The sequence below is a fragment of the Diadema antillarum genome, unplaced genomic scaffold (genome assembly GCF_040938485.1).
Source record: "Diadema antillarum isolate AM-2024a unplaced genomic scaffold, OU_Dant_1.0 scf00000057, whole genome shotgun sequence".
Lineage (NCBI taxonomy): Eukaryota > Metazoa > Echinodermata > Echinoidea > Diadematoida > Diadematidae > Diadema > Diadema antillarum.
Window position 1 is genome coordinate 2,811,416 of NW_027270946.1, and position 72,089 is coordinate 2,883,504.

The window sequence follows — 72,089 nt, forward strand, 5'->3', positions numbered from 1 at the left end:
AATGTTAGGATCTTCTAATGTTAGATCTAACATGAACTTTTTGATCAAAGTTAGCCTACATATATATTATATAATTATTATGCATAGATTTATAAATAACCTCTAGATGTCTAAACTTAGGTCTAGCTAGGCCTAGTAAGCTGGGTCTTTACAACAAAACTGCCTAGATATGAGCAGTAGGTTACTAGAAACCTCTAACGTTAGGTAGAATCAGTGGCCCAGATCTTGACTAAGGTTAGACCTAGATCCTAATTCCAGACGCCAGCTATTTATGCTTCAGACCCCGGCCCTAGATTTTATATTGTAGGTCTAGTATATTAGACTCTAAACGTTGGTAGATCTACATCTACATCTTCTGTATAGACTACAGCCCCTTGCCCTGGACCTGGCTCTAGCCCTAGCGTTACAAATACATCTAACCAGCGCAGTAACGTTAATTAGTAGTAGTGGGCCTGTACTGCCCACGTTATACAACTGCTAATGTGCTAACGTTAGGTGTTAAGTTCATTGTGATTATACTATCATAGGGCCTAGCCCGATTGAATTGTTTTGGCATAATAACAGGCGTAGCCGTACATTCTAACACTATTCAACACTAACGTTCGTCGTTAGAGTAAACACTACTGTACCCCTACTAGCTAGAATGTCTAACACTATCGTTAGTATTAACAGTTAGAGAGAGTGTAAAACCGTTAAATAGATTAGACCTAACAGTAGACGAGGATTCAGTCCAACTGCATGTGATGAGGCCACAGATTACAAACCTATATCGAAGGAACAAGACACCTAAATCTAGACGTAGACCTAATGTTTGTTAGGCCTCTTTTCGCACGGTGTCAAGACGTGCTTTACGGAATAATCGGTGTTCCACTAACAAGCACCGCCGGCACGGTCGGGTGGCGGCCCGGGGGTTGGTAGGCATGCCCGCGCCCACGGGATCGGTGCGATATACAGTAATTAAAGACATCGGCCTATTACAAACGTAGTACTAGCGCTTGAACCGTGATATTAACCAAGTCTCAGATGAAAGTTGTATATCTAACTGTTAGATCAAAACAGATTTTTAAGTTCCGTTATGCAGTGCAATAAAGGACTATGTATTTATTTACTAAGTTACTTACATTCGAAGGAAAAAGTCCCTTTTCCAGTCACCACGTTTCCAACTCAACGACCGAAACATGCAGCTCTCGCGCGAGAGATTTTACCTGTAGCTAGCTCATAGGGGTAGACGTACGCACACGTATTAAGTATTCGCGCGCACACAAGCTGCGCGGGGCTACTGGAAAATGCTCGAAAATGCATTTTCTGAGTTCCTGCAAGTTCAGAGTTTTGATTAAAAGTAAAGATTTCTTCAAGAAAACTAGAAATGATATTGACACATTCAATTAAAGAAGCACTTGTAGTTTTATAAAACATTAAATTACTTTTGGAAGATCATCTAATTCGCTTGGAAAAGCAAACTTTGCAGAACGTTAATTAATCTGTGAATATTATTTCGAGAAAACAACACCCAAACATTTGAGAGCCCCATATATGGCTGTACAAAATGACTTTTTAAATTGCTAAGGAAACACATTTAAATTGCAATTTCATTAAAAGGGACAATTGAAACTCATGATCTTTCAAATATCAATTGAATGCAGGCAAAAAATAAAAATCGTGATTTTTGACATGCTTCTGAATTTTGTGCTAAAAATGACATTTTTCGGCAAAAACGCGCGTGACATCCGGCCGTACGCTATTCCTTAGTATTTTTGCAAGACTTTCAGTATGAGAACGGAGCATTAACAAAAAATGCCGTCGAATCCTTATCTAGAGCCTTTTTTGAGGTTTGGCTGGTCTACTATTATCAATTCCTTATTTTTCATTAAAATCGCTGAGTAAAATAAAAGTACAGTTCAAGATGATTGTACACGATTGTATTGCTCTGTCTTTTGAGGTTTATCGTCTGTTTTATGATACTTACAATATTGAAATATTTTAGGATTGTCTGAGATTCCTTAATGTTTACAGATGTGTTCTTCTAAATTTTTGCATGTCAAAGCTGAATTCCCATATGAGGAGTGAAATCTCCCGTAAGCTCAAGAGAAAAGGTGACAGTATTTATTCCCCATACCTCCTCGAGGCAAAGTATACACTTTTGCAGCGACCTTCTCGCTGTATGATGAAGAGAGCCCAGCCGAGTGGGGTCTCTCTAGGCTGGGTTTCCTTCGCTCGCCCATTATAGCCATCTTGCAGCGCGAGGGCCTTTACAAAGGGCTAGGCAAGGTGTAGAGGTGATGGTAATGACTATACTTTCAGCTATAGTCAGTGTACGATATGTCTTCTTCTTATACAATACCATAACAAAGTGTTATTTGAGGAAGCAACATTATATCAGTGATTCTGTGCATGACAACATAATCTTTTATCTACGTCTTAACGTTATGTCCATCAAGCTACGCCGACTTCACTTACGACTAGCTCCGAGTTCGTGGGAATTCCTGGTGGAGAGAGCCACAAAACAGTGTCGTACGTAGAGCCTGCTTTGACTGGTGGACTAACCGCTGTTGTCAGCTCTACCAGCGGAGAACTCGATCCGGACGACGTGATCCTCACCAGTCCGTCAGGAGTTATATATAACAGCTCTTCGGATGCGATCACAGCAAATCCATCCTTTACACAGATTCAGTTTGACATCCAAGAAGAGGACACAACAGTAAGGAATTATCCAAACGATATCAATGACACAAGAAAGCCTATTCTTTTGGCATTGTCATTTAATCCTTTTCCAAATGCAATGTACACGAAGTCACTCATTCAGGTGAGGTCACACTGTCCCAAAATTCAATTCAAAGTCAAATGAATTTTATTTCCAATAACACATTTTTGTTGTCGATGCAGATTCAAAAAACCAAAACCTGAAATGTATTACAGACAAAAGAATATGCATATATGGAACTGATTATTCAAAATAATTTCGTTAATGGAAAAGAAGGACCCACGTAAAAGACAAGCTTGTAGGAATGCGGGCCAATTTTGACAGAAGAGGGACATAAACATTTAAATGTCAATCTCGTTCAAAGTTGGCCACCAACTTGGTCAATAGCCACTTAAGATACCTACGGAAGGTCACAGGTAGACACCCGGACCACACTAGAAGGTTACACGAAGATGTGAAACCTTAAGATGATGCTTTGCAAGGTTTTCTGTCTATGTTTGGGCTGCCAAAGATTTTCATCCCAATACGAAGCTGCTGCCGAGGTCAAACTATTACCTTTACCATATATTAGTATCTAATTGAGGGAATGTGTACCCTACATAAAGAATAAGAACTTGAACATTTTCATCGCAGTAAACATCGTGACACCTTCACTAATATCACTATTTTATTTCCAAATTAGAATAGCATCAGCTACTAAGATGGCCTCGCTTTCTTTGGAGCCTGGTGAGATCAAAATAGACCACGGGTCATTGTTATACTTACTGATATCATAATTGTCCAATATGCTTCATCAGTCGAATAATGAGACAAGATTTTTTTGAATATGTTCCACTGAATGTCAAATTATTGAACCTACTTTCATGAATGTAGTCCGGACAGTGGGAATTGGAAGTTACTAACGACGACGTGAACACCAGGGATTTCATCGTAATCGTCCAGCCGAAAGTTCTAGAGGGTGCCACGCCCATTGAAGTCACCAGCTCGTGGGCACTACCGTTTGTCTCACCGCCTGAGAAGCAGATTCTCTACGTGATGGTGTTCAGAGGTACGACTGAAGCATGCAGTATTTTAGTGATGTTAATGATCATATTCATACAAGTTTATTCTTACAAGGGGATGACATGATAACCAACTGAAAAAAAAAATATCAATGGAAATGTTAAAGATCTGTTAGAGCTACAGATTGGATGTACGGTGCGTTTATTGTTCCAAACTATTTGGTACGAGATGAAATGAATGCTATAGGAAGTATTCACAGGGGGAGAATGGACATACGATCGTGAGAAATAATTTTGTGATTAACTTCGGGAGCAAATAAGTAAGTAAATGTAAAACATAGCAATATTCCTATATAAACCGTGCGTTAAAAGATAAGCAGCTCCAATGTAATATATCATGGTCATCTCTGAACTGAGGCGATAAACGCTGTCTCCGTAAGCATGGTAAGTTAATGATTTTCTTAATCGGTTCGTGAAATCAAGTAACAACCAATATATGCTAGCTTTACCGATTGGACTCCGTTACGCGGCGATATGTAGAATCATTACTTTTCTCTTTTTTTTTCAGCCATCTTGTCACATAGAAAACGAAAACAAGAACTGGCAAATTGCCATTTCAAGAAGTAATAGAGTCAACTGGACAACCTGACCTGAATAGGGAGCTTTTTATTTGCGAAGTTGGCCTGTTTCCCCTTTCCCTGCGTCCTGCTGCAAAGTAGCTTTGGATTACAAAAAATGTATGTTTGTGCTTTATATTCGCGAAGACGCATCTTATAGAAAGTAAAATGGCGCTCCCATATAATGTTTGGCATCAAGTAGCTCTCTGCGTCGTGAATTTGAGCAGACGCTGAAATGGCCCAGAACCGAGACGTGAAGAGTCAGACGACCCGAGATCGATTTTGATAAGCGGTTTCGCGCATGTGCAGAACAGGTTTTTTTTTCCTCACAACGTCCTCATCGCAAAACAATCGCTAATATTTTCACTTAATACAGCGTATTATCACACACGGCTTTATGGTTTGTCCCATGAAGGTTCGGCTCCTGTCATTGAAGCTGATGTCATAGCAACTGTCACCCTTAACTCTTTGGCCGGCGGCGTCGGTAAAACAGTCTTGCGACCCTTAGATAACGGCGCCGAGCCCGATTCTAGAATGAATGACGGGACCTACTCCGCGTACTTCACTGCATTTAGCGGATCGGGGCGTTACGGCGTCGAGGTTTGTGTGCGCACGCATTATAATGTTAATCGAAGACAAGTGTCTTGGAGATATCAAAGAGATATAATTTCATTTATTAGCTATTGGAAAGCCTAACAAAAAAGGGGCATTTTAAAAGCGTCACCCCTTCGAGTTCATAACATTATGACTATAGTGAAATCTTGAAGAATCATTAAAAAGAATTCAGATAACGGTCTCTTCGGACTGCAAAAATAACAAAGATACATTCAAGATTCTGCCTTCGACCCAAGCAGCCCGAGTTCGATACCCGAGTCTCACTGAGCAATACGTCAGCTGAATGTTGTTTGTAATCATACCGTCCTCTCTAGCAAGAGGCAAAACACTCTTCCCCTCGGATAGGATATAAAATGGAGGTCGCGTGTGTGCTTATAACTGCCACATGTTCTCTTCACAGATTGAAGTCGAGGCTAAAGACGGCACACGAGTCTTGGTAGGGGTGACAACCGGAGCACCGGCACCTGCAAATCCCGTCGTAGGCGGCGTCTATCAACCACTGGAAATCTTGTACGAGCAGACTGGAAATTTCAACAGAGAAACGATTGGCGGTAGCTTTGAGTGCCGGAACGCAACCACGTGTGACGTAGGTATGATTCTATTCTCCAATATTCATATGGAGAGAAACTCAGGTGTCCACAGTGTTATGGGCCCGAGGAAAAGAAGGTGGCAAATCAACACGTCACACGTATCATCAATGACACGAAACAGATCCCCACGAGACTTTCTTTGAGTAACAGCAACTGAACTTTATTCTTGCCCTCGAGCGCCATGTCTGTCCGAAAATCCTCTCTGATTTTCTGCTCCACGTGGGCTCAATATGTTACTCTAATTTACATAAATACATATTCATGCAAACAGTCTCAACTGAAGTCTGAGGTTTGAAAACTGACCCTAATTATTCAATAAAGGGGACACCTCGTAATTCGCAATCAAGGCTAGATCATGTTCTCTTCATCATCGGCACTATTCAGTCGGAAAACTGTTTCCTAGAATTTATATAAAGAGATTTATCCGAAGAAAAAAATAATAGTACGGTTATATCTCATACTAAATTATAAGTAGAATTAAACTCGGATTTCACAGAAAGTGGAAAAATGTAAACATCTGCACGTTTATAACTTTTATAGATGCGGTCGATCTCTACCCGCCAGCACGAATTGTTGACCTTTCAGGAACCCATGTTGACCCAGTGACGCAGACGGTCAATTTGACTTTCACTGCTCCTGGAGATGACCTCTCAGTCGGAAATGGTATGGACATCGGCAAATCTGCTTAGATTTTACTTCAGGTTTCTTGTCCTTTGGAGCCATATATTATGATATTCAAGATTTACCAGTTCATATAAAGTATTATCAATTGCATGGTTTAGCGAAATTAAAGTAAGTTGGTTAAACATAATCACGTAATAGCTTAGATCGTTGTTTTTTGGTGCCGCCATTACAGGATGAGAAGAATATGTCTGTTTTAATTAGTTATGTCACTACAAAACAAAGAAAATGGTGGAATAACAATGCTGCCCTACTTTGGCAAAAGGAAGCAAGTGACATTTTTATAAATATTGACATTTTTATTGATTTGGCATATTTGAGGCATGCTCTATTTAACTGAAAAACTGGCAAAAGGAAGCAAATACACAAAATTGCATGGAAAAAATTGGCAAAAGGAAGCAAGTAACAACCTCATGATATGATTGTCACTTGCTGCCCTTTGCCAAATCATATCTACACACAATCTAAAATACTTTGGCAAAAGGGAGCAAGTAACATCCTCATGATATGAATGTGTCTTCCTTCCCTTTGCCATTTTTCATGTTTGCTGCAAATCTATAATACTTTGGCAAAAAGAAGTAACATTCTCATGATAATCGATAGTCACTTGCTTCCTTTTGCCAGATTTTTCATGTTTACTACAAATCTGAATACTTTGGCAAAAGGAAGCAATTAAGTTACAACCTCATGATATATGACTGTCATTTGCTTCCTTTAGCCAAGTCATTTATACAGTGTACTTGCACACAATCTAGAATACTTCGGCAAAAGGGAGCAAGTGACAGCCTTATGAAATGATTGTCACTTGCTTCCTTTTGCAAATTCTTTATGTTTGCTTCTAATCTATAATACTTTGGCAAAAAGAAACAAGTTACATAATAATGAGTTTCTGGGGGACTATCAAAATTCTTCGAATTTTCATAAATGCATCACTATAATTGTGACTTGCACGAATACCGACATTATTTCTCATCACAAATTTTCATGTTGAAGGGCCTACCGAAAAACATATTTTCTTCATTTGTACTCGATGTCACTTCCTCCTTTTGCTAAAGTAGGGCAGAATACCCTTATCATAAGTATGCCAGTAACAAGCAAACGGAATGTGTCCTTTTCGGAGACGTGACAATTTGTGGAATTCTCTTCATTTTTTATTTTTTATTTCATTATTATTTATGTATTTATGTATTTATGTATTTATTTATTTATTTATTTATTTATTTTTATTATTATTATTATTTTTTTTATTTTTTTTTTGGGGGGGGGGGGGGTTGTTTTGTATCGCTGTTCTTCCATGATGTTAGGGCTACGGTAGTCATCTCATTCAGGAATGAGGGCACCAACATTATAAAGATTCATAACCTCTGAACGGATCGTCCGATTTTTCTCAAACTTCACACTGACGTATTACTGTATTTTAATTATGATTTCTGAATTCACTCAGTTCACATGTGCATTGGGGAAAATATCTCCTTAAGTTGCTACGAGCATACCGATCAGCTTGTTTAATGATTATCTCTTTGCAGTTTCGCATTATGAAATAAGATATTCCACAAATTTCACGGACCTGCGTCAGAACTTTGAAGAGAGTCCAACAGTGCCCGATGACTGGTTTGTCTTCGGTGACGTATTCGCGCCCTCTCCGGCTGGTCATGTGGAACTCTTCGTTATCCGCGTCAATCAAACGGGTAATGAAACCAAACTTTCATTGGTCAAATGTTTACTTGTGTACCGTGTAAGAACTTTTATTTATCATTGTTTGTATGTCCTCAGGTGAGCATACACATGCATATGAAAGTGTGTTTTAACTTGCATATGGAAATATGGACATATTTATGATCGTTGTAAGTGCATAATTGGTTGTACAGGCTTATATCTTTCATCTGCCCTATAGATTTACATTTATGCCTCATTCGAGGTCGTTTTCATTTTTCAATCGATTTTTTTCTTCTTTTCAACAAATTTTATTTTCAATCCACAAATTTATGTCGTACTAAATGGAAAAGTGAGGTACACAGCAAGACAGATACCACTGACGGTATAATCCTTAAAATCGTGCAATAAAAAGTAGATAAGTAGTCATATGAAGTAAAAAATGTGGAAACAAAACACTTCGAAAATGTTGGGAATACTCAAAAATTAATCTATTGGCCTACGTGAAAAAGAAAAAAAAAATGCGTAGATTCGTGTGTTGCGTAAAGGCTGGAGAACTGTGTGTAAGCGAATCTACTTTGCGGCCGCGCTACGCAGTCAATCACGTGAAAGCACGACTCTTTACATACCAAGCAGAAACTTTCCTAGTGATGGGAGATAAAAACCGATGCTTACATCCGGGGACAAATTAAATCATTCCTGCTATTCTATGTGTTCGTTGTATGTAGAAATGAGTCAGATCTCTATGAGATACTGCCTCCAGATTTGCCATGAATGTCAACTGATAAACCTGAATATTTCTTCTCAGCCCTGTAATATCTACAATACAATACTACAATAAGCAATGAATAGTTACTTTCTTACATAATTTTTTTATGACTACAGTGTGTTTTAACCTTTAAAACATTCGTTTTGTTTATGATCACCAGGGTCGATCACATACACGTTTGCAGTGGTCGCGTTCGACGACGCCGGGAATCGCAACGAGCGATCAAATCTCGTTGTATCTTCCGGATCGCTTCTTATCCCATCATCCGTGGAAGACTTCTTGGTGTATATCATCGCTGGAGTTGTTGCAGGTCTCGTTTTGTTGATGATACTGACCACAGCTATCGCTTGCAGGCGTCGGCGAAGGTGCGAAGGCCCCCTTATAAATGGATTTGGAGTGCGAAACCCAGCATACATCGTATAGCTTTCCACGCTTACAGCACTGTGATATTTATATTCCAGTATAGGTGGAGAGACCTACTCAGATCGTACTCTTTCTCTATCTTGTCCCTGAAAAAGGAACGCAATAAAGTAAATAGAAATGGCTTTGGCAACATTTCGTAAACGGCGAATCACACTGTTGACAAAGAATCCATGAACCCATTGCGTGCTGTTGTGCAAAGATACAAGAGGCACATATATTTACACTTATATAGTTACGTATCGTTATCGTACTCAAGATGTAAAATTCCTAGGTCGTTTCTCAAAGTTTTCATTGAGATCTTAGAATTCGCATCTTAGATGCCACAATTACTTTTACACGTATACTTCATGAATGATAATAGACGAGGACAGTATAAAGGACTAAACGGGCTATATATAATCTCGGATACCTCACAGTTCAGATATACAAAGCATAACTGTTATATAAGTAATATTTTGACATGACAACAGTATAATAGTGTAGAGTTCATAATGTGTCTACTGTTGCATCATAATACGTATAATGGTAAACATACTTTCATATAGTAGTTATACACACTTAGATACATGCTTATGAGTAATCAAATGGGAAATGTATGTCCATATCATATTCAAAATGTCTCAAATATATAATTACGATTGAAATCCTTGAAGGCCTGATATGCGTCGATATTTATCACCCATTATTTGACAATCTGATGGAAAAGCAGTAATAGATCGACAGGTATTCAAAGTGTGTTGAAGTCAAACCACTATTCAGTGAAAGTATATATTCTTGAAATCAAGAGAATATCAATGAAAGGGGTGAAGGTTGAGTTATGAGTTTTCTTCAGTTTGTCTATAGGGCCTGTATTCTTTTCAGAACAAAAAGAAGGAAAAAAACAAACAAACATAGAAACACTGATATACTGCATGACAGTCGGACACGTTATACATGTATTTGAATAAAATGTACGCATTTGACATGCGTACATTGCTCCATCTTCACGTTATCTTCCAATAAATTTGCTGAATGTTATTCATCTATGACGTTTCCGTAATAGAGTGAAAACATTCTATTTGACATACCCGTCGTATGTATCGTGTGTACAAGCAGAAGCACCTCGTATAATCTAGATTCCCTGTGGTTAACGTATGTAAAACATTTTTATTCCCCATTACTTCCTGTATATACATTATACATCCTTTTCTCTTTCACTGCTAGTATGTCTCTATCCAATCTGATATGGCAAAGATATTACCTGCAAACTCTGGAAATTTAATTTCTATAGTTGTACCAATTTACATACAAATGACGAGAAGACATCTAATATTCAAAAGGTAAAATATAATGGTGAAGAAATAACAGATGGTAAAATTATAGCAAATGTGTTTAATAATCATTATGCTGATGCTGTAAGATGTAGAAAAGCATCGATTGATTTCCAGGCAAATCCTGAGCAATTTCTCAAACCAATGTCACGTGATATTGTATTTTACTTCGCTCCCGTTACTGAGAAGGATGTATCGAAGATAGTAAAGGAAATACCCAGAAATAAAGCAACAGGACTTGATTATATTCCTTGCAGTGTAATTAAGGACTCAATTGAATGCATTGGTAAATCGTTGACACACATAATAAATCTCTCATTAATGGAAGGACATGTTCCTGATGAATGGAAATTAGCTCGAATAACTCCAGTGTTTAAAAATGGAGATGTTTGCGATCCTCGCAACTACAGGCCGATTTCTGTGTTACCCGTCCTATCGAAGGTAATTGAAAAAGTTGTTTTTAAGCAGACTTACACATATCTCACGGAGAACGATATCTTGTGCCCGAATCAATTTGGTTTTAGGCCAAACCACTCGACAAGCCTTGCACTCTTACAACTCACTGAAAATATAAGCACCGCCATAGACAATGGTTATGTCGTGGGTTTGGTAACCTTGGACTTAGAAAAAGCATTTGATATGATTTCCCATGATATCTTGCTCAGGAAACTGAAATTGTACGGTTTCAGTGATGATGTATTAAAATGGTTCAAATTTTATTTTTCTCTTCGTAAGCAAGTAACTATTATAAATGGACATACGTCGACCACATCATTTGTCTCATCTGGGGTGCCCCAAGGCAGTATACTAGGGCCATTGTTATTTATTCTATACATGAACGATTTACCTCGTGTTGTCCATCATTGTACTGTATCTCTGTACGCAGACGATACTTGTCTATACGTAGCAACTAAAGACCCCTATGAGCTTGAAAGAAAGGTGAATGATGACTTAACCTCAGTAGTGAACTGGCTGAGCCATAACGAGTTACTATTGAATGTAAAAAAGTGCAAAGCTATGCTGATGGGATCACAAAGGAGATTATCCCGTTTTCGTAACGTGTCCTTCTTTATTGAAAATAGCAAGCTGGAGTTCGTCTCGGAATGTAAATACCTTGGCGTTATTCTCGATAGTCATTTGTCTTGGACTCCACAAATAAGTCATGTAAAGTCAAAGGCATTGAGTAGTTTACACGTGTTAAAACGCACACGCGCATTCATTGACCTAGATACCGCGATCTTATTGTACAAAAGCATGATACAACCCCATTTTGACTACTGTAATACAATTTGGATGCATTCAAATTCTACCGCCATACGGAAACTCCAGGTCGTTCAGAATAGGGCACTGAGAATAATCCTACAAGTAAATGGTATGTATAGTCGAAAGCTACTGTATGAAACCTTACATATAGACTGTCTGAATGTGAAGTTAGAAAAAGATCTGGCTATATTGGTTTTCAAACTACTACACAAACTTGTTCCTAGGGAGATTTCTGCTAAATTAACAACAAAATTGTCACATTACCAACTGAGAAATAACGTATCCAAAGTTTCCCTCCCAAAGCCAAACACAAATTTCAAGAGAAACAGCGCATTGTATGTAGCGTCAAAAGTTTATAACGGCCTCCCGATTAATCTCAGATGTGAAACCCAGTTGAATAGATTTGTGTCAAACATTAATTGTACCATTTTCCAAACTCCGTTTTAATATGGTAATTTGCAGATTTGTATGATTTTTTTTTTGTCTAGATTACTTTTTCCCTTTGTTTTTTGTATCTACATTTTTTTCCCTTATCAAACTTTGTTACTGTATTTTTGTTTTGTCAATGTTTCTTGTCGTGTTTGTGAATGCAATTTTTGTTTTGTATTTTACTTTTGTTGTTTTATACCATGTATGTTGATATATACGGACTCACTGAAAAACAGCCCTGAGGCTGATAGTGGGTTTTTTTAAACCGTATTGAAATAAATAAAACAAACAAACAAACAAACATACTTTGGGCTTACGACTATGTGAACAGCATTGTGTCCTGCTCTTGGTCGGATTTGATTTCTTTTGATACATTAATATGTAAACAACATAGTAACGTAGTATACTTTCGATCTGTAATATAACCCGAAATAAGATACCTCAGGGGGCATTTCATGAAGCATTTTGTCTGACAACTTGTCGGACAAATTTGCTCTCAGCCAATCACATGCAAGGATTTCAGTAGCTTTTAACAGTTTGTCGGACAAAATATCCGACGAAACGCTTCATGAAATGCCCCCCTGAAACATAATAATGTTGTCTTCCTGGACAGATGTGGAGATGGTAGATTCCAGGTAGCCCGAAACAATGAAGATTGTTGCTTCAGATCAGAAATATGGTATGTTATAATACAGCCATATTATCACACGATTATGACTGTAATCCTCTAGGGGAGGAGTGGAAAGAAAAAAAAAAATGAATTAAGATTTCCCAAACCTAGAATTGAATATTTGAAGAACTCATTTAAATACAGATATGCTAAGGAATATAATGACCTTCCAATGGATACAAAGATTTCACCCAGTGTTTATTCATTTAAATCTAAAATAAGTATGTTTTAAGGTCACTGCCCCTTCAATTTATTTTTTGTTGTTGATGAGAAAGAGCTATATCAATTAATTATTTGAATTAGCGCAGGTTATTATAAGTTATGTTTTATTATTTTTTCTCCTTTTCTTTCCCTTGTATCCTTTTCTTTTGTTACTTGCTTGAATCAGCTGTAATATGCGATGTTGTCGTTTTTGTTGTTGTTGTTTTTTCTCAATCTATGTGCTTCATAATAATGTTCGTATTCTACTTCTATGTTCTGGACCCAATGGAAGACCAATGACATCGCTGAATATTGGCCATCCAGCCGTTATTGTTTTTATACGGAAAATAAAATCAATCAATCAATCACTCCAATAGAATAAAACATCTCCTTTGGATTTTATGTAGTTAAATTTTAAAGTTTATTTCCCATATAAAAAAAAAAGACACTGCATAAAAAGTACAGCATTTATGTTAACACCCTAGAATCATAACTAGAATACAATACGAAACATTATTTCACGAAATGATGACATCATAGATATCTGGCACAAGAAAGCGCAGGAGATGTATGGGACATAAGGAAAGCCAGCGCCATAAACGATAAAGGTAATCTTTTTTTTTTAACTGGTCTAGTTACATTTTGCAACAATCATAAACAAATGCAAACAAACTAAAGAGGTACCAAAACAACAACAAACAATACATGAAGAACAGCAGGCTTTCCGAAATTCACACATATTCTTAACCTATGTAATGTAAATCCTATAAAATGATACATGTATACGCCCTTTATTTACCGTATGTCCTCAAAAAATTACAACGGTACCTTGTGCAATGATAATCTTAAAAGTAGCGAATCAATACAAATACAACTTTGGCACTCTTTTGTAAACACGTTTGTAAACACTCTTTTGTAAACACGGTATAGCACTCTTTTGTAAACACGGCGAAATATGTACAGTCTGGTTTGAGCGATATTCATGTAGTTCATTCTTAATATTGATTTTTGCACTGGTATAATTTTACTTGGTCAAGATAACCATATCCGTTCTCTGCACAATATTCCACGCCCATGAATACGGGAACCTACAGTTTTAGAAGCATCTTTGCTTTTATGTAGGCCCATCATATTTCTGACATTTACTTGTGATATCCTCAGATGATAATGACCATATACATTTGTGTTAAGTATGCTTGTTTCTCTTTCTTCTCCAATCAAAAGATATGGTTGTATATATTTTGTATTCTTGTTTTACTGTCAATTATTTTGTAATCCCATCACTGAGAAAGTGGAAATATGAAGTAAACTTGAACTTGAACAATTTCACCGTAGGAAACTATAACTCATTGCCCACATCTTACAGAAAACCCCATTCGATTTGCTTCAGGGTCAAAGGGAAATGAGGAATTTTGTAGAGCATGTCAGAAATTTCTTCTCACCAAGTTCTGTCTATTGCGTTCACACATCAATTTGCATTTCCAAGAGCATTCAAGGGCTAAACTTGGTAGAATCAGACTCATGGCAGGACATAGAGCAATCCCCATTTCTGTGTGACCACTTAACCAAATTGAATGGGGTTTTGTGCAAAATGGAGCGAAGATGTTATATCTTAAGGCACTGAAGTAGCATTTAGACAGTTTCATCATATTGGGTGTTAAAATTGCGAAAAGTGGATTGTATTTTTGTTTTGGACATACTGTATATACATACATATATATATATACTAGGTGTTTCAAAAAACATTTTCCACTTTTGATCATAAATATTTCAAAAACTATTCATTCGAGAAAACTGTCATTGATATGAGTAATAGCTGGATAGTGTACAATTTGGTTGAAGGTGATCTGCACGTGAAAGCATAAATCACTTTCATTAAAACTAAGATTGATTTTGAAGTAAGGTTTCAGATTTTGGTCAAATTTTAACCCTCTGTACAAAAATGGAACTTCGCACAGGAACCAATGATGTGTATGTGAGTGTGTGCTGACAATGGCCCTGAACAATGGACATGCCTGAACCACCTGTTGACTAGGCGTCAGTCTGGCGCTCCCTGTCACATGAATGCTTAATCAATAATTCATGTGGATTGCCCTGGGCACTGCTAGTCTGAATTCATGCACGGTAAAGTGCTTGCAAACACCACATTTCATTCCAGCTGGCAATCATTTTCAAATTTTGCTTCACATATCACTAAATTTGGGATATAAATAAGCATAAATGATCTAAAGTTCCTCATTTTAATACAACTGTCTACTAATTAAATAGTCTGACAAATTTTTCGCTTTTTCGATAAAAAGAGATCATTTTTGGTAAAGAGTTCAGCAGCATTTATCATTGGGGCGATTTGTTTCAGAGTAGCTTTATTTAAGGCTCCATATACACAAGTGCATATATACTCTAATTGATTTTCTTTACTTCCTGTCACCACGTTTACGATAGAACAGAAGGCAATCATTGTAATTTTGTTTTTCAGAAGTAGGGAGAGCACTGACGCGACTCAACGACAGTATCGACAGGCGTTTGACTTTACACAGATACTGCCAGAGGCTGAATAAAGACTAGCTGTGATAGTGGAATTTCTCATGAATGAATAATAAAGCATTCAAACCCTGGCCATTGTTCAGGACCATTGTCAGGGTGTTAACCACACAATCCCATACACACCCATTGACCCCTGTGCAAAGTGAAATTTTGTACAGAGGGTTGAAAATAGAGCAAAGTCTGGAACCTAACTGTGAAATTAATCATGGATTTCATGAAACTTATTTATGCTTTCATATTCAAACCACCTTAAACCAAATTGTACGCTATTCAGCTATCACTCATATCAATGACAGTGTTATCTGATATATAGTTTTTGAATTATCAAGAATCAAAAGTGGGAAATGTTTTTTGAAACACCTAGTATATATATATATATATCATATATAAATGTGTGTGTGTGTGTGTGTGTGTGTGTGTTTGTTTGTTTTTTGGTTCAAAATCTGCATAGCATGCATGTGGGTTTTTTAAGCTCGTTGTATCGTTGAGAGACACAAGCCGCGGTTTTTCATTAGTTTAGTTGTTGTTAATATAGTAAGACCATTCAGATAACATACAGTACCATTGCCCCCAAATAACCTGCTATCATTATTGTCTTGAGCAACCGATATAACACTGGAAATGCAAGCGAGATGTCAGGATAATAGCATCTTCGTTACGCCATTGCCACTGGCATATTAGCTATATACTTAAAAGGGAAATCCACTCCAAATATAAGTTAGCCTGATAAGGAAGAGTAAAATATTTCGAGTTGAACGGTATAATTGTGATTGAAGTCGGATGAAAAGATAAGGAAGTTATGACATTTTCAAGTTTCGCTAATTTTTGAGGAAATAGTTTTTTGAACGGTCAATATGAATATGCAAATGGAAAAGTGGCCATGTCATCCCCTCACAATTTGCTATTTGTAGTTTGTATACATAACATTTTGAAATCTCCAGTTTTTCATCCAAACGCAATTATGCCCGGGGCTGAAATCCTGATATATCTAACTCATCACTCTTCTGAAGTTATTCAAACAGGAATAAAACCATGTTTCAGACTTCAATGACAGAAACACTGATTTTTTTTTGTGCCCCTTTTCGTACATTATCAATGGAAAATTGTGAGGTTGACAAGGTCAGCTCACTTATTTGCACATCCATATACACTGTGCAAGAACTTTTGCAGAAATGAGCAAAACTTAAAAATTTCATAACTTTCTTATTTTTTCCCGATTTCAGTCAAATTTTTACCCTTGAACTCTTATAGTCCGGGAGCCAGCGGGGGTCAGCCTAGCTGAAAAGGTTACCAATTTTTATGTGTATAGCAATTTAGTACATATGCCCCTGAGTATGGAAATGTACGTCTGGCTGGTCATCGGTGGTGGGTGTGGCCAGGAGAGCCACAAAAAGGACCCCCCAAAATTAGGCTAGCCTAGCTGGAAAAGTAACCCCATGAAAACAACTGGAACTTGTTCGTTACACTGACAGGATAAATGAATGACCATTGCCAGACGTTTTAAGTGGTGGGGGGTAGCCGCCAGACGCTCTTAAAGGCCCAACTCCAGCTAGGCTAGCCTAGCTGAAAAAGTAACCTCATGAAAACCACTGGAACTTGTTCGTTACACTTACAGGATAAATGAATGACCATTGCCAGACGTTTTAAGTGGTGGGGGGTAGCCGCCAGACGCCCTTAAAGACCCAAATTTTTCCAGCTAGGCTAGCCTAGCTGGAAAAGTAACCTCATGAAACCCACTGGAACTTGTTCGTTACACTTACAGGATAAATGAATGACCATTGCCAGACGTTTTAAGTGGTGGGGGGTAGCCGCCAGACGCCTTTAAAGACCCAAATTTTTCCAGCTAGGCTAGCCTAGCTGAAAAAGTAACCTAATGTAACCCACTGGAACTTGTTCGTTACACTTACAGGATAAATGAATGACCATTGCCAGACGTTTTAAGTGGTAGGGGGTAGCCGCCAGACGCCCTTATAGACCAAACTTTTTCCAGCTAGGCTTGCCTAGCTGAACAAGTAACCTTGTGAAACCCACTGGAACTTGTTCTTTACACTTACAGGATATATGCATGACCGTTGCCAGACGTTTTAAATGGTGGTGGTGGGGGGGGGGGGGGGGGGTAGCCGCCAGACGCCCTCGAAGACCCAATTTTACCAGCTAGACTAGCCTATATATCGCTGGAAAAATAACCTCCTGAAACCCACTGGAACTTGTTCTTGTGATACACTCAAAGGATAATTGAATGATTGTTGCCAGACAATAGCCGCCAGACGCCCCAAAGACCAAACTCTTACCAGCTAGGCTATAGCCTAGCTGAAAATTAGGAAAGTAACCCCATGAAACCCACTGGAACTTGTTCTTACACTTACAGAATAAATGCATGACCGTTGCCAGACGTTTTAAATGGTGGTGGTGGTGGGGGGGGGGGGGGGGTAGCCGCCAGACGCCCTCGAAGACCCAATTTTACCAGCTAGACTAGCCTATATATAGCGGGAAAAATAACCTCGTGAAACCCACTGGAACTTGTTCTTGTGATACACTCAAAGGATAATTGAATGATTGTTGCCAGACAATAGCCGCCAGACGCCCCAAAGACCAAACTCTTACCAGCTAGGTTATAGCCTAGCTGAAAATTAGGAAAGTAACCCCATGAAACCCACTGGAACTTGTTCTTACACTTACAGAATAAATGCATGACCGTTGCCAGACGCTTTAAGTGGTGGGGCGTAGCCCCCAGACGCTCTCAAAGACCCAATTTTACCAGCTATAAGGTTCACATATTTCAGAAATGATAGCAGTGTAATTCCATAACAATACCGCTTGCTTGCAAGTTCACCTGTCTATAATCTATGCATGCCTTATTCTTTTGTTCTGCTTCCTTGAGCCCCAACTCATGCATTCTTATGGCGACTCTCCCATGTCATCATCCTTGTTCATTGCAATTTGTTATATTTTTTGAACATATTCTTATTCTTCATCCCAATCATCACAAATTCTGAAACTCTGTCCTCAGTATAACTAATTCATAGTTGTACAAATGTAAACATCTGAGAATCACCCGGAGGTCTCCTTTAATGGGGGAGTTTCTTGAGCGCAAAGGGAAACATGCTTTGAAATATCAATAGGGCAAGTGTTGAGACGAAATACTGTAGAAATATGAGAATATACAGAGCTGTGGTTTTTGTAGAAGAAATAGGGTGTCTGTATTTGTCCTCAGTGATAACCAAAAAACTTATTTGGGAAGGATAATAGACATCAAAAAAAGAATTGCCCAATCAAACATGTCAGGACTTTTCTCAAACATCAGTGTTCTCATTTTCTTTGCAGTGTAAAACAAAAATAAAAAACAAAAAACAAAAAAATCAGGGCCGGGTACAGTATCCGGATGGAAATTGGTGGGATGGGCGTAAACCCGCGGGTATTATAACATACTGACGTGAAAAAAAAAAAAACAAGACCAAAAACTACTTTCTTTCTGTGCCCTGGGGAGAAATATTCATCAATTGCATTTTGGAAATGTTGAAAATCACAACTTTTGATAAAATTGTGTCCTACAGTATCTCTTCTTATATGAAGGCTTTTTTTTTAAATTAACACTGCAAAAACATCGGTGTTAGATTTAACACCACGGGTGTTAAATCTAACACCGATCAAACTTCAATAAAGGACCACACCCACAGGTGTTGAAAATGCACTGTGATGGTGTTGAAAAGTGTTCACCTGACACTTCGTGGTGTTAATTTGACACTGTACCTGGTGTTATTTTGACACTGTACTGGTGTTAATTCAAAAATGACACCACATGGTGTTGATTTGATATTTGTTGGTGTTAATATCAATGGTTTAACACCCGTCCAGCTTCAATAAGAGACCACACCAGCTGGTGTTACTTTGGTGTCAATTTATTTTCACATTTTTTCAAAAATCTAGTATTTTAATGTAAAATTCTTGATCGTCTTGTTTAAATTAAAAATCAACAAGAAGTGCAGTTACTAAGAAACTCTTCAAAAAACAGTTTAAAATTTGGAAATGACACCCGGAGGTGTTAATTTAACGCCATAAATGAGCACCGAAAATTCAACACCAGCTCGGTGTTCACTATTTAACACCGGACTTTTTGCAGTGAAGTTTCTTTCCTCTATGACCATGATAAAACAAACATCTGATGATTAAAACAAAAGACAATCAAAATTGGCAAATGAACTCTTTGGACATTAGCAAAACCCATTAACAGTTTTTGCAAACACTTTATACAATAATATTGTCTAATGCTCCATCAAGCTCATAAAAAATACAATTCTACTGCAACAAGAAATCCATTCAGTAAGACTCGTCCTCGGTGTACAAAGCTTAAAATGCCAACTTTTTTGAAAATAATGCCCCAGCTCTTAAATTTACTTTAAAAAGGGGAAGTAAAGCTCAACACCTTTGGCCTATGACTTTTTAGGTACCGTATCACCTTACGGTTGAGGAGATGGGTAAAGAAAAATTATTAACAAAATAAAACTTATAGGAACATGCTTCACATGACCTCATCGTTTTCTTCTCTTAAGAAAGAAACGAAATCTGAAAATTGTTCAAGAGTGTTTTTGAACATATAGTACATTGCAAAAGCAGAAAAAATCAGTGTTTTTAAAAAACATAACTCACAACAACAAGGAATTCCTGTCGTGTCTAGTATTGCACGTTTTTGGTTTGGAGGGTTTTGGATGCTAATATTTCAAGACAAGTTTATGCTCCGGCACTTCAATGAACTTAAATGTAAAGTAATGATCAACCTCTCTTGCCAATAAACTCAACATTTGCTGTTCTTCAGTAAAGCATATGACAGAAACATATGAGAAACATGTCTAAAATTCATATGAATAAGCTCACAGCAACAACAAAAATATTATGTTATCTATAAACTAATACTGCATGTACTTAGTTTCGAGGGATTAAGATGCAAAATGTTATGACAAAAGCCCCTACGTGGCTACCAGCAATTAAACATCCTTCAAATTCTTTAGCAAATGAGCTCATGTGTACCATCTTCTTGTTGAGAAGACGAAGATGAGTAATGATAAAATAACCAAACTATCAACTTTCCTTAACATGTTTTACATGAAATCATTATTGCCTTCTCGTAACGAAATTGAAAAAACCAGAACATCTGAAATTGTTCAAAATCGCTTCGTGATAACGATGAAAGCAAAGGAAACTTAGTATTTGTAACCACTATGACACGTGTCTACAGATCTGTCATGCTCATAAGAAACGTAACTCACAGGAATATAATTTTATACAGTGAGTACTTGGTTTGGAGGACATTTAGATGCCAACTTTTCAAGAATAATACACCAGCACTGACATTAACTGGTGAAAAAAAAAGGAATGCTCAGCTTCTTTATCCAATTAGCTCATAGGTAATTCCTTGTAGTTGAAAAAAAAAAACGAGTACACATAAAGATATAGACTTCCCGTAACATGTATCACAGGTCATGATCTCCACATTTGCTCCTCTTAACTTAAAAGAAATAAATATATATTTAAATTTGTTTTAAATGACCTTTAAACAATCTGAAGAAAAAAATTATGTGTCTGCAAAGGCTTGACACGTGTCTAATACTGGGTCACGCTCATATTAAACGTAGCTCACAGGAACAAGGAATTCACGTGTGTATAAAATAATGCTGCAGAGAGGGTGCAAAGTTGAACCCTTTATTGAGGGTGCGAAAATGTTCCCTTGGGTACATCTTTCCACCCACACTAAGTGGTGCTAAGTTGCACCTTTCTTGAGGGTGCGATCTTGCACCCTTTACCTTTCGGCGCACCTTTGCACCCCGTGTAGCCTTTACATCTTGGTGCAACTTTACATCCTTTCGTGAGGGTGCAAAGAAACACCCAAAGTTCCAAGATTGTGCCTTGTTTTGAGGGTGCAATCTTGGAACTTTGGGTGCTACTTTGTACCCGCAAGAAAGGATGAAAGTTACACCCTCAGGAGCAACTTTGCCCCCTTGAAAAAGGCGCAACCTCGTACCTTTAGGTGCAACTTTATGCCCGAAGGATGCAAGAATGTACCCTCTCTTGAGGGTGCAATCTTGTGCCTTATTGGTATGATGTTGCACCTATGTGGTGCTTATTTGCTCCATGACTGCTGCAAAATTGCTCCTTTAAAGGAGCAAGTCAGTGTCACTGCCCGCTCCTTTATAGGGGCAATATTGCCCATCATCTCAAGGTGCAACTTAGCATCACATAATCGGGTACGATTTAGTTCCTTAACTACTCTAAACCTTGAATAGTGCGAACTGATGTAAGCCTATTTGCTCAGTATATAACTTATGTTGTTGTTGCACTCTGCAAAGTAAATAGGATTAGTGTTACTTGGATCTTGTGAATCATGAAATGTGTGTGCGTGTGGAATTTGTGAGTTGTGAAAATGTTAATGTAAAAGTTAACTTAGTTGTGTTTGAATAATATACTGAAACCAAAAATTTACCCAATTACCTTTTCAATAAGGTGAGCACTATATCTATCAAACAGTTAACCTTCTCGGCAAGAGTATACATCTGCATGAATTAAAAGGAAGAGGTGAAAATATGATATGCAGTTGTCTGGATACGTTTTATTCAAATCGTCCTTGAATGCGTACTTATTCACATAATCTATAAGAATAACATATGCTTCTTACCAGTACTCAAAGCCTCTAAAACAAGAGCATGCTTCTTACACTTCTAAAGTATACAGCATATCTTAAAAACAAAATGTAAGAGGATTTAAGAAGCTGTTTGTATGCATTCAAACGAATCCATATTTCTATCTGAAATCTAAAACGTGTCTTGTAAAAGGGGAATTCGTTTTATAATGACGATGCCAATTGTCTTAAAGTCCTTATCACGACATGTCTTGGAGTTCACGCTTATTGAAAACATGAGATTCTTGGCACGTATCACTATGATTTAAAGAGTTAACTGAGATACGCATACCGTATACGGGCATTTCGATGAAAACATTTAAATGCAAGGTACTGTAAATAATATGAAAATCAAACTTGATACCAGCCCTTATCGGCAACCAATAGAGACTATGGAGGACTGCAGTTATAATTGTGTTCAGATATTGTTTTGGGTGATACACGCATGCCGACTGATTTGGGATCAATCCGAGTCCCTCGAGCTGAGATTCCGGAACTGCAATGAGCAAACCATCATTATGCATAACAAAGTGACTGAGAATAATGTATGCACCAGTTTCTGTTTCGTTGTTCTATACACAGAAAGTTGTTTCGTTTTCCAATCCTGTGCAGGCACACAGATTTACAGAATTCAATCATATTTGGCTATAACGCCATGGTCGCGTGCAAAATTAATGCAGCTTATCTAACTTAACCTGTAGTTACTGAATAGGGGACTACTGTATATTCAATTTACACATTATTAATCGGATGATAGAACCTGTCAAAGAGTAAATTGCGGATATGAAAATATATATCATTGTCAAATTCACTTTCTGTTCTATACATACATAGTATCAATGGAATGTTATGAACCACTTCAGCATTACCAATCATTATCATAATTATTTCCCTGAAACGGCTGCATTTGTATGAGCGGGAAGAGTTTTGCATCATACATAGCAAGAGTCGTGACTACAAAACTAAATACATGTATTATACAAGGTTTTAGGACACTTTGAATCATGCCCCCCCCCCAAAAAAAAAAAAACAAACAAACAAACAAACAACAACAACAACAACCAACAACTTAGTGAAATGTTGTACAATGTATGCCCTACTTCCATTAACCTATGATCTTTGACCTTTGAATACATGGCCCGCATTTTTTGAACGAATAGGCATTTGGATGCAACGTAGGTATTATATAAAAGAAAAAAATGTTTTAGGAAAATACATTTAACCACTTCAGAATTAATTATGGAACAAATAGCAAGATATTGACACGTTCACTTCTTCCGTAATGACATCACAGAAAACTTTCCTCACCGAATCGTTCTGCCGTAATTCACGAGCAAGTCATGGATATATTAGTTCGATTAAAAGTATACATTGAGTCATTGCAAAAGCATCTAATGAAAAGTATGCTTCAGAACTACATCATTGTCATTTATTCTATAGCACTAATAATATAGAGCTATTGGTCCGCCATATTGCCTAACAGGTCGTTGTCCTCCTATCACTATACCACGTTTGTTTAGCAAATAAGGCACAGAATTTAATTTTGCACTTGTTGCCAAAGACTCTAATCTTCTTTACCGCTATTCTCAGACATGTATGCTGGTGCTGTATGAATTAGAAACGGAAGCTTACAAATATTCACCATCTAACAAGGCAAAAGCGAAGTGATGTCTCGTCCACGTATCGACTTTGTGATTACAGAGATTTTCAAATGGCATATGCCTAGTTCATTGACTTTTTGACTGTTGACGTAGTCAGACTTCACCAATATTAACACTTGACAGCAATCATTAGATGATCTGAGGAGTGAATTTGGTGGTCATAAGGATAGCTCAAAAGTGTGGAAAGTTATTGAAAGAACACCAGAATACTATGTCGACAGTGTTTATCAGGTGAGATACAAACATAGAACAAGTTCCAGTGGGTTTCAGGAGGTTACTTTTCCAGCCAGGGCTATAGTCTAGCTGGTAAAATTGGGTCTTTGAGGGCATCTGGCGGCTACCCCCCCCCCCCCCCCCACTTCTTAACGTCTGGCAACGCGGCCATGCATATATCCTGTAAGTGTAAATAACAAGTTCCAGTGGGTTTCATTAGGTTACTTTTTCAGCTAGGCTAGCCTAGCTGGAAAAAGTTGGGTCTTTGAGGGCGTCTGGCGGCTACCCCCCACCACTTAAAACGTCTGGCAATGGTCATTCATTTATCCTGTAAGTGTAACGAACAAGTTCCAGTGGGTTTCATTAGGTTACTTTTTCAGCTAGGCTAGCCTAGCTGGAAAAACTTGGGTCTTTAAGGGCGTCTGGCGGCTACCCCCCACCACTTAAAACGTCTGGCAATGGTCATTCATTTATCCTGTGAGTGTAACGAACAAGTTCCAGTGGGTTTCATGAGGTTACTTTTTCAGCTAGGCTAGCCTAGCTGGAAAAATTTGGGTCTTTAAGGGCGTCTGGCGGCTACCCCCCACCACTTAAAACGTCTGGCAATGGTCATTCATTTATCCTGTAAGTGTAACGAACAAGTTCCAGTGGTTTTCATGAGGTTACTTTTTCAGCTAGGCTAGCCTAGCTGGAGTTGGACCTTTAAGAGCGTCTGGCGGCTACCCCCCACCACTTAAAACGTCTGGCAATGGTCATTCATCTATCCTGTAAGTGTAACGAACAAGTTCCAGTTGTTTTCATGGGGTTACTTTTCCAGCTAGGCTAGCCTAATTTTGAGGGGTCCTTTTTTTGGCCCTCCTGGCCACACCCACCACCGATGACCAGCCAGACGTGCATTTCCATACTTAGGGGCATATGTACTAAATTGCTATATACATAAAAATTGGTAACCTTTTCAGCTAGGCTGACCCCCGCTGGCTCCCGGACTATTAAGATTTTACTCTTTTTGTCAGACTAACTTATTTTGGACTGGATATCCCCTTCAAGAAGTAGTCGGTAGTTTATACAGTTAACTAGAACAAAAACGTGCAGGGACTTTCCTGTTGTTCACAAGTACTGGCAAGGTTTTCAATGTCTTGGGCCACACATACTGTCTGCTGTACCGTGACAAAGTTTTGACGTCTAGGGTTGCACATCACAGGTACATCCTTGCACTGAAGATTAATATATATCTGTTTGTATGTGTGTGTGTGTGTGTGTGTGTGTGTGTGTGTGCGTGTGTGTAGCTTTATTTATTTATTTATTTTTACGCCGATATCTCGACCCTATACATGACTACTATAGGCAGCGCTTATAAATACTAATAGCAGGAACCTCTCGGTAAAACTGGTTTTGCTCCCTGGCTGAATAAAGCCATATTATTATGATTAAGTTGTCAAACCGTTCAGAAAGAAAACCCAAAGTTTGTTTCGTGCATTATTGTCCCCAGAAGAAACGTGCTAACCCACGTATGAAATGAAAGAGTAGTAACAGACCTTAAAGGGGATGGCTAGTAATTGATCAGTGGGAATGCTGAGGGATGATTGTTCCAATCCTTGTGGGATTCATTTAAGAGTACATTATATATCTATTGTTGTGTGAAAATTATTGTTTGCTTTAGAACGGTCTCATATTCAAGTAATGTGCAGTTTAATGATTCCAGGTTAGCATGCCTGTACAGTATAACGGGGCATTAAATCCACATTACTCGAATATGAGACCGTTCTGAAGCAAATAATTTTCACACAACAATAGATATAAATGTACTCTTAAATGAATCCAACAAGGATTGAAACAATCATCCCCAGCATTTTCACTGATTCCCACTGATCAGTTACTAGCCCTCCCCTTTTTTATCCCACATCTTATCCCTGAAGTACTGGGAAATCAAAATATCACAGAACATATAACAAACAATGCAGCATGGCACACTAGTTTCAGCACTGCGCAAAGTACGAAAATACTCTTTCCAGAGGTCAGTACTTCACCCGGAAGAAGAATAATTAATTACCCGACCTATATGTACTGGTGTAGATCCAGACGTGCTCACGACTTCGTGCTGATATGATATTTCATCTTTCAGTCATCATTGCAATCATTGTATTTCAATCATCATTGCATTAAAATCAAATTTGAGCGTATAGAAAAACCTTTCAGTTGACCAAAATAGTAATGATAATGGAGGTTAGAACCAGGGTTCCCTCACCCGAACTTATTCCTTTTACAAATCTGAAGGAAAAAACAACAACAAAGAAGCCAAAGAAACGGCAATCTTGAATTCTATACACACGCATGATAATTATGTGCAATGACATTAGGCTTTGATTGACTTTGGAACTGTGTCGTTATCAAGATTATGGTATTTACCATTTCAGAGTTACGCGTTGAGCGCACTGCAGTCTACGTTTGTCCTCTTATTTGGGACCAAGCAGAAATTGGTGGTAGCGGTCTCGCTAGGACATGACATGACACTTGTTTTACCCATAAGTATGACGAAACCATATATAATTTGTTGGCTCTATTTGTTTTAATATGGTATAAAGCGTCTGTGGCGTATATAGCTTCACACGTAGTGGCAAAGGATTCAATTCAATCCAATCCAATCCAATCAAATTAAATTAAATTAAATTAAAATTAAATTGAAATAAATTAAATTAAATTAAATTGAATTAAATTAAATTAAATCAAATTGAATCAAATTAAATCAAATCAAATTAAATTAAATTAAAGTAATCAAATTAAATCAAATTGAATTAAACTAAAATAAATTCAACGCAATGCAAGTCAATTCATTTCAGGATGCACGGAGTAGGACACAATCATGTGACACATAATAAGCTCTATACATTATCTTTAGCAAGTACGCTATTTATAAGGATTGAATAATGAGATAAGATTATGAGATTTATTGTATTATGAGACTTGGTAGACCAGAGGAAATACTGCAAATTTACCACGTTATACACAATACAGCGTTTTTACCTAAACTGCGATAAAAGTAGGGAAGCTTGGGTTACACTTGCAAAGATAAGAGCATTTGAAGATATGTAAATTTAATGATTTATTTTTGTAGTTGGTAGGGAAATATGTACAAAATTGTCTGAGACATAATTTTGCTTAGCATTTTCTCTCTTTTTCCCCACTTCGAACGTTTAGAAAATTTCGGTTTCTGGTGTAAGTCAAGGAAACAGATAACTGTAGACCCTATGCAGTGATCTGATGTGGATGTGCTTGTATACAATGTATTTGTTTGTTTGTTAATTTTTGTGTATGTGCGTGTCTTTTGTCGAGTGCGTACGTGTGTGTGCGTGTGTGTGTGTGTGCATATATTGGTTATTTGTATTTCTTGGTGAGTGTTTGGAGGTGAGCAGGGGTAGATTATTACATAATCATGTTAAAGAGATGTCGCAAATACTTACGTGGGTTGGGTTGGGTTGGGTAGTCCTTAGTTGATAGGACGGTAAAGTTTACTAGGGCAGGGGCGGATCCAGGAATTCCATAAAGGGGAGGCGCCTTTACAAAATTAAAGGGGGGGGCACGTACCCCCCCCCCCATTTCTTCTTGTTATTTCTTTTGTTTTAACATAAAATAAAGAGTGCGCCCCCCTCTGGATCCGCCACTGCTAGGGTACGTGATGGTGTAATTGTTAGGGTATAAGAGATCAGTTTCGGTTTGTTTCGATATACTGTATTATAAAGCATATACACGTAGTGATTATTCTGTTTTGTATAACAAAATCATATATGAGGGAAGGGTTATAGGTAAAAAAATTATGAGTTTTTTGTTTACTGCTTGCGGTTGTGGTGAAATGCTGTATTATCATAAATATCAATTGTGCAGTTTGTCTAATATAGCAGATATTGAACAGTGTGATCAAGTTGATCATTGCAGGAGAACTTTATTATGATTATTATTATTATTATTATTATTATTATTATTATTATTATTATCATCATCATCGTCATCATCATTATTGTCATTAGATTTAAGCAGAATATTGTATCACTTTGCATATAATGGTTGATGCATGTGCATAACATATTTTATTGTATGCTGAAAAATGTGATTCACTAAACTTAGAAGAACACATCTGCTTATCTTTGTTCATACACTCGTTTCGTTGTGAAAATGGTGCCGATATTGAATAAAATTCAAATAAAGAATTCCATTAAACCATTACAAAGTGTGTATGAAACATACATGGATCGCCTCTCTGACACGCGGCAAATCACCCTCCCTCTCCCCCATGTTTGAAGATTTGTCTACGCCACTGACAGTACTTGGCAAAGGAGGTACAGTACTAGGCTCGCCTAGTACCTCCTTGCTTACACGACGTACTATTGAATTGTGGCACCAAACTTGTGCGCGACTTCTGCTAGCAATTACGTAATTGCTGCTTACAGTACAATGAGTATATTTGCCCGTAGACGTAGGTACATCAAGGAGGTACTCTTTGCCTAGGTCCTCCTTGTTCTATGTATGTTGCCCGATGTACTATAGAGTATGCTGTGCGTCAGTGCGACAGATCAGTACTCCAGTATAGGGGGCTGGGAAAAGCCTAGTCTAGCTTCTGGACTCTTTTTACTCGTAGCAGTGATCGTGTACACGTCAAGCCGTATGAGGGCGTGACACCCGAGGATTGCGATACGCCGAGAACTGCGATACCCGAGAAAAAAGAGTCCAGTAAAATACTTTCGCCGGATCGAGCAGGGTCAAGAGTTCACGCTAGAGTGGTCATGAATATTCATGACTCGCAGTCAATCAGACAGTTTTACTACTTGTTAATGAGAATACCAGCTGATCGCACTCCCACTGGTAGTGTGTGGTAGTGCTGCCCACCTCCACTATACCAGGGAGGTGCTATAGCACCTCCCTGACTATACACTACAGCAATGTCCACCAAATACAGGGTTTTGTTGTGAAGTTGAGCCCACTTCGACCGCCTGCTCATACTGCATTATGTAGGCCTATGCTTTCTTTATGCATGATGAGAGACAAGCTGCCAATTCCATGATTTCATGAAGTCATCATATAAAAGTTGTCACATAAAATCAAGGAAATTCCAAATACTCTCATAATTATGAAGCTATATTATGTATACAAGAGAAGTAAAGTCTGTGTGTCTTATGAGAGAGAAGTTTTTTCATGAAACGTAGCCTCCATCCAAATAGGGGAGCTGTATATCTCCACAATTTTATAATACGATGAAAAAAAAAATGTTTCATTGGACATTATAGGCTTATTGAAGATTACAGAATTTATTTTAGATTGATTCCTCCGAGAATAACAGAGTGACCTCCGTAAAAGGGTCAATCCCACTATATCCGCTAAACTAATGTGATCTTCATATACATGACTTTTGATCAATATTCAATTCAATTCATGCTTTATTTCATTTTTCGAAAAGAACATAAACATTTCACTTTCTTTGGTAACAGAGAATAAGGTTGCATAGTCAAAACAAAGTAAATTGAGAAAAATATAATCGAGGAACCTTGGGATAAGAAATACGTTGTAATGAAAATTGACTGAAGTGATAAAGACGATATAATACGTAAGACATCGAAAAATGGAGGGACCCACTAAAAAGACAATGCTTGTAGAATGTGGGCCCCTCAAGTAAAGAATGTCAATAGAAATTGAACTGATGCAAAAAGGGGAAGAAAGACTGGGAATAGAGTAAAAGAGAAAAAAGTCTGGAAGCCCACTAGGAAGATAGCGTATCAAACAGACATACATACTCAGGTGAGTAAACATAAAACGAAACTGGGACGACGAAACTAATAAAGGGGGACTCATAGACAAGACAGAACTGAAAGAATTATATAAGAATTAATAAGGGGTAGGGTATTAAAAAACATATTGTCGAAATAAGCGGAAGAAAAGAAGAGGACAAAAATGTTTGAAGAAACTCGTGTGCGGCAGTATCATTTTCCAAATTGAGTAAGTCAATATTGAAGTCGCCGAGGAAGAAACAATCCTTATTTTTAAAAACTGGGGATTTTATCAAATCTGAAAGGTAAGTTAAAAAAATCTTTGATATTGGAGTTTGGAGGTCTGTACATAATGCCGACCACAATATTCCTAATCCCTGGGATGTAAATTTCTAAAAATAATGATTCAACAATATTATCCATTCTGGAAAAAATTCAAATAGATTTAAGGGATCCCGTGCCACAGAAGTCATATTTTTGGTAAAGCAACTCTACCAAAGATATTTAAAACCAGACCCCCCCCCCCCAAAAAAAAAAAAAAAAATTGTAACGATAATAAATAATAGTAATAACATCATTATCATTACAAAATATCCAATGTAGGAACCAGACTCAAATAGTCGATCGTGCCAAAATATATTTCTGTCTCTACAATCAGGCTTAAAGGACAAGTTCACCTTCATAGACATGTGGGTTGAGGGAATGCAGCAATATTAGTAGAACACATCAGTGAGAGTTTGAGCAAAATCGGACAATCCGTTAAAAAGTTATGAATTTTTGAAGTTTTTGCTCAGTTACGGCTGGATGAAAAGACTACCATAGCTTGTGATGTCACATGAGTACAACGATGTAAAGAAAGAATAAAGAAAATTCAACATATTTCTATTTTTCTCGCATAACAAAAGAACACTCGACTTCTCTCTTTCAGAGGCAGGGGGAATAATATTACCCTTAACATACGTCAGTAGCAAGTCGAAGAACTGTGCACTTTATTCAAAAAATAAAGTTTTGTGAAATTCTCTTTTTATTTTCCTTATATAGTTGTACGCATGTGACATCATACACTGTAGAAGTCTTCTCTTCCAGCAGTGGCTGCGCAGATACTTAAAATATTCGTAACTTTTGAACGGATTGTCCAATTTTCCTCAAACTTTCACTGGTGTGTTCTACTAATATTGCTGCATTATCTTAATCCTTATGTATTTATGAAGGTGGACTTATCCTTTAAGCCTGATTGTAGATAGGAATAAAAAAAAATTGTCATGGTCAACAAAGGCACGTGAAATTCATTGGATTGCGCCTGCGGGTATATAGGATAACGAAGAGGTTCGTGTTTTTGTTATTTTTTTTATATACTCAGTAGATCGAGTCAAATACAGACGGATTTCACTGACGAATTCCATAAGGTATTTCAAGATTCAACGAAACATACGTGATACCCTGCTATGAGATTTCTCCTCAAGGATTATGACAGCCTTATAGCTCAACTACAAGCAACTCCTCCCATATCTCACTATAGAACACATTAAAGTAACTTTATTATCTCATTTCCATGGAAAAAGTGCAGGTGGGAAACGTATACGTTACGAAAACTCACTCCCTGACCAACATAACTCGCAGGATTCATCCAATTATAAACTTATACAAACGCTCTGAGGGAATTTATTCATAGTAAGAACTTTCATAGTCAAACTATTTCATCTAAACGTAAAAGCAACATTGTTCCATGCGTCCTTTTACCAAAACACTTGTGGCTTGTCTTTAAAACAGATTATGCTGAAAGTGCTATATTCGTGAGGAATATGGTGCTGCTTAAAATGGTGCGTTCTTCCAAACTGATAGGCTCTTTAATCAGAAAGCTATGCCTGTTATTCCGAAGGTTCATTTATTCGCAATAAACTATTGCTCACTATTTTTTTTTTCTGATAATGAAATAATTTTCATTAGCCGAAACTTAAAAGATTTAAGGGTTTGTATATAGTTATGTACTTGTAAATAGCACACTTAACCATCACAACAATACCCGCTGTTATGTTCACATGGCATGTGCTGATACGTGGCGATAACAATATGCCAATTCTTTTAATTTTATTAATTGAATGGATTTTGAAGTAGGCCTACCGGTAACAGGAGTGTTACACACATCTATTTTCCCTGAAAAGGTGTTAGTGCTAACCTATATAGCAGTAAAGCAAAACAGAGCAAAAGGAAACAAACTTGTAATGCTACACATTAAGCCGCGTTGATCGAAGGATGATAATACAGCATGACATTGTAATGGTGAGAAGCAGAATGCTTCTCATCATTACAGCGACTCAAATTGTCTTATGACTTTGAAAGCGAACACTTCTTTTTAATGGGTGCTCATCAATGTGAATGCAGGAGGCCTACAGGTCATTCTCATTTATACACACACACCCCCCCCCCCAAAAAAAAAAAAAAAAATGGGAGCAAAATTGAATAAGATACGACTAGCAAATTACCTCCCGCAAAACCATACTGTTGAAAAGACATGCATTTTACTTCTCTTTTTTTAATGGGAGTGGACTTTCTCTTGTCTGTATGGTTGAAGATCACCTATTGGAAAGCAATACCCGGAAGTAAATGGTTTAGCAAATATTTACACAGTCATCACAGATGATTTTTTTTTTCAATTTATTTATTGTCTTCTTTATAAAAGCAGGGTAGTCCCATTCAAGCCGCAAGGCCTGCTTTCCAAGGGAGCCCTGCTGGAACAAATCACATTTATGATACAATAAAATATATACATAATAATAATATACAAACACACACAATAATACATTTCATAAAAGTGGAGAGCCTCTGTAGATAGATAGAGCGAGAGAGGGGGGGGGGGGGGGGGAGGGGAGAGAGAGAGAGGGTGAGAAAGAAAGGTGACAGGAAGAATACATGTGTACAACTTTCAAAGAAACGAGAAATTAACTACTGCTGGTAATCACCTGGATGTTGCGGACATTGCGTTTAAAAAGGGGCAGTGAGGCGGAGGATTTAAAGGACAAGTCCACCTTCATATACATAAGGCTTGAGAGAATGCAGCAATATTAGTAGAACACATCAGTGAAAGTTTGAGGAAAATTGGACAATCCGTTCAAAAGTTACGAATATTTTAAGTATCTGTGCAGTCACTGCTGGAAGAGAAGACTACTACAGTGTATGATGTCACATGCGTACAACTATAAAGAAAATGAAAAGAGAATTTCACAAAACCTTACTTTTTGAGTAAAGTGCACATTTCTTCGACTTGCTACTGACATACGTTAAGGGTAATATTATTCCCCCTGCCTTCTGAAAGAGAGAAGACGAGTGTTCTTTTGTTATGCGAGAAAAATGGAAATTTGTTGAATTTTCTTTATTCTTTCTTTATATCGTTGTACTCATGTGACATCACAAGCTATAGTAGTCTTTTCATTCAGCCGTAACTGAGCAGGAACTTCAAAAATTCATAACTTTTTAACGGACTGTCCGATTTTGCTCAAACTCTCTCTGATGTGTTCTACTAATATTGCTGCATTCACTAAACCCACATGTCTATGAAGGTGAACTTGTCCTTTAACAAACACGGGTAGAGAGTTAAATAGCTTCGTTGCTGTGTATGAAAAAGACTGCTTTTTATACTTGGACTTGGGTTTAGCTAGATACAGTTGGTGCATGGAGACTGATCTCGTATAGAGTATGGATTAATTCGCTGAGGTGAGACTCGTCTTAGATATTCGGGAGCAAGGCCTTTCAAAATCTTGTACATAAATACATTATAATCATATTCCAGTCTATGTTTAACGGATTGTAATTTCAAAGAATCTAACATAATTTGAACAGGGGTATAATAGGGTGCATCTAACACTAAGATGATATAACTTTCGAGCCCAGCTATTAGTAAAATTGCATTTATATGCATTGAACATCAGCTGCGTGGATAGTATAAAAATTGATGATGCGCAGTGTGGGACACGATCGACATATTGCAATTTTGTCTTAACGGTAACGTTCATACTAGTATTATGTTTCATTGGAAATACCAGATATTTCTCCTTTAATCATGCTGTTAATGAACATCTTTAAAAATCGTCCAACAATGAAGGATTAAAAATCTAGGGCAGCTAGATAAACTTTATAGGAGACCATACCATGTTGTTATCATGTCGTGTTGTTCTGAGGGGTGAACCCCGTAGACTGTGGTATCATAAAGTTTAAATGAATAATTAATAAATCTATTTTGCACTATACGATATAAGCAAGTGTCTGATTTATATCTATGCCCTTCAGCATGGTGTTGTGGAGTTTGTCTGTTATATCAAGGAGGCTCTCTTGCCTTCTTGATGATTATAGCTAGTTTACCTCCTGATGGTTACATGGCATCATCTTTATAATGCAATGTGAATATCAGAATTGTATAATAATCGATCCGCTGGGATTGTTAAATGCTGAATAATTCTGGAGTCAGAAATTTCTCATTTCTGGTTACAGTTAGTTTTTCTGAAGGTTCATTTTCAGGGTTTATTATTACGATGGTTCAGTAATCCAAAACTAAATAAGGTTCGTTTAAAATACTAAAGGATTGGTCTTCCGAATGTTCGTTTGTATAGCTCCTAAAAGACATATAAAGAAAAAAAAGTTTGCAATCCCGAAGGTTCGTTAATATAAAACGATATTGGTTAGTAATTCCGAATGTTTGGTTATAAGTATGCAATTTTTCCATATGTTGGATTTACGAACCTTGTTTCATATGTTTGTTTGTTTGATGTTTGTTTGTTTGTTTGTTTGTTTGTTTGTTTTTTGGGGTGGGGGTGGGGGGCTATCAAACCTTCAAAATAATAAAGTTTCTCTGAAAACAATGCCTATTCAATTTTGGATACATAGCGTGTATAAGGTTTGCCACGTAATTTCTCCATCAAACATGTGATATCTTTATCTTCCTTTGGTAAATTAGGTCTGAAGAAAATACCAGCTTATTTTTTTTAAATCAAAACTGATAAAATACTATTCCTAAGCTTGTGAAGCTCAACGCGGGAAACCTTTTATGCTCGCGTAATCAAAGCGTGTTTTTGTATTCTAACCTGTTATATTTTATAACACATAAAGCTTTGATGGCTACATATTTTATCGATGAAATCACTTATCACTAGTAATTTCAGCGTCAGATCCCACACTCAGAAAGATTTGTGGATGTTTTTATTTGAAATTGCGTGGTATTTAGGTCCTATGCTGACAGTTTTACTATTGTGGTTGTGTTGTGAATTATTGTTCTCCAGATATAGAAATCCGATTGTAAACCTACTTAACGTTTATACTTGGCTAAAAAAAAAGGGGGGATTCCAGAAGTTCAAGGCTTCATCTTATAGGATTGGCACACAAGTACAACATACAGTCGACTGCAGTCGTAGTATACCCAGTCAATTTGCATATAATATCAATTTGATATTTAGAATCAGTGCCTTCTTCAAAGTGTTTATGGATTCACTCGGACACAGAGCAGCCGACTGAAATACCTCTCTCTTACCAAATCCTGTTGCACTGCCACAAACAAGATCGCAAAATCAAGAACATTTCTAATTATGATACGAATAGTCATGGCTACTATTGGGCCCTATTCTTTTGTACAAAGTTGAAAAAAAATAGAGAGAAATCACTACAGAGATAAACGATCGTAGATCGCCATTCGTTTTTAGCTCCATGGCCAAACTAAACACTTTACTGGGTAAGGTACATAATTATGCAATGCATGCATGCAGTACTCCATCCGCCCATGGTGGGACCAGGGGGTGGAAGAGAGACCAAGGACAGATCTGCAGGGTGTTGGGAGACAGGTACTGAACTGTGTAATGCCTATAACGGTCGATGACTAGTCTAATCCAAATTCAGCAGTAAATTCAGCATTATGTGTTCGTATTAGGCCTACTATGAATAAAAAGGTACTGTGTCTTTTCTTCAGAAGAATTGAATACTCTGAAACCAATTTGTGACCTATATGAATCTACATGTCATTAATATAGATCACATACGAAGTCAGATAGACGCAAATTTCATTTACATTGGTTTGATAAACAGACTACTACCATACTCGGTGGGCGGGACCTGTCAGAGCGAATGATATATCGCGTTCAGTCAAAATCCGATCGGAAAGTCGTAAAACTGAAACTTTCTTCCCGGACCCTTCTTCGTTGGGCGCGCAGTCTCTCGAATATCGCAATCAGAAAGTTTGCGCCCTCTCTTGGCACCAAGGAAAAGGGGACGGAGCCAACTTGGGCGCGCAGTCTCTCGAATATCGCAATCAGAAAGTTTGCGCCCTCTCTTGGCACCAAGGAAAAGGGGACGGAGCTCAGACTAGGAAAAGCCTGAAGTCTCTTTCCGAATTCAAGCCGCAAAGCTCCACTGGGTGCGAACAATAAACATCGTAGTATACGTGTCTGGACGCTTTCTTCACCGTCTGATCTCCACTGTCATTTGTACATACAGTGTAGACCCAACGTAAGGAATAAACTTCGTGTACTGTCTGACTGTGGGCTGTTATAATAGTCACGAGTATCGAAAGAGGTACTGTTGTCCGCAGTGTACATCGAGTTTGTAGAGACCTAGACAGAAAGGTACTCCTATCTAGAGGAGTTTCCATCATATTTTGACATTCACGGATCTCCTCCGTAGGATTCCGTGAAGCCACTAGATTACTCCTCGGAACATACACCCGACGCGACGGCAAGATACAGACCGATCTTGCGGTCAAACCGATATACCTGTACCATATCTCCACCTCCCAACCGACACACGTGCCACATTCTTCCTGTTTGGGTGAGGTGAGTATACCATTCGTGCCCCATTCGTGTATACTGACCTATACCATAATGTATACGATTAACTTTTGCAGTGTATTTCTCTGTCGGCACTTTGCTTTGAAGAAGCTGCACATGTATGTCAAGTAGGTTGGCGATTTGCATATAGTTTCAAACGGTTTCAAAGAACATTTTGCTCAGTCGACAATTGCTTATGCACGCCAAAACCATAATATTCTACACACAAACGAAACCCGTATACCCTAAAAAGTAAAACCCAATCACAACTCTAACCTTCTTAACCAATATTGTCGGGTTGCAGGATCAAAATAATGTCGTGTCACCTTTAGTTGAAACACTGCCTTGGGGCACACCATTACTAATATTTACAATAGTTGCAGAGGTGAACAGTGCTTTTTTGGCCTTTGGTGTGGTATATTACCGAAGCCACGAGGACAGTGTGCTGCCCATCTATTTCACAACATACAACGCACAAATTAACTTTATTTGTAGATTGTATGCCCTGAAAGTTGACACTGTTGATATATTTTGGCCACATGCTATAAATAAATGCACATTATCCGTCAAAATTATGATGAACGGATACCGGTATCGGTTAAGAATTTAAGTGCCCCTTTCATAGTTGTCACATACTATTGTATTAATATGTCATTGCCTCGGAAGAAGATTTATCCACAATGTATATTGGCACATGCATGTTATTCTTTTCAAATGTGTTGTAAATGACAGTTCAGTCAAAGCATTGTCTGTATCAAGACGTCAAATAGGAACCACTTTCTGAAACCGGAAATGGTACGTTTGCTACATGTAGCTAGCGTCCAAAACCGCGATGGCAGAGCAACGAGACGGTGTAGGGCTCACACCCGTAAATACAATGGAATGTCCGAAACCCCTTCACAAATTCGTACCAAAGATACCAAAATAAATGAAGAAAAAAATTAATTAAAAATCAATGATGCAGTTTGGCAAAAAACTGAATAGTTGTAGATATTGAGTATGAATTCCTCTACAAATTGCATTTTGGTTAGAAGATGAAAGCTTTTCTGGTGGAATTTGAGGGGACTATATTTCATTGGGTACGTGCACGGAAAATGGGTGACTTTTTGAGTGACAAGAACTCATAGTCTGGCTTTTCGTACCCCTGAACAGAATTTGAACTGAATTATCCACCCTGAGAATTTGATGGATGAAAGGGTACATCTAACTTATCCAGGTTAGTGAAGCTGAAACACCTCATTTCTCCCAGCTATTTTACAGAATTTTTTGAAATTTGATTTTTAACACACGTCCCTATGGGGAAATATTTATGGGTGTGAGCCCTGTAATCAGCATCTGAGATAGATCCAACTGCATACACTTTTTTTTTTGTTTTTCAACGATGTTTATTCTGTTCCATTCAAAGTAATAGAAAAAAAATAACAATTTTCATTTGCTACAATTGAAATGACGAAAATATACATTTGTGATCATAATAGCAAATTTGCTATTGCTGTACATAATGACATAACAAAAATTACATTTGCATGAACAATTATCAATTTACATACAGTCACTTCCCCTATGCTCTCAAAAAATTGCTTAAATTTAACAGTGATAATTCAATTCTTCTAGCATTAATCTTAATAATCATCCAAATGAATTATGCAGCAAAATTATACAGTAATAAATAATGGAACCATATTATTTATCAACCAATACCCGCCCATACACCTACTAACTCATATCCCTTACTGAGTCCCTATGACCACCCCCACCAGTTCCCTCCCTTCCTGTTTCCTCCCCCACCCCTATCTGTACACATGCAACACACAAACACACACAAACACACCCATACACACACACATACACATGCACCTAATTTGGTTAACTGCTCTTGCCTACACATCACAATATAGTAAATATAGTTATATAATCAGCCCGCCAACAGGCTGACAGGAACGCATGGGAAAGGAGGGGGAGAAAATACAAAACAACACAAGAGAAAAAAAAAGAAGAAGGAGAAGAAGAGGAGGAGGAATGAAGGAAAGGGAAAAAAATGAAGAAAAGAAAGAGTGGAATACTATGGAAACATTACTATTTTCTTAAAAGTCACAGACGTTGCACGTAGCTTCAGACTGGTTTATTCAACGAAGTCTCAAAATATTCCCATTTTTGTAAATGTACATGTAGCTTCCCAGCCTTGGTCGCAAGGATTTTTTCCTCATTTATTAATTCAACAATAATCTTTTGCATCTTTTCTCCAGTGGGTAACTTATTTCCCGTTCTAGATTTAAAAATTATGTATTTTGTTAAGATAATCAAAGTATTTACACATTTTGATCTATTTGAATAACCAGAAATTCCCCCAAATATATCTCATACACACACGCACACACACACACACACACACACACACACACGCACACGCTCACGCTCAAAAGCTTAGAGCGATGAAGTATCTTTAACTTTCTGTCGATTTACTGATAGTTGAATGAAGTGGTACAGGATATAAAGACAGTGAATGTACTCTGCATAAAGTGTTGCCAATACAATGTAGTGTCAATTTACAACATATTTATTTCAAGTAGGAATTGACAGGTAATTCCAGAAGCATTATACAACGCATATCAATTTAGAATTCAAGAAGACTTCGGATGTACTCAGAGCGCTATATCATGGTTTTCATATTGTTTGGAGGCCACAGAGTAAATAACTAAAGAAAAAAAGTAAAATCACTATTCATTGAGGTTACTATCCAAGTAAATGCTTCAAACTTTTCATACACAGCTAAAAACATGCGCAGAGCAAATTACACACGTAGATTGGTATTTCCATACTTTCCACACATAAAAATACACGGTCATTGTGGTAATGAAAGGAACTAAAATGTTTAAAGACCGCATTCTTATAACCATTGACATAACTTTTGACCCTGTGGTTTATTATTTGATCTAGTTTGTTTTTCTTCTTTGAACAGTATCAGAAATTAGTGTGTTGATTCCTCTACATGTACCTTATCATGCGTTGAAACCTCTTCCCCTAGATATAAGCATACCCCAGAAATTAACGCGACAGAGTCATGTTCAGAAGCAAAGAATGTGTCGTTGTGGTATAGGTGGAAGAATTTGAAATTTCCTACCAATATACATGTCGTAAATAGAGGTCAAGTCTGAATACCAGTGTTGAACAAAATAATAAAGAAAAATAATACTGGAATATACAGCATACAGCGCATCTATGTAGAAAGGATGGGTATCTATAGATATGTGTAAGATTGCATGTTATAGCCAGGAGACTAAACTTTTATGGTGTTTTTTTTTTGTGTGTGTGTTTTGTGTGTAATTAGAATGTAAAAAGCAGGAGCTTTTAGGTAGAATGGGCGTTTTATAAGAGTCTCTCTATTATCACTATGAATGTTTATCCTTGTTTGCGATGTGTAGTACACAAGTGTATGTCTATAAAAAAATGATACTGGATAAGGGCGCTGCAATGTTGCAATGATGAGCACTTTCATACCTCTTGTGCTTACTCGTTAATAGTTATTTCAATTTACCAGTCTTACGTTGGATTGGTGCATTTGTATTTACCATGTTCAAATTGTTGCATACTTGAATATTGATATGTTATTCATTTGGTCTAAGGGCCCACTTTATCGTTCACCGGGTGATAGTACATTGCATACTAATGGCCAGTACTAACGAGACTCGTCTGCGCTCAGATGCATTGCCCGTGTATTGCAAATAATTTAAATAAATACATGTATATAATATTTGTTTGTGTGTGCGGTTCAGTTTAAGTGTAGCTTGAGCTGGCACTGGCCTTGGAATCTTGGAAAAAATCTGCCGCGGAATTTAGATTATGTCACCATTATGAAACAAATAATGTACGTTACTTGGTGAAGGGCGTAGAATTATCAACCTCACTTTATCGGATTTATCAATTCATAATCACTTACGCCCTGTGAAATTGCATTATTTGTGTACTTTTGGTTAAACCAGGGAGGTGGAAGCTCTCTTTCACCTCCTTAAACCCATAATGTCAGAGTGTAATTCCATCTTAGCGCTGCAGCAGCGCACACGATAGTCTGATGCAATGTGAGCTGTGATGTTGTATACTAGTGAAGCATCGCACCCATGTCCATAGTCCACAGTCATTCTGGGAATCCCCAAGATTGTTGTTGTGTAACATTTCATGGGTCAGCCGAACGGTCCTACGACTGCAGGTAGGCAGGCCATTTGTACACCATGCGTACATTGTGCACATCCATTTCAAAACCTTTCACAGATGAGCTGGTAAATCTGTCAAGGAGTGTGGACATCTTTTCTATCACTAGTATTCACTGGTGGACACCTTGAAAATGATTATGTATAATACACTACATGTACGTAGGAATTTCAATCGCCTGAACCCCGTGAACTAAAAGTCATGGCATAAAGAAATCGGGTCTGAGCATAACTGACGGTATTGTTGAAACAGCTCACATTAGCGTTTCCACATTTAATGAATATAATCCACATATCCACATGTAGGCATATACTGTAATGACGTTCAATATTTACGCATCTTACATAATTTTGATAAATAAGAACATGCCATTACATTCTAAAGTTATGTTCATTTTGATTTTATCTTACTATCGTTATTATCGTCAGCATTGTCTTTATCAATATCATAGCTATCATTAACAATTGTACTTTATATTCGCTTTTACACAAACAACGATGAACGTGTACGACGTGTACTTCCTATATTGTACTGTCTGCAAGTCAACAAACATTTCACATACTTTAATACTGGACACCAACATGGAACAAAGCTTCCAGTCTGAGTGAACAGCAATACACACACACGCTGCGACTATAAGCAAACTTACCATACAGACAACATCGTTGACAGCTGAAAGCAACTTAGACAATTGTTATAATGACGCGAAGGACAACAACAACAACAACAACAGAAACGGAATCGTAGAATGAATGCTTTGCTCTAAAAAAAAAAAGGTTGGATAAATTCTATGCATACAGGTATTGGACTTCCTCTTATTATAATTTGCAACGGAAACGACCTACATTCAATTCTCAGGTGGCACCAGGACTCTATATACCTCCCCCCCCCAAAAAAAAAAACAAAAAAAAACAAAAAAAACCGAAAGTGAAAATAAGACAGGAAGTTGAATAAGGCTTTCGAGCGAGTAGCACGAATGTTTTATTTTCGAATGTCCTGCCGTAGTGAGATAAAAAACAAAAATAATGGATTTTTTAAAACTGCCACGGGTAATGACTGTGCCACAAATCGAAAGTTCAGTTGAGTCACGTATTGACGTGATTATTGTAGATATTTGTCATGCCAAAAAGAAAAACTCCTCTTCATGTTCTGGTACACCGGAACACGACAGTCAAAGCTCCATTGAAATCAAGCAAATGATAAAAGAATAAGAAAATGACCCGTCTTCCTGAAACACTAATATCTGTCGTAATTGAAGTCAAAATAGACGAGTCAATGATGTCATCACTTTACGCTCTCTCTGCTTTGCGAAGTAATATCATTGTTAAGGAACGTTTCAATACGTGTGTTAAAAAAAATGTCAGCACATCACTGTATATCAATACAACTCCAAAATAGGGTGATGCGTGGGATGCGATTTCCCATGTCTATGTAATTTCCAGCAGGATTATATTTTTCCTTTCAGTAAAGAGTCATAATGTGTTATTTGATTCGATTCCAAGGACACTTTCACCATGTTCACTGTTCTGTTTGTTCGATTATCCTATAAGAATTGTTTAACCATTATCACTATTGTTTTTTTTAACCAACTCGTCGAGGGTCGTTTCACATAATAATACATGTAACTCCTATACGCGTGTGTGACGCATTATTTTCGCTATGCGTCAATTAAGACTGAGGGTAAATGATTGCCGACAAGGGAACTCATTAGGAACTGTTACAGTGGAAATAATGACATAGATCATGATATAATATTGACTACGATATTGAGTTAAGTAGGAAATGGCAATGGTAACAGCTGCAGGAATAGCAATAAACCCGAATACTTTTTTTTTTTACATAACATTGATGAATATATCATTTCTTAGATAAACTCTTCTTTGAAATGAAAATCAAAATTTCTCGATTTTCTTTTCGACTTTTCAGATCGATCATCTTCTTGTCGTCTCACATCAAAACTGCTGGGGATATACCCAAGATGGCTGGAGACGTGGAACTTCGCTCCTGTCCTGTTGAGTAAGTAGAGTAAATTAAGAATAAGATCCTTAAAATTCAGATGGCCACAAACCATGAATACACTTACTAGCATGCACGATATCTAACGCAACAACGTGAATAGAAAATGCTGAGTATTTTCATGAGGAAGTGTGTTCTGTTATGTAAATCGTGAAATACAGGGCGCAAGTCGGGTAATGGTCTGTATTCTGTAGGTGGTGAGTTTGTATCATTTTGACAAAATGTCGTGTTATCATCTCTTGGTGGCCAACCATAATCACGATGTGATGCTCCATGTTTCATGTACCTTTTTTTGTTCGTTTTGTATGATGCCTTAATTGTATTACTCAACACAGGCATCTGCTCCTTCCCCGCTGTATATAAGTCCTACAACGTTTAAATGGGCTGCAGTCCGAAATAATTCGAAACATTTCGAAATAAACTGAATTAAGTTTACCCCAGGCTGGTAGAAAAGGAACATCTTTGACATAATGAATATGACTTATACATTTTGTTGTCTTCTACAATTTTGAATCTCCAAGTGTATGTATAAACGTAATTCGTTCAAGAGAAAGGGCGTTACGTAACCAACATGTCATTGCGCAAATTCAGATAACAAACGAAGAACGTTAGTCATGGAATAATCGATAAGTACCATCACCTGCCCACGTGTTTACACGTCAATGCTTACAGGAGACAAGCCTCTTCTTCATTGATGCCGACATTCAGAACATGTAAGGCTGTGTTATTCAAAGTTGTGCAACAAAGTCGTACACGTTGTATTTACCATGATGAGTCATCATTAGTTGTAAGCCCTAAATTGACCAAACATTCCATTATTGTTGGCACACTGATTGCGTACGAAAGCAATGCCGTCGGGATCACACATAGCATATAGAAATGATTTCATTGTCAAAATAAAGAACCACATAAGCCAGTCAGTCATTACATCATTGCATGATCGGTCTCCTTGATAAAAATATCTTATAGGAATGAGGTGACAATATAACAGCTGTGGTTTGAATCGTTGTTATGTATGCTGAAAAATGTACTTTTCTCTCATCATTCTTTTTTTTATCTTTCATTTTTTTTTAATGTCCATCCTTTCACAAAAACAATAATAATCATTGTACATAATTTTACATAACAAAAACCAAAAACAGACAAAAAAGAGGGAAGAAATAGCAGGTGCACACAAGTTTGTGCTTTTTTAAATTTCACATTTAACATATTGATTTATGCTATCCATATCACATACCAAAGAAAAGTAACGGCCAAAATGTCATGTTAAGGAGGCATGCAGATTTATCCACTTCCTTTCAAATTTACTTAGTAGTCTATTTTGAAAACCAATTTGCTTCTCAGTCACATATATGATTTTTAGCTTTGACCAGAACAGTTCAAATGTTGGCAAAATACCCAATACAATATCATCTGTTTGGCTATAACTATACAGTGATTCAAAAGGGGCCTATGCTGGCTTCCACCGAACAAGATCTCTTCTTCCTTCAATTGTAGATTTATGTCAAACTTTGTATGCCACCATTTCAAAAACTCTTCCCAAAAATCACATAGCATGCATGTTGACATTCAGCGAATATATGTTCTAGCGTTTCCTCCACTTGCTTACAAAAGGTACACAATTCAGAGTCAACAATTTTCATTTTGTGTAATCTTTTGTTCAAAAGAAGTGTTCTTGTATTAATTTTATACTGAAATGTTCTGCTCTTAGTATCAGCTAAACACACAAAGAACATTTTGTATATAAGCTTCCATGTAATATCATCTATCGCATATTTTATTACTCCAATAGATTTCCGATGTTGGAGTCTCAAAATTTTTGCCTTTCAAAATACAATAAATAATCTGCGTTGTTAGCTTCTCAAAGTCTACTTCTTTGCCCTTAAAAACACAACTGAGTTTTAAGGCTGGTATCGTTTCCCGATTGGAAAGGCATCTCAACTTCAATTCTTTTGGAATAGCAGAAACAATCGAGCACCATTTCATATACATTTGCTTTTCAACTCCCCTCCTCACCCATGTGTTGAAATCTATCAATCTGCCTTCTCTATCAAACAGATCTGAAATATACCATAAACCAGCTCTAACAAATTCTGCCAAAAACACCGTTCTACCATTTACTCTAACATATTCATTATTCCATACAATAATCTCACTTTTTTTCTGTATGTTTTGAATCTAAAAGTCGAAAATCAAAATAGACACTCAGTATATCCCTGTAAAAACTTGGGCACTGGCCCATTGTTTTACAACTCTTTTTAGACATGTTGCAATATAAGATAAAATGACCTCCAAATTTCTTCTTGAAATACCTAAAGATAACTGACCACAGAGAGCTACTTTCATTCAAAATCTTGAAATCCATTTTACCTTCAATGCATTGAAAAAAGAAGGGATATGTATCATATTTAAACCACCTTGTTCATACGAACCAATAGGGTTAATTTTTTAACATATCTATTTTTCCCATTCCATACAAAATCTGTAATAACACTCTCTAATTGTTTCAGTATATGACTTGGTATGGGCAAAACGGACCCACAATAAACAAATTTTGATATAGCAAATGTTTTCACTATTTGTATTTCCCTATCAAACTCAAATTCCTTTTTCTCCAAACATTAAGTATAACTTTCACATCTACTAAACATTTCTCAAAATTTAAATCATCTGTTCCATATCGGAAGACAATAATAAGCCCAATACCCGAAAGGGTTCAGATGGCAAATTAATATCAAGAGGTTTAAGTTTACAATTTCTTTTTGATCCCAACCACATAGCATTCGTTTTGCTTTTATTAATTCTAAGACCTGAAAAAAAATTCTTCATTTATATTAAACGCTTCCTTTGCGGATTCTAAATCAGCCAAAACCAAAGTGGTATCATCTGCATATTGTACTATGTTTACTGCATGCCCATCAATTTCTATACCTCTAATTTGTTTATTTTGACGTACAGCACTCGAAAGTATTTCTACACAAAGTATAAACAAGTATTGAGATATAGGGTCTCCCTGTCTTACTCCTCGACTCAGACCAAAATAACCAGAAGTATGACCATTACTACAAACACAACTGCTTATTCTTTGCAACTGATTGACAAATTGCCCTACATCGACGTAAATAAGCACTGAATTGATCAGTATTTTAGTAGTAGCCATGATAAAAAATCATGGGCGTACATACTCGAGCAAGATTCGAACCTACGACCTCCTGATCACCGTACAGGCGTCATCTCCACTAGACCACCGAGCTTTCGCCCGACAGCAAGTGGTGGTTCTAATCCTTATAGCATGCAGCGGGTACTGCTTTGTTATTCAAATTTATGAAGTTCTTCCGTCGAGATGTTTTCATTGCAACTGATTGGCAAATTGCCCTACATCGACGTAAATAAGCACTGATCAGTGTTTTAGTAGTAGCCATGATAAAAAATCATGGGCGTACATACTCGAGCAGGATTCGAACCTACGACCTCCTGATCACCGTACAGGCGTCATCTCCACTAGACCACCGAGCTTGCGCCCGACAGCAAGTGGTGGTTCTAATCCTTATAGCATGCAGCGGGTACTGCTTTGTTATTCAAATTCATGAAGTTCTTCCGTCGAGATGTTTTCATTGCAACTGATTGACAAATTGCCCTACATCGACGTAAATAAGCACTGAATTGATCAGTGTTTTAGTAGTAGCCATGATAAAAAATCATGGGCGTACATACTCGAGCAGGATTCGAACCTACGACCTCCTGATCACCGGACAGGCGTCATCTCCACTAGACCACCGAGCTTTCGCCCGACAGCAAGTGGTGGTTCTAATCCTTATAGCATGCAGCGGGTACTGCTTTGTTATTCAAATTCATGAAGTTCTTCCGTCGAGATGTTTTCATTGCAACTGATTGACAAATTGCCCTACATCGACGTAAATAAGCACTGAATTGATCAGTGTTTTAGTAGTAGCCATGATAAAAAAGATCATGGGCGTACATATATACTCGAGCAGGATTCGAACCTACGACCTCCTGATCACCGGACAGGCGTCATCTCCACTAGACCACCGAGCTTTCGCCCGACAGCAAGTGGTGGTTCTAATCCTTATATGCTTATTCTTGTAGAATGTTTGAATATAACTCTGGAACTTGGGTCCAAACCCAAATTTGCCTTATACTTTCATCATAAAATCCCACTCTAAAGAATCAAAGGCTTTTTCATAATCTAGAAAAAATCATAATCCAGAGTATCCTGGTATATTATGCATTTTAGTATAAAACATAATGTCTATAATAACTCTAATGGATTCACCTATGTATCTTCCCTTGACAAAACCGGTCTGACAAACACTGATCAATTTATCTATAAACTTGCATATTCGTTTAGCAAAAACTTTAGTTACAATTTTCACATCCACATTCAACAGAGATATCGGTCTCCAATTCTTTAACTCCCTTTCATCTTTACCTTCTTTTTTAATCAGAATGAGAATTGCTTGCCTTTGTGAGGTAGACATTTCTCCTTTATCAAAACTATCTAATACCGAGTCCATAAAAATATCTTCTCAATCATTCCAAAAGGTCTGGTAGAATTCCACTGGAATACCGTCATTTCCAGGACTCTTGTTTTCAGCCAAATCATTCAATACCTCTCTACATTCTTTTTTAGATATGAGTTTTTCCAGCTCCTCTCTTTCTTCCACCGTTAAAGTGGGAAGGAACATTAGTTTTTTCTAGAAAGGCATTACATCGATTTTCAAAACCAGCCTCCAATTTTGAAGCATATAACTTCTCATAATATTGCATTTGGGCAAATAGAATATCTCTAAATTCCGTGACTAACTTGCCACCCACTTTCGATTTATAACACAACTTTCTTGATTATTTCTCTTTTCCAGACCTAAAAAAGAATCATTACTTTTTTCACCTTTCTCATACCATCGGCTCCTTGACCTAACCATGAGCCCAGCAACTCTTTTATTATCTATTTCCATCAACTCCTCCTTTATTTTTTCTATTTCAACAATAACATCTTCCTCTCCCTTGATTGCAAGCTTATTTTCAAATACATTCAATTTACTTCTTAACTGTTGCTCAATATCAGTTATTTGCTTCTGTACTATTCTAGAATACTCCACATTGAAACATCTTATCTTATACTTAATCCAGTCCCATTTAGTTCTTGGTTCCAAAAAGGAATACTCCTTTTCCAGGGATGAATACTTTCTCTCATAACCCTAACATATTCCTCATCTTGGAGTAGTGAGGCGTTTAACTTCCAATATCCTTTCCCTCGCTTATTCTTATTCGTAAGTATTTCCAGACACACAGCTGAATGGTCTGTCCGTAAGGCTCTAACAATATTCACCCTTTTAATCTGATGTTTTAAGTCCTTATTTACTAAAAAAATAATCAAGCCGGCACTGAACAAGAGGGGAGTTTTGTCTCCAAGTAAATTGTCTTTTGTTACCATTCATACTACGCCAAATATCAATCAATTCAAAAGGAACCATAATGTCTCTAATCTTTTGCACAACTTTTTTCTTAAACAACGGTAGAATAATCACCCAAGCATATTTGCAATTATTTTACTAATTTTTCTAGATCAAGTGTACAAGCTATTGTACTTCACCGGCCTATTTGTTGTACCCATCGATTTGTTTCCTTGATACACGATGGTAGAAAAAAATCCTTCCGCCTTCAAAAGACTTGTTTCAGAGATGCATGTCCAGTGGCGGATCCTTTTATAAAAACAAAAGAAACCCAAAAAAAAAATCGAATTTCGAAAAAAATTTTGTTTCAGTGATACGTGTCGAGCCGTTGAAAAGGAAGTAGAATAAAAGCAGAGAACAATGTATAAACTGAAAGTTTCTTGACTCCTTGTAGGCCTAATTCAAACCGCTTTACCTGCTCATTTTAGAAAAAGCTAACAATAATAACGAATAAGATATCCATGTGTATATGAAAAAGATCCGTTTCTGCTTTCTTCGTTCTTTAAAGTCCATCCTGGTTGTCAGCTCTCGAGCTTCACAAACTCGCTGAATTGATGGGCCCTGATGATTTCAAGAAAGTTGGGCTGGGCCTCGGAATGGAAGACGCAGCCTTGCGCCGATATATGAGTGACCGGGGAAATTATCTCGAGGCGTCTTACTTCATGTTGACCGACTGGTTGAAGACGGTACCCGAAGCGCAGTCCAGAGATATACTGGTCATCACTCTTCAGAAGTGTCGATTGGTTCAACTGGCTGACAAAGTTCGGAAAGGTGAGACCTAATATAGCGTATTTTACATGCCACAAGATATTTTAGTTGACTTGAATGAATAGAGAAAAAAACAACAACAACAAGAAAACAGTATGGTCGAAGCTTCATTAAAATTGGAATGAGGTACTCAAGATAAGGAATTTTAAAATTTGTCACAGTATGCAGTGGGATGTCAGTCACAACAACCTAATATAGATTGGATTACGTCATGATCTTATCACGTCATAACTCTCCCAGTTGTTTTTACACAAAATATTGTTTTCGGTCGATTTGTTTGTAGTTTAGTAACTGTAACATCTTCTCCTATGTAAGCCAGCATTGCTCAATATTCGTATCGCATATAATATCTAATACGACAGATAATGAAGTGGTGTCGTTGAAAAAACAAAGAATAGGAGGAAGGTAGTCCATTCATACATCATCACCTCATTTGCATATGTAAACTACTTCTACGTCTCTATTTCGTAGAGGTTTCTCAAAATTTAAAATCCCATAAATTCCCCTTTTTCATGTCTTTTACTCTATCAATCAAAGGTAACTACAGTGAGGGGCGGAATTGCCATTTTAGAATGACTGTAGATTTTTCATGTACATTTTTTTTTTTTTTTTGTTTGGCCCTTTTTTTTTTAGCAGTAACAAGAAGTTTTATAAACTGTAGAGTTATAGTAATTGCAAGTGGATGGCACAGCACAAATTTGTACATCTAATTTCGTTCCCCGCGTATGAAGTATATACAAAGCTTATAGACATTCAAACACAGAACTCTATGAGTAACGTGAATAAATGAACAAGGTGTTTTGAGGTAGTTAGGACTACTATTGTTATTTTCACTGGGAATTCTGTCACGGCGTTGCAGTGGTTCTCGCAGGGATGTGAGAAGGCGACTTTTCGACATCCCTGCTTTTGATTTGATTTGATTTACAGTTTGCTTGAGTATACTCTGTGAGTACACATGTACAGAGTATGTTTGCGACAGTCGTGTATTTCACAACGGGTGTGTGTGTGTGTGGGGGGGGGGGGGGTGATCAAATTATTCGAAAATCAACTGGCTTCCCTGACATCTATTTCTTCAATACGTCATGCAGTAAAATTGCTGGCTAAAGACAGCATGAAGTGTCTTTCACATTCTTATTTGTACCGATAAGTATCACGTGTAAATGTTGTTTATACGAGTACCAAGTATGTGTAATAAACATCACTGCGTACGAAGAAAAAGTGTATATTAGTTCTGACATTTTTCCTTCAATTCTTTCAAACAGGCCTTGTGGATCAGAAGTTTCCACCCCTAACGGATAAACAGGTGGCCGAGTGCAGAAGAGATCTCGAGGAATTTTACCTGTCCCAACTATGCAAGATGAAAATCGATCCTCTTGGTATCGATTCATACGTTGAGTTCGAGCATATGTTCACCAATCTGTGCCTACTCGAAAAGCAGAGAGGGTCCAATCGGAAGAAGCCTCTGGACTACGAAAAACTTCTGACAACGAAGGTCAAGGGTCAGTTACCGAAACGTTTACTGGTGGAAGGCGAGGGAGGCTCGGGAAAGACGACACTATGCGCGAAGATAGCCTGGGACTGGTCCAAAGGAGCTCTCTTTCAAGAGTTCGACATGGTTGTTGTTGTTCCTCTTCGAGACGTGGAGCAGGATGAGAGCATCGGAGATATCACCAGGAGGTACCTCTCTGAAAGCAGCACAGTACACCCAAGGCAGATAGACGAGTACATCCTCGCCAATCCTGCAAAGGTGTTTGTTGTTTTTGACGGCTTGGACGAATTCGACGGGGACCTGTCAAACTCGAGCAAGAGAACCATCGTCCAGATACTGCGCTCTGACCGATTCAAGAAGGGCACAGTACTCGTGACAACACGACCGTGGAAAGCGGATCAAATCCGATGGAATCAAGATCTTAGAGACGCATATGCATTTATCGGAGTCGAGGGTTTCAGCAGAGAAAACGTGTCAACGTACATTAGGAAGTTCTTTGCGGAAGATCTTGCTACTGCTGATAGTTTGATTCAGTTTATCGACGAAAGTGACGTTATTACAGAAAATATGGCCCCGTTTCCCATATATTCAGCAATGCTGTGTCTGATGTGGCAAGACGGAAGTGGTGGAAAACGAGAAATGATTCGCAAACTGCAAACGTTCTCGCAGCTGTTCAAGGAAATGTTTTTGTTCCTGCAGGACCATTATATCTCAAAACACTGTAAAAACCTCACCGATCCTTTGGTAAATGAACAATTCCAGGTCGTAGACGAATGTATGATAGAGATCAGCAAAGTGGCCTTTGCTGGGCTTCTCGAAAATAAACTTGCTTTCTCGCCTGCTGCTTTCAGTGAATGTGAAGAGGCGATAGAATTAGGTTGCAAGGTTGGTGTTCTGACTCAGGAAAGAGGAATCGCAACCCGGCGAGAGAGGTACGACAGGAGGAAGTTACCCATGGTGTCAAAGGTCATGTTCCCTCACAAACTCTTCCAGGAGTACCTGGCGGGAATGCATCTGGCATCACTGTATGACACAGACCCTACAGAATATGCCAGGCTTCTTGACCTGGTCATTCTTCCCAAGGCACGGGAGTTCCATTTCATGCTGTACTTCTCCACGTCCCAAGATCAAACAGTGGGCTTGGATATTCTCACGCGCATGTGCAGCAATGGTGGACAGCACCTCGGAATCAGGAAGGCTGGCGATCAGATCAAGCATTTCATCGTCGACACCGCCTTCGAATGCAACGACCAGTCGGCAGCGGGTGTTGTTCACGAGAAAATCCTGATGGGTTGTAAGGAGCTGCAGATATGTCAGGGTATGTCTGCGCATACAGCTCTGGCATACCTGTTCATCATGGAGAACCAGTACTTGGTATGTCAGCAAGGGACTGTAAATCCTAAAGACGTTTGAAATTAAGAAAAATATATGAAACGTTGACTTATAAAACCAACCAGATATGTAACGTGATGATATATAGCCAATGTCCTCTAAAAGTGGCTGCTCGATTTTGTTGATTAATATTGAAAATCATTTTTAAGAGCGAATCTTCTATGAGAGCCAATTCAGTAGTTCCCTCTGGAACGTGATGCAATATTCTCCTGTTTGCAAAGTAGTAATCTTAAGTCACACGTAGATCTGCACATGTATACATCTTCCCATCTGTGTCGTGCTTGATGCATGGAAATCTAAGCAAGGTCATTTCCATCCAATGTCTCGATCCAGGAGAAACTCGAGCTGAAGAAGTCCTGTGGACGGACAGTTTCCCGGGAGCTTGCCGAAGATATATGTTCCACCACGTCGCTCAATTATGTCAAGATAGGGGAGTATGTCCCTCTATCATTCCACCCAGACTTCTACAGTATCCTAGCGCTTGACGCTCCTTCGTCGAAGGTAAGAGATATGTTTGCTTTGTAGTTTTGTATAAATGGTTCCTTTACTTTATTTGCCGGGCTTTCGAAACGATTCATTTCCAACAAGCAATCAGGTTGTATGTTATGATCCCACAGCTGTGGATGTTGTAAGTAAGCTGTAGATGTTGTAAGTAACCTGTAAAATTTGTAATTTGCAAGTTATATTGTTTTGTACCTGTCATGACTTGAAATTGAATATACCAAAAGAAAGCAAACTCTAGTTGATTTAAAGAACACAAAACTGTATGTTTATAATCCTTTGAAAAATGGTCAGAAGAGTGCTCCCATCACGTTTTTATACTCTCTTCGTTTAAAATGTGCGTGTGAAATAAGAAAATAAGGTTACACGAATCGTTTGTTGATTCAACCAGTGCGAACCCATAAGCAATGAAGATTTTGTCTTTGTTTTTGTTTATCTGTTTTTATTTACTTTTGATGAAAACTATGACTCTATTGGTCAACATACAATGTAAACATGGTAACCCTCCATACTCTTCAAATTTTACCATTACGTAGAGAGATTAAGATTATTCCAGTTATCAAAACTTGTGTCTTCAAGACGAACTTGTTCGCGACGCTCTTTTTTGATCAGTGACTGAAGTCAATATTGCGCAACATTGTCAAAATAACGGTCTTAATTTGGAACAAAGGTGGCATTTCCATCTTCTGATTACAGGTGCATACGTTTGAACTACGTGGGATGTTTCTCCACGATCAAGAACTGGCCTCCCAGCATCTGGCTACGTATTTATGTACAGCGCCTTCTCTGAGAAATGTGACCCTTTGCAAGACACAACTTCACGACGCTTTCTTTGCCGCGTGTGTGTCGCGCGTGTGGAATTGCAAGGTATGTGCATTTTCCTCATTTGCGTATCAGGGGCGGATCCAGGGAGGACCGCAACCGGCGCACGCCCCCCCCCCCTTTATTTTTTGTTGAAACAAAAGAAATAAAAAGAAAAAATGGGGGGAGGGGTGCGTGCGCTCCCCTTTAATTTTGTAAACACGCCCCCTCTTTACGGAATTCCTGGATCCGCCCCTGCGTATAGTGTGCAAATGCCATTATAGCACCACATTACACCCCTTATCATAATGACGTCATACCATGGAGGTAGATTCTTTTCTACCTCCATGGTCATACAGAGGTTGTGCTAATAACATTTGCGATATAAACTTTGCTTCATCTCCAGAAATCGAATTATGCTGTTTTGTGTGTTTGTTTGTTTGTTTTTCACGACGGGCAAGATTTTTATCGTTAATAAAGTTAATAAATACAATCATTCATATTCAGGATTTACAAATGTCAAACGTCAAGAATAGTATGTCGCCATGAAAAGGGCCATATTATGAAATCAAATTCGTCTCGTTTTGTCAAAATTGATATAACTTTACAGATCGAGAACATAGTGATACGATGGCTCGACATCAGTGACCGGGAGTCCGCCTCACGGAACATAGCCCTCTTCCTTCTCTCCCTGCGAGCTCTCTCCCACGTGTTCCTTCGCGACACGGAGTTGCATGATTCCTTTTACTCAACGATGCGGTCTAATGCTCTCTCCTGCAAGGTAATTCACGCCAGCGATGGTGTGGTCGCTGCCTGCGATCTGTCCAAAGTGAGGCTCCTTAATAGATGAAAACGGGATTAAGAAATGGAACGGTGGGCCGTATATTTTGATTAAACAATAGGAATTCGTGCTGTGTATTGATAGCCAGGGATAAGCGATTTCATGTGTTCCTCAAAATTTGAAAGGCTTCCTTGATTAGCGTGTGATGGGTCTTTACTACCGACATGCATTTTATCCAGTCAGTAAACATGAATTGGGTTGCATTACGGGTCACGGATATTTTTATATGAGCAACGTGGGTATGGCTCTATTTTTGTGGACGTAATTTGATATTAACCCACCAATTCTTGCATTGCATCGTGCTTCGAGAAGTGTTGAATGTTAGATCAGTTAGTAAAAAAAAAGACGGTAACATCGGCCGAAGATTCCAGTTATACACCAAGTTTGTTTTCAGAGTCGTATACTAGTATATGATGACAAGAACAAAGGCAATGTTGTTGTACCGCTGCCATGATTAGAAAGTGTGAAAGTCATTTCCTCCGAATGAAATCGGCCGATACTCTCACGTTTCACATAAACACGCGCGTGATCACGGTTGACGTTTACGTGTGAATAAAGTATCTCATAAAAATGTTCCCTTTTATCAATTCGCCGTCAGATCAAGTCGATGACGACGTCGTGGATCAGGTTACGTGATCGCGAGTCGGCGTCGGAGAACCTGGCGTGGTGCGTTGCTCGGCTGCCCTGTCTGGAAGACGTGACGTTTTGTCACCTGCAGCCCCACGACGCCTTCTACTCGATCACGGCTTTGAACGTCGCAACATCGCAGGTTAGCTGAGCAGTAAATGCATATATCGATCATATCGATATCATTACAAACTACTCAATCAAGAAGTATTGATCTCGTCGATAACGTGTGTTTGTAGGGGGGGGGGGGGATATTATTGTTAGTACAATTCCAAAACATTAAGTTTTGAAGTTATTGTTGACATAGTATAGATCATTTGTACTGATAATGCAGGTTAAGTTTTTTGTTCACTTTTTTTACGGCGTTAATTCAATTCACATAATGCGGAATGAAACAGACAGTGGACAAAATGTGAGCTCAATAAGAGGCATTTTGTACGTGTTTTAAATTGTTGTTTGGTTTGTTGTTTAGTTTGCGTTGAGTTTGATTGGGTGTATACTCACTTCACTGTTTGTGCAAAAATCCTCATTGGTAATTGCAATCTCAAATTCAACTAACTACATGCCTTTCGGTATCAAAATGCCTCTTTGCAGATACAGTCGATTTAAGTAGAATGCTTAAATCATTGCAATGCTTATTATTATTCGTCGTGTTTCTTTCAAATTGTGTATCCTTAGTAGTCTGTATCCATATACTTCCGTCCAAAAACAGATACCGGAGTAATCTGTTTGGGGACGGAAATGTACCTTACTTGCCTTGGATACATGTAAATATTTGATCGAGATAAAGCACGCACTTTGATAAACTCCACCTGTTTACTTGTTAAGTGTTAATTGCGCAATTGGCGCAATGTGGATCTTCAGTTAAATCCATTTACAGTTCCTGTTGATCGGATCGAAACTGGAGTAATGCAGTAATTCGACACGTTGAAGATAAAATTTATACTGTCATAAAGTCAAATGAAAGATAAGCTCAAGTTCAGCGCGAAACAATAGTACTATGTTCACAAAGACTTTTTTCCTCGATCTTGTCCATTCATCTCGAATTGTTTATTAGACACAGTAGGACCAGCGTCCTTATCTATCAAAGTTTACGGGGTCTTCGCTCTCAAGACACTCCACCTCGAAACATTTTGACAGATGCAAGGTCATCGAACTTAGTATACTACTGTTTCACCCATTTACGTTACGTGCGAAGAAATGACAGTAATGATGATGGAGAACTGAATGGCAGGATTTGCATATCTTATCCTGGTTCGTTTTTGCAGTGATTGAAGGCATCTTTTGAAGCAACAGGGCTGTAGCTATCTCTATTAAGTTTGATGCTAAAAGATGTTAATATTTCTCTAAATTTTCGAAAAATCCGAGGTTTGAGTATTAAGGTAAAATTGCATTCTTCCAAAAACAATATTGTGCAACATTTGACAGAGAGATCTCCACTTTGCATTCAAATATTACGACATAAATGAAGCGTGATGAGAGAAACAAATTATGTGGAGGCATGTTGGTTGGGCAAGACAATATTCCAAAAGTCCCCTTGCATCAAATGTCATATATGGAATTGTATTTCTACTTTGCCTAGGTGCAATCACTCACACTGAGGTACATGGCAATGCCTCTGAGGTATCTGTTGATGTTCCTCTCGTTGCCGCGCCTCAAGGCTCTCACCCTGATCCATGTCAACGCTGAGCCAGCTCAGGATTCGACAGAGCAGGTTTGTACAAATCGGCTGTGTGGGACGTCAAAATGTGTGATTGTTCTTCGTCCAGTCCTGCCATGATACAATGTAATGATTCGGCTTTATAATGCGGTGTAACCTTGATGATCGAAATGCAAAATGTATCCAGGGAGGTGTCGCCTCCCTGGTGTATCTATACATGTCTATAGTACTCACACATCTACATACGTGTATAGAAATTCGAAATGTCCTTTAGTACGACCAGCAAATATGTTAAGTGTAAATTGCGTGTATGGACCTGACGTAGGCCATTTCGAAAAGCAGTGCTATTAAACACTGAAGAGGATACCCTGGGTAGATATGACCGTGATACTCATATAAAAATTTACGTTAGATTACTTGCCTTTCAGAAGCAATATAATGGTTTTTAATAATTCAGATGCTTCCTTGTTTTGTGACAAGAATTTTGAAAAGGAACATTCTCCCCATATGTTTACACGGCTTGTTTCCACAGGGATTCGATGCCGATAGCACCACCAATGCAGAGGTGGATCTGATTGTTGACGACTGGACACTGGCGAGGTGGCACGAAACCGGACTGATGAGGGCGCTTCAGAAGGTGCGTAGAGTCACCCTCCGAATCTTCGAGGTCGTCAGGCCAGACACACTCCTTCAATTGCTGTTGCCTGATATCGCCGAACTCGTGATCGAGCCCCACGACCGTGTTTCACTGCTGCGGTCGTCGACAGGTGCGGCGATGAGCTGCGAAGTTCTTCGTGACCAGTTTCCCGGTCTTCGTGAATTGACGATCAGGAGGGTTACGTTTGGAAATAATCAAGCAGAAGAAGCGCTTCAGTCCCTGATGAATCACCCAACTCTCGAGCGTGTCAGGTATCCATTTATAGAACCGCCACTCTTCTTCAATTTGTAGGAGGCTTACCAAAAATCATAATACCTCATTCACATGATGATTAGATAATAATTATAATCATATGTCTCCCTGATTTGGAATTACTTTTGCTCATTGAGAGGCATTACTATCACATTCCTTATTATCGAAATATGGAGCCTTCGAAATACCCCTTGTAGATATGCTGGCTGCGCTGCTTATGACGTATTTCTCCGTAGTCTTTCAAATTTAGAATATGACAGGAAATTAAGTCTACACTCACTGCTTTTTAATTTTTGACGTATTTTGGCTTTTGCATAACGCCGTTTCAAAACAAACATCTTCTACACGGACAGTTTTGTCAGACGGACCCTTGCTCTGTATAGGCCTTCTTCGATTAAAAAAAAAAAAAAAATGGATAAACGATAGGATTATTTAATGAAGTAAGTATCGGAATAACGAACTTGTTTCCAGCGCATTAATTTTGCACAAAATGGCGATGACAATGGCAGCAAAGGATCACGTAATTGGAGAAAAAAATGGGATGTAGTACTATGTTCTTTGGATAATTTTTGATCTTGTGTGAAGTTTCCCATTAAAGTTTTTCCTGCTTTGAAATTATTTCACTTTTTAGATTGCAAGTCACAAGAAATCTTACAAAGAGCTTTAGCCCAAAGGACATAATATATTCATTATAGGTACTCTGTCTCTTTGGTTTGTTGCGAGTTGAAAAGGAACCTGAGCGTCCGCGAAAATGGGCAGATTGCAGCGGAAAATTACAATCGGATATGCATGTGAGCATGTATAAGTATAAACTATATGACTATTTTCATCCCAGTAATTATAATATTATCTTAGCAAACAACTTAAATCTTAAAAATGCTTTAGCCTCCATCATGAGAAGGCGCACCTAATACCTCATAATGTGACAGAGGAAGGAGCGGAATACAACATAAGTTACGTTCTACCTCGGTATGAAATTCATCACATGATATATGATGTAAGTGTCATTTGTTTATCATTTCGAATGAAACAGAGAAAAAACAGGAGATATGTATTTTTGAGTGAGTTTTTTACCCTCAACTCATCGACAGCTGACGTAAGGGTCACGGTATTAAACTGCGTCATTTGTATCCCTACTTTCAGCATGATCGAGTGTTGCACAAACGAAGAATTGGACTGTCATGCTGCTGAATACTTCAGTCGAGGTTTCACGATCGAGCACGGGCCTGTGAGTTCATGCATGTATTTGTTTATACCATCTTCCGACTGCCCTGGCCAACTTGTGTGACATTTTATTATCATTATTATTTTTTTTGCACAATCGGTTTGACATCGATATTAATGATTGATTAATTGATCAAAATCATTATACTTCAATAAATGTCAGTTCAAAAATATAGTGCATGGTGTAGCTTTATATTGTATAGTAACATTAAACTCAAGTTATCATATTGCAGAGCGTGGTCCGACAGGGAAACTTCATTAACAACGATAAAAGTTTGAGAAATAATTTGTTACTGCATTTGGCACAGAGAGGGTCATGAGTCAATCCTCGAGGTCAGTAGTCGAAATCAATAAACTTCCTAAAAACTTTGATTGGAGGTCATGTCCCTATGACAGAAAAAAAAACCACTTTCGATATCCTTGTCGACCACATGCTGCAATCATTCATATTGCTTTAGTGAAGAAGGCTCCACAAAATAGCGTGTGTGTTTCTAAAATCCCATCAAGCACATTTCTAGTTTTGTATCGTGTCGCCGTGTGATTTCACCAGCCTGTGACCACCAATCACTAATACGTTATCTATACATTTCAGGACAATCCGGAACTAGCTTCGTCGATGGAAGATGAATGATATCGCAGCGTTAACACATGCGACTTCGGAATTACCCAAACCAGATCACAGAGGCAGAACGAAAATAACATCGGAACCAATGAGAGCGTTTGAAGTGATGTAAATGTACATTTGTATGTAAGAATGCTGTCATAGCGATCTCCATAATATCAATGCAGTTTTGTCAAACAGTTCGCCTGATACATCATTTTCATATCAAATGTCTGTCTCTTCAAAGGGATGGTACGTACTTTTGCTTGAGATGGGGCTTCAGGTCCTTAACTCTTCTTTTGTAAGAAGTGAGAAACCGCACCTGTGAAATATGAAAAGAGTGTGCAATTCAAAGAGGACTTCAGTTTATTTGATCGAAATCGATTTTGGAATGACTGAGATATCCAAGCACAAAGTGGTCCTAATAAAAGGTTAGACCCAACTTTTATACAACCACTTGGTTTTACTTTGTTTTTGAATATCGATGCTTATCCATTTCAAAGCCGATGTTCATCCAATAAGCGTTGATTTCCTTTAAGAACTGAATGCTTTTTCATATTTCATAAGCAGTGTCTCATTATCTCATACACACACACACACACACACACATACACACACACACACGCACACACGCACACACGCGAAATCTGAAACCCCATCTCAACCAAAACTAGCGTTCTTCCACATTAACCCTAAAAAGACCGGGGGGGGGGGGCTTTTAGGCCCCCCGACATTTCGCGCGATTACTCTGCAACACGCAATGCTCTCGCCGCGATGCTCTATGACTTTTTTTTTTCGAGTTTTCCGCACATTTTGACACCAAATTTGTGACACCCGGGGGTACGGTTCTGAAGTTACATAACTTTTTGTACATGCATGTGAGGCCGAAAATGGCTCAAAAATGTGATTTTGTGTACAAAGTCAATGCAAATTGAGTTTTTTCACATGGTTCATATAAGTATGCCTATTTTTACTCTCAATGGCTAAAATTAATTTGTTTTAGGAATATTATGCTTCAAAAAGTGTCTGCCACAATTTTTTGTAAAAAACAACAAATACAAAAGGTCGAAAAAACAAAGAAATACATAAGAAATTCATTAAACAATGAAATAAATAAGAAATTAATTTTGATACCGATTTTTTTTTCAAGTACTTTTGCTAAGAATGCCACAAACAATAATTAGACCAAAAATGAGCACTTTTGGAGCTTTATTTACTGATTTACATCAAAGAGCCTGATTTCTCGCATAAATTAGCATAATTAATCAAAATTAAATAAAAGAAGACTATTTTGGAAAATTTGAATATACGATCTTGTAGATTACATCGCACACTACATTGTGCAAATTTCCGCGTCGATCGCGCGATCCACGGCCGAGATCTTAAGGGGGGGGGGGGGGGGGGGGGGGCCTTTAGCCCCCCCAGTCTCTCGAGCTACCAAAATAGCCCAGTCTTTTTAGGGTTAAACCTGAGGCTTTCCTACCGCTTTTATGCTATAACTCTATTCTAAGTTGCCTCCATTAGGTTTCTTAATTTTCACATTGGTTCCTTAGGATTCCTCATGTCTTCCAATCGCATATTGTTATCTCATATTCTCGCGCAACAAGTACAAAATACTATGTAAATGTCGATTAAAAGTATTTATTTATGAATTGACCTATGTGGAATTCAGTAGACATAGAAAACCTAACATGGGAGTTTGGCTTGAATGTACATAATAAATTATGATTCACGTCAGTTTATTCAGTTCCGTGAAATATTTAAGTCTGCTGTTAGCGGACTGTACATTTATTATTACTATTTATGTGTTTCCCCTTCACTATTCGGTCGGATTTTTATTTGTTACATTCAAACGCTTGGGATCTATTTTCTACCCCAATGTCTCATCTCCAAATGGACGTCTTCTACATTATAAAAGATTTTTAATTTTATGGGTAAAGCAAAACTTGTGTGACTTGCAAAATACACACCCAGCAGCTCCACAAAGATTTCACGGCATGCTTTTTCCTAATTTGAGCAGACGGCGAGTTACTCGGTAGATTACATCCCAGCCTGACCATGCCCTCAAAATGCCTAATCCACAGCACATTTTGACACACGTTTCATTCATGTTACCATTTCACTAAGTCTGAAATGATCTCTGAGATCACGTTGTTAGGAGGATCTCGTGTACGGAGGTCCACTCGTTTAAATAATTATGACGCACATTAGTTGAATGTGTCATTATTGAATGCATCATTCAATGCATCACATATTGAATGCATCATTCAAAGCATCACATATTGAATGCATCATTATTAAGTTTTACCATTATTGGTATCTTGCTGTATCTGTCGGTAAGATCGCGTGTTTCATGTGTACTTTCGCCGCACCATTATGGGAACGTGCTTAATTGCATATGTGATGAACTATTCCACCGAAAGAGACAATCCACGGCATTACCTTGTAGTCCGTACTTCAAGGGAACATTACATATTTACCTGCCTCTGCTATTTATTATACATGTATATACAATATTTTGTGTACCTCATTATCAAAACTCAGCTGTCTTGTGCATGGAAATATCAGAAGTAGGCTACATATACGATAAGGGTTGAATTAGTACCAAGAACTTTTGTCCTTATCTCCCTGCGCCCACCTGTGCCGTTCTTTACCCCGATGCCGATTGAATGTCAGTATTTTGATTATTTTGTTATCAAAAATATGTATAAAACAGTATACAAGACTCGAAAACATTCACAGAAAAAGATGTCGGGCTACCACCACTTGTATAAGATATGTTTTGGTGGCCACCAAGAATTATGTGTGTGTACATTGTTTTTTTACGTGTTTTCTCGTCCAGAAATGGGGATGATAACTCGCCGCTTGGTGCTTCGTGAATACACGCATTTCAGCTATAGCTGCCACAATCAGGGTTACGAAGAAGTTTTGCAAATTCTGGTAATCTTGCAGATTTGACCAAGCTATTTTTATCTGTCTTTCCTCTAGCTCTTATTTGAAAAAAAAAGTAGGTCTACCTTTATATTACAGGTATGTTAGATATACAGTAATCAATTCGTGAATAATATTATGTGGTGTAATACAAAGAATGTGCTTAGGTATGCCTCAATTCAGTATGAAGTATGTTAGGCTTATTAAACGTAGTTACAGTATACATGGTACCATGTACGTGCCATTGAAGGTCTTTAGCATACATGTCAATTTTCACATTAGTTTCCTGGTTTGTTGTATTATTTTAATGGTTTTTATTTTGGTATTTTGGGGTGTGTAATGAAAATACCTTTACGTATCAAAGTAACTTTGATATCGCATAGAGTGAAGATATTTTAAAAGGGGAAAATCTAGTCCAAGTATAAGTTAGTCTGATAAGAAAGAGTAAAATATGAAGAGTTTAACGGTATAATTTTGATCGAAATCGGATTTTATGGCATTTTGAAGTTTCGCTATTATTTTGGGAAACAGTTCTGGAACGGTCAATATGAATATGCAAATGGCAAAGTGAGCATGCCATCCCCTTACAACTTACCATATATAGTTTGTACATAAAAATTGACATTTTCAGTTTTTCATTCAAACGCAATTATACCCGAGACTCAGATTCTCGTATATCTAACTGATCGCTATTCTGAAGTTATTCAACCAGGAATAACATCATGTTACAGATTTCAATGACGGAAACATAAATTTTTTATCATTCATTTTTTACACAATCAATGGGAAATTGTGAGGTTATGACAAGGTCAGCTCAGTTATTTCTATATTCATATACACTGTCCAAGACCTGTTTTGCAGAAATTAGAACAAATTCAAAACGTCATAACTTCCTTGTTTTTCATCCGATTCCAGTCATTTTTTTTTTACCGTTGAACTCCTAAAATTATACTCTTTTTTTTCATCAGACTAACTTATATTTGGACTGGATTTTCTCTTTTATATAGTCAATGGCAGAAATGATATTTATCAGTTTCAGGATCGTTTGGTGGCGTCAGAAAACTTGAAGATGGATATTTACATAGACATTTAACGGGTGAATTATTTTCTTTTACCTCATCAGAGACAGACGCTCGATCACAAAATACACTATTGCGGATATTACTATTGAAGGTTAACATAGAGCACCTGGTACCGTTGCGAAAAAAGATCCGCCATATAGCTCATGCCTTGTAATTAGGTTGCTGTTTGAAGGCGTGTAGATCCAAATACAAATGTATCTTGCCATCATTTTGAACGTGTGCAATCTTATTGACATCTGTGGTAATCGTGCTTTATGTTTTCTTACATCATTCGTATTTATTGTATATACACACATTGTATATGCTTGTATTAATACAATACTGTTCATATAATGTCACTGGACTTCTGTAATTAAACAGCCTGTGCTATAATTCTTTCCAGCTATGCAAGTCTCTTTCTTGAACTCCTATGATTGTGCCATATAATGAACTAGCATGTTCTAAAATGTTCCAGTATACTGAAATTGATATTTATACAGAGAAGAGAATCTGATCACAAATGCAATTACATAATATTATATACGTTTACATACATTTGTCATACCTTATCACCCAAATAAGAAATTATGGTTTTAGAAGTGTATTTCGCGGTATCTAACTGGCCGTCTTGACGACTCCTTATTCTATTCGAGACATTTGTGACATAAGCGCTAAACAAAGCACTGTAAACCAATTTACATTAAAACCTCAGTTTCATTGTGGAGTGTTGCATGGTTGGTTTCACATCACGACTACAGATGCGTACTAAAAGAAGGCAAAAATGTCAGGCTAATTGAGCTTCCTATTGAGATCAAGGATTCATACTATTGTAGCGGTGCGAATAGCAATAAAGATTTAGAAATCGCAGAATACATGTACATGAATAACAAAGAAAATGATGGAACCATCAATGACAGTAACAACGGTACTACAGCTGACGGCTAGCCGAGGACTTTCTTGCCATCACGAATCCGAACGGTGATGGGTGGAAGCTGGCAAACTTTGATCCAGGGTCAAGAGACGAGCCAACTCACCAAGAGCCAACTCACCAAAAACCTCAGATAGAAAATAATAGTATTTGAAGAGAAAATTTGTCTTGATCTTCAAACCAGTGCAGAACACACCCTTTACAAACACACAACAACAAGGACAATGACAAACAAAGCTTAACTCACTCTCTACTCAGCACAGTAATACTGACAATCATCCGATGCTTGGATGCTTGTACTGTATTTTCGAAAGAAAAATATAAATGTAATCAGTCCCCCCCCCCCCAAAAAAAAAAAAGTCGTGAGAAATAACCAAAATGAATGTCTCAAAGCAATGATATACTGTAATACACTCGTGAAAGTTTATTTAACTGCAAAGAATTTGCATATGATAATTATTAGTTTCTCTGATTATGAAAAGCATAATATATCAAGTACGAGTATTGACTTTTATCCACTCTACAGGAAGGTGATTATCTAGCGTTAGATGCGATCTACTCTACTGCTATATTGACCAAATCGTCAAAAAAAAAATCATTAAAAAAAGCACCACAATTTCGTTTGACGGCAAGAAAAGAATTTCCCTGATGAAGGCTTTCAAAATGAATTTTGTTACCATGAAAGAAAATTTGTGACCGAGATCAGTCATAATTCTGTTTTGCTTGCACCCATCTAAACCATATTATGAACTACATGAAAGGAATACCAGTTAAACAGAGCTTGTCATGTGTCTCAGGTTGATACGTTCCATGATAATCGGCTTGCTTCTCGAGCAATAATAGTCCATTGGCTGTAATCTTTGCTGACTCCTGATACTCGACCATATATAAGTTGTAGGCATACATCACGCGGATTAATTTGTACCTAAAGAAATTGAATATCTTCAAGTGAGATCAGATTTAAAACATAATCAATTGTGATTTCAAAGCAAGTGCAGCACTGATGGAATAATTGGCGAAAATCTATCATCAACATTTATTCTAGTTATTGAATTGTGGAAAGGTAATATCTTTTATCTTTTAGCTACAAATTTTTCGTGATCTTGCGCAAGAACCTCATATCTCAGTAAATAATCATTCATAAGGATCTGCGTACGAATATGTGACGCCATATTACGAAGCATGAATGATCATGCAGGCTAATTTCATCATACTTTGTGCACATTTTTGGGCTTTTCAATTAGAGATGATTGTCTTGAAGAAGTCCACACGGCATCACGAAAAGAATTAAACGAACCCACATATATTTGAACGGCGCATTACGTCACACATAGCATCTTCGTAATCTCGAACTCAGTTCGTATAGGCCCTACTGAAGACGATGTCGTCAAAGTTGGGCTACTTTATTAAAAGATACCACTTTGGATGAAATCGTCCTCTTTAAAATGAGCAATGCAAATCACACAAAATACGGGCAGCCAGCTTCATTTCTGTTATAGGCAATGTAACTTTGGCAATCCACAATTATTTTTGTGTGCTTTTCTCATCAGAAAAGGCATGACAAGATTTTTTTTTCTGAAGATTTCACTGGTTTCCCCCTGTAATTAATGCACGTTCAATATAACTGTGACCCATATTTTCATAATGAAGGGTCATTATTTTCATAAAGGAGTAACCCAAGTTAAGCGATTAGCTTATCGATAACGGTCTTCTTCACCTGTGACATCAAGAGCCGATTAAGATATACCATGAAGTGTTATGTACGAATTATTCATACAATTCTATATTATCAATACTCTTGTTCATATTTCCATGTGAAAATGTTTGGTTTTGGCACATAGATTTCTTTCATACAAGTGGAGAAATAAAACTTAGGGGATGGTATAGTATTGGTGGAAATGAGGATTGGGCTTACAGAATATCATGAAATAATAGAGAACATACCATTCTAAGAGGAATTCAAAGTTTATTACATGAAAATCGGTTTTGTAACGGCTCAGACATCCAAAACAAAGTAAAAAAAAAGCAATCCTTATCAAAGGTGGGTCCATCCTTTTATTAGGATTGCTCCGTTTTGGATATCTCAGCCATTTCAAAACCAATCCTCATCAAACTAACGTTCAATCCCTCTTGGAATTATACATGCTCTTTCATATTCATATAAGAGACTTCTCAGCATCTCTCTCAAAAAAAAAAATGTTAGAAACCTGACGTTAGGTCTTAGCCAGAACTATACGATCCCTTTAATGAAACTGAAGCTGAAACCCTTCGTGTGTTGTTGATAAATGCCTCCATATTGAATTCTGAGATTGAGAACCGTGCATAAACCCTCTGCGTGCCACATCAATTACGTGTCCATGGGTTTATGTGTGAAATTGTGCACATTTTGACTCATTGGCAAAGAAAGGGTTAAACGATATCATTCTGGGGTACATATTTACGTCGGTTTCTTTCAACGAGTATTCATGTCTTTCTTGTTATGTTTTCATACAGCTTATCTTTTGAGGACAGTTCTAAATTTTAGGAAGTTTTGGAGTACAATAACAATCCTCGTGGGATAAGTTCTCGATCAATTTGCCCATCCCCCTTTTTTCCCCAAAAGGTAATACGAGCCAATTGTTAAGCCTGATTTAGCACACAAAGGGGTTTTCCCAAACAAGCACAATGTCATGACCCATTCAAACGTGAAAATATGTATACTGCTCAGCATATAGGATGCCTACGTAAATATTGTCAAACATACCACCACATTCTGCCTCTTTTCGTTTCCTTAAATGATCATGCGTGGGTTTTAAATTTTATTTACTTTTCCCACAGATTGTCAGCAAGGCTTGATTGCATTTGAACAATATCAATCCCTTTTTATTTGTGTAATTTTGGTTTAGATGTGTTAGCATCTTAATTCGTCTGTTTAACTGCTGAGGGTCCGATCTTTCCTAATTATCTTTTTTTATTTGGTTAAAACTTTGCTAAGTCGCCTCTCTAGTATCACCAGCACAATAGGTTCAACATGACAAGCAATATTGTTTGCACTATGTGAAAGAGCTGAAAGATATTTACGAGACGTGTTCCGTAAGTCGAGGAAATGTCTTTCCAACATCTCAGCATTGTCGCCGGTAGGTCGCCATATAGGTCACCGCAATGTTGCCGAGATGTCTCGGGGACTTCGCAATCTCCTCTACAAAGGAGACGTCGCGGAACAGTCGCGGAGCCGTCGCGTCGCGGAGACGTCATCGAGACTAGCTGGAAACAGTATCAACATATAAAAAAATCGAACGTCAAGCTCGATTTTCTCGCAAGTTCCCAGATCCCCGGCTCGTCTCCAGGAGACGTCGGGGGGACGTCACAAAGACGTCTCGGCGACCAGCGAGATTCCAGTCTCCACCTTCTAGGTCGTCACTTAGTCTCCACGCCAATGAGATATACCCACATGAGTTTGATGTTTTGAGTTGGTGGTGTGGATAATTCATAGATTATTTTTATCGTAAGCTTCTGTACGAGCCAATAGTTCTTTACATATGAACGGATTTGCTTTTTTTTTTACACATGTGTATCAACACTTTCTTCTTCTTTTTTTTGGTCTAACTGTGGACCTACGTATTGTTTAATCATGGAGCTACTAGCTCCATGGTTTCATGAAGCATTCACTGCGTAAAAGTGGGTTTGTGCATGTACTGGCATGAAATGCTGACGCACGAGACGGGCAGAATTTTAACTTTTTAAGTATCGACCAAGCACTTCCCTGTACCTTTTTTTTTTTATTGATAACAGATAGCACGTAGGTTAACCATGATTAGGCCCTACATGTAAAAATCAAACAAACAAACAAACAAACAAGCAAGCAAACAAACAAACTACAGGGTTTTGCACAATAGGAATGCGAGGCTGAGCTGATATGCACCAGTTACTTCATGAATTCCCTTCCTACTAGATCAAATTTTATAGTTTAATCAATAATGACAGTAATCTTAACAATCCTGTTCCATATAGATGAGGACATTATCAACAGTAGATAATGGGCGTTGCTATTCTTTTTGATTCAACATAAATGCTGTGTTTTGAGATATATCATTGACCAACGTATCCACATGTGATATCGCTACACGGAATAAAGTGTTAGAAGTTTTCTCTGTTCTGACAAAGGTTTGTTCAGAGAAATTATGTTTTGAGTGATGATTCAGCAGCTATAATCCAATCCTTCGTAAAAATGAGTAACTTAAATCTTTATGGGTTGTTATAACAAGATGACTATAATTTGACGGAGGAATTAAAGGATGATTTCATGTCAAACAGAAAATTTTGTGGGATTTTCATATACTGGTCAAAGGGAGCTTTGTTAGGTGTGACATCACACCTCCAATTTCCGTAAGTGGTTGCTCCTGCTATCGCGAAATTCCGTAACATTCGCATGAGGTGAAGGCTTTTTAATCAAGCTTTTTCCTATCTACGCTATTACCTTCTTGTAATACATAATATTATCATGGCTAAGTTTAAATGTGGTGGAGTACTAAACTTGTTTGCGAGAATGAAGTTGTTTGCGGGAAAAGGTTATGCTTTTCTGCTCAGGCCCCAAAATGGAACCCAGGTAAGTATAATCATTGCATGTGAAGGATGTGCATGGACCGTATAATTGTCATAGTGATCATGTAATGTAGTGGGTCTCTCTTTGGGAGGGGGGATGGGGGTAGTTGGTACTCCTCCGTGACGTCACGGCCGTATAACGCAGCGGTGTGGCACCCCCAACCCCTGAAATTTTAGACATAGTATACAGAGGTGCAGATACCTGCACGAGTAACCCATTCCATTGTTCCTAAGAATTTGCTTTTCTTTGTACATTTTTGATTGAATGTTCCGATGATGTTCAACAAATGTGTATTGTTGAACTGGAATTATAAAAATGCAAAAGCTTCCTGCTGTTGGAGCGGAGAGGGGCGGGGAGAACAGAATGCCTCCTTCCACCTCTCCTCTAGCCGCTGCGCTCCCTCTCTTGCGTGTCCTCCCCCTCCTAATTTTCTGAAGGTAATATTCTTGCCCCCCACAAAATCCTGCAAACAGTCATGCGTGACATTGGATATACTCTGTCGAAAGAGATAAAGGGAGCTTCAAAAGTCAGGTTGCCTCACATTCAGTTTTGCTCTACCGCATTTGAGAAGTCTATGAACGTATTTTACCCGTCAGCAATAATATCATTCAGCTTTGAGTAAGAAGGGGAACATTACCCTGCGAAAGATGTCCGTGTTGGGAATATTGGTGTTTTTCGTTTCCTTTAAAGGTGAGAAATTCGCTTTCTTCAAGATACATGAAAGACATACCTAACAACACTTATGAGCTTGTTGGTGCCGAGAATGTTACGATTTTTAAAGTTATTATTATCTGGAGCGTTTGTGGACATGTGATGATTACCCGTAATACATGTTTAGTCGATCTGTTTTCTGACTGACATAATATTGCTGTATAAAAGCAGAGTTAAACACCACTTCAAGGTTAGTTACATTCAAACTTGATGCTATACTGCAATGATAAGTTTAAATTTGGTTAGTGTTTTATCATTACAAGAGTATCGAGTTTTAGCACAGGTGTAATTGTAAGATGGCATTTTAACTTTGTTTTTATTTGAGATTAACATATCAGGCAGGTAACGTTTGAAAGACAGGAAAACTATTCATAGCTTAACACAAGTGCATCATAAACCTGTGGAATATTCCAATGCCGTGTGCACTCCGTGACGTTACGTTTAACACGCCCCGTTTCATTAAATTCTAGATCAATGTTTGGGTTCAGATTTAGCTAAATTTTCAACCCCCTGTACAAAACTTTAACTTTGCTTATCAGGGGTCATTTAGTGTGTATAAAAGGTTGAAAGTATTAGGTCAACATCTAGATAATATAAAGGGTTTGAATGCTTTATCATTCATTCATGAGGAATTTCAACATCACAGCTAGCATGGGCGTCACCAGGGGGGGTGCGTTGGGTGCGAACGCACCCCCCTTCAGATCCTTAAAAAAAAAAAAAAAAAAAAAAAAAAAATCTGTCTGCGAGCGGCCTCAACGCCGGACGCTAAATAATTGTTCTTTTCTATTTCTTTTTTATATTTTGCACCAGGGACCAAAAAAAAAAAAAAAAAAAAAAATTGTCGACAAAAACAATTCGCACCCCTGGTTCTGGCAGCACTGATTTTATACATATCTACTAGTATTCTACAGTGTTTACTATTTATCGACCGTACTGTACATCCGTACGATACGGAGCACTTACATACACGTTTGCATGTACGTGTGCTACTTACAAGTATGTAGGGTCTATGTACGTTGCTTCTGACCAATCCATATTGCCAGCCCAAGAGCGAGCCTTAGCCTCATTAAAAAAAAAAAAAAAATGGAGGGGCACGCGAATCATTTTGCCCACCCCTCCATAATTCCAGAGACGAGAAGATTTTCTTATCTTTTTTTTTTTTTTTGACAGAAAAACAAAAAGTACCCCCATAAAAACAATGGAGGGGCAGGCATATTTTAATTTTGTCCCCCCCCCCAATAATTAATAATTCCCGAAATGAGAAGATTTTCTTGCTTTTGAAAGAAAACAAAAATGTTGCCCCCATAAAAGTATTAGAAGGCAAGCGCACCATTTGCCCCACCCCACATAATCATAATTCCCGCGATTTTCTTGATTTTCTGTTAGAATTCAAGAAATCTGTCCAATTATTTCACCCAAAAGCAGTGGCGTAACTACGGAGGGGGGTGCGCCCCCCTCGCAATCCGCTGGTAAAAAAAAAAGACTTACCGAAATAGTAATTCAAGTGTTAGTAAACTGCTTTTGAATGAAAGGGTGATCAAGAAATAAGATATTTTTCTATGATTTCTTTTAACCATAATTAAATAGGTATATAGTGTGAAACATTGTTCAAAAAGCCCGGACCTGACAAAAGATTGTGATTCAGCGCATAGGCGTACCCAGGATTTTTTAGAGGGGGGTGTTCAGTGGCGTACCGTGGGTCAAGACATTGGGTGGGGGCGCACCTCATGGAAGCAACATCAGAATTGCATAACTGTACAATTAAATGCGAGCGAGCGGAGCGAGCGAGCTTGAAAATTTTGACATTTTACAGTCCCCAAACTGCCGTTTGTAGCTATATACAGCTGTATAATAATATATATATATATATATATATATATATATATATTTGCTTTGGAAATTAAGGGGGTTGCACCGGGTGCAACTTCTGGCAGTTGCTGGCAGTAACATCAGGAGAATGGCATAACGATTAAATGCGAGTGAGCGAAGCGAGCGAGCTTGAAAATTTTGACGTTTTAAGTCCCCAAACTGCCGTTGGCAGCTATATTTTTTCGCTTTAGAAATTAAGGGGAGGGGGCGCACCGGGCGCAACTGCTGGCAATTACTGACAGCAACATCAGGAGAATTGCATAACGATAAAATGCGAGCGAGCTTGAAAATTTTGACATTTTACAGTCCCCAAACTCCCGTTTGTAGCTATATTTTTCCGCCTTAGAAATTAAGGGGAGGGGGCGCACCGGGCGCAACTGCTGGTGATTACTGACAGCAACATCAGGAGAATTGCATAACGATAAAATGCGAGCGAGCTTGAAAATTTTGACATTTTACAGTCCCCAAACTGCCGTTTGTAGCTATATTTTTTCGCTTTAGAAATTAAGGGGAGGGGGCGCACCGGGCGCAACTGCTGGTAATTACTGACAGCAACATCAGGAGAATTGCATAACGATTAAATGCGAGCGATCGAAGCGAGCGAGCTTGAAAATTTTGACATTTTAAGTCCCCAAACTGCCGTAATATATGTATATATATATATATATATATATATATATATATATATATATTTGCTTTGGAAATCAAGGGGGTTGCACCGGGTGCAACTGCTGGCAGTTGCTGGCAGTAACATCAGGAGAATGGCATAACGATTAAATGCGAGCGAGCGAAGCGAGCGAGGCTGAAAATTTTGATATTTTAAGTCCCCAAACTACCGTTGGCAGCTATATTTTTTCGCTTTAGAAATTAAGGGGAGTGGGCGCACCGGGCACAACTGCTGGTAATTACTGACAGCAACATCAGGAGAAT

General features: G+C 38.0%; 1 protein-coding gene across 1 annotated transcript; it reads left to right on the forward strand.

Annotated features, from left to right (window-relative positions):
• The first annotated feature begins 2,056 nt into the window (after positions 1 to 2,056).
• Positions 2,057 to 59,129, forward strand: LOC139715930 (uncharacterized). Its single transcript, XM_071627481.1, has 19 exons — positions 2,057 to 2,075; positions 2,439 to 2,698; positions 3,575 to 3,749; positions 4,735 to 4,919; positions 5,335 to 5,524; positions 6,065 to 6,187; positions 7,732 to 7,893; positions 8,788 to 8,992; positions 42,700 to 42,789; positions 48,772 to 49,034; positions 50,294 to 51,894; positions 52,246 to 52,413; positions 53,110 to 53,280; positions 53,825 to 54,043; positions 54,654 to 54,824; positions 56,265 to 56,396; positions 56,875 to 57,251; positions 58,396 to 58,480; positions 59,069 to 59,129. Exons 1-19 carry the CDS (start codon positions 2,057 to 2,059, stop codon positions 59,105 to 59,107), a joined length of 4,635 nt encoding a protein of 1,544 aa, XP_071483582.1. The 3' UTR covers positions 59,108 to 59,129.
• Positions 59,130 to 72,089: the final 12,960 nt, after the last annotated feature.

Bases quoted from the DNA above. Each gene is read 5' to 3' on its own strand.
- LOC139715930 (XM_071627481.1), top strand. The intron at 49,035-50,293 runs GTGAGACCTAAT...TCTTTCAAACAG, and splicing joins GGCTGACAAAGTTCGGAAAG to GCCTTGTGGATCAGAAGTTT. The intron at 53,281-53,824 runs GTATGTGCATTT...ATAACTTTACAG, and splicing joins CGCGCGTGTGGAATTGCAAG to ATCGAGAACATAGTGATACG.